At 37.1% G+C, this 60,597-nt stretch overlaps 4 protein-coding genes, 1 long non-coding RNA gene and 3 other non-coding genes across 10 annotated transcripts; 3 read left to right on the top strand and 5 right to left on the bottom strand.

Annotated features, from left to right (window-relative positions):
* The first annotated feature begins 20,248 nt into the window (after positions 1–20,248).
* LOC145161113 (U-box domain-containing protein 14-like) lies at positions 20,249–23,344 on the top strand. The gene is made up of 4 exons (XM_079080555.1): positions 20,249–20,771; positions 21,347–21,463; positions 21,554–21,964; positions 22,057–23,344. Exons 1-4 carry the CDS (start codon positions 20,499–20,501, stop codon positions 23,128–23,130), a joined length of 1,875 nt encoding a protein of 624 aa, XP_078936681.1. The 5' UTR covers positions 20,249–20,498; the 3' UTR covers positions 23,131–23,344.
* A 124-nt stretch (positions 23,345–23,468) lies between these two features.
* TRNAK-UUU (transfer RNA lysine (anticodon UUU)) lies at positions 23,469–23,541 on the bottom strand. The gene has a single exon. It is a non-coding gene; the product is annotated as a tRNA-Lys (tRNA).
* Positions 23,542–32,112: 8,571 nt separating this feature from the next.
* TRNAK-UUU (transfer RNA lysine (anticodon UUU)) lies at positions 32,113–32,185 on the bottom strand. Its single transcript has one exon. It is a non-coding gene; the product is annotated as a tRNA-Lys (tRNA).
* A 75-nt stretch (positions 32,186–32,260) lies between these two features.
* Positions 32,261–32,333, bottom strand: TRNAK-UUU (transfer RNA lysine (anticodon UUU)). Its single transcript has one exon. It is a non-coding gene; the product is annotated as a tRNA-Lys (tRNA).
* Positions 32,334–35,663: 3,330 nt separating this feature from the next.
* LOC145157008 (uncharacterized) lies at positions 35,664–37,325 on the top strand. Its single transcript, XR_013737029.1, has 2 exons — positions 35,664–35,792; positions 37,167–37,325. It is a non-coding gene; the product is annotated as an uncharacterized LOC145157008 (long non-coding RNA).
* Positions 37,326–40,097: 2,772 nt separating this feature from the next.
* Positions 40,098–42,793, top strand: LOC145161112 (putative ribosomal large subunit pseudouridine synthase SVR1, chloroplastic). Of its 2 annotated transcripts, none has more exons than XM_079080553.1 (10): positions 40,098–40,594; positions 40,910–40,989; positions 41,094–41,194; positions 41,296–41,368; positions 41,447–41,540; positions 41,614–41,662; positions 41,864–42,014; positions 42,119–42,175; positions 42,377–42,432; positions 42,527–42,793. In XM_079080553.1, exons 1-10 carry the CDS (start codon positions 40,195–40,197, stop codon positions 42,588–42,590), a joined length of 1,125 nt encoding a protein of 374 aa, XP_078936679.1. In that variant the 5' UTR covers positions 40,098–40,194; the 3' UTR covers positions 42,591–42,793. The 2 variants fall into 2 exon arrangements, with proteins under 2 accessions (XP_078936679.1, XP_078936680.1); XM_079080554.1 differs by having other exon boundaries at positions 40,536–40,594; positions 41,094–41,165.
* Positions 42,794–42,881: 88 nt separating this feature from the next.
* On the bottom strand, positions 42,882–49,092 carry SEC8 (subunit of exocyst complex 8). Of its 2 annotated transcripts, XM_079080551.1 has the most exons (25): positions 48,934–49,092; positions 48,709–48,812; positions 47,939–48,325; positions 47,720–47,824; positions 47,513–47,622; positions 47,232–47,384; positions 47,055–47,163; positions 46,864–46,970; positions 46,471–46,778; positions 46,220–46,383; positions 46,020–46,135; positions 45,843–45,907; positions 45,567–45,744; positions 45,388–45,488; positions 45,187–45,299; positions 45,012–45,119; positions 44,716–44,919; positions 44,548–44,633; positions 44,251–44,464; positions 44,088–44,165; positions 43,907–44,008; positions 43,746–43,820; positions 43,555–43,650; positions 43,425–43,474; positions 42,882–43,320 (listed from the first exon to the last, which is right to left on the bottom strand). In XM_079080551.1, exons 2-25 carry the CDS (start codon positions 48,748–48,750, stop codon positions 43,233–43,235), a joined length of 3,159 nt encoding a protein of 1,052 aa, XP_078936677.1. In that variant the 5' UTR covers positions 48,751–48,812; positions 48,934–49,092; the 3' UTR covers positions 42,882–43,232. The 2 variants fall into 2 exon arrangements, with proteins under 2 accessions (XP_078936677.1, XP_078936678.1); XM_079080552.1 differs by lacking the exons at positions 47,939–48,325; positions 48,709–48,812; positions 48,934–49,092 and having other exon boundaries at positions 47,232–47,379.
* Positions 49,093–51,557: 2,465 nt separating this feature from the next.
* LOC145161110 (serine carboxypeptidase-like) lies at positions 51,558–54,747 on the bottom strand. Its single transcript, XM_079080550.1, has 9 exons — positions 54,308–54,747; positions 53,319–53,487; positions 53,117–53,236; positions 52,898–53,041; positions 52,651–52,801; positions 52,475–52,563; positions 52,143–52,401; positions 51,922–52,055; positions 51,558–51,826 (listed from the first exon to the last, which is right to left on the bottom strand). The coding sequence occupies exons 1-9, from the start codon at positions 54,622–54,624 to the stop codon at positions 51,698–51,700; spliced, it is 1,512 nt and encodes a 503-aa protein (XP_078936676.1). The 5' UTR covers positions 54,625–54,747; the 3' UTR covers positions 51,558–51,697.
* Between the last annotated feature and the right edge of the window lie 5,850 nt (positions 54,748–60,597).

Below are 60,597 nucleotides of genomic sequence, written 5' to 3'. Positions count from 1 at the left end.
ATATATATATATATATATATATATATATATATATATATATATATATATATATATATACATGCTAGTGTTATATGATGTCTATGTGCACATGATTGTCCTGGTTATAGGATGATGCTATGTTAGTGACCGGTTAGGTCTGTATCTCGGTTATTGGGATGTTGCTATGATTGGTGATCTGTTAGATCGGTTTGACTGTTATATGAAATGAGCTAGCGTGTGATATTTATGTGCACATGTTTGCTTGATTGGGGGTTGGGTTGAGGCGGTCCTGCTTTGTGTTGTAGGCCAACATACCCGACGAGCGGTCCGGATAGGCTGTAGACCCTGCGAGACGGTCCAGACGTGCCGAAGGCTCGAAGAGCAGTCCAGATAGACTGAAGGCCTGTGAGGCGGTCCAGTCAGGCTGACGACTCATTATGTATGTTGTTCTGTATTTGTTGATATGATATGATTATGGTTATTTGAGGTTGGTATTTTGGGGGTAACTCAGTAAGCTCTCGGGCTTACAATTTCAGTTTATTGTTTCGGGTACATCAGATGAACGCAGGAAGGCAAAGGCATGATCGTACAGCTCCTCTTATTTTATGGTTTTATGAATTGATTCTGGGGATACTCAGATGTCTAAACCATTTTGAAAACAAACTATAATAACTTGATGGTTTTAAAATGTATTAAAAAGTTTTAATTTGGCTTGAATTTTATGGGTGTTACAAGTTGGTATCAGAGCCTTGGTTTGAGTGAATTGGAGGAACACTCGTGTGAATCCAGTCTCAAATCAAGGAAAGGATTTTAAAATGAATTTTTAAATGGTTTTCAAAATAAGTAAAGGAGGATGCAGGGTGTACGATCAGCCAGAGCCAGTAAGTAGACCCCAAAATACGATACAGTTATTTGATTATGTGATATGTTAGAACAGCATGCTAGTACTAGGCTAGGGATCTTCAGGAATTGCATAATAGAATTGTCTGATTACATGATGCCTGCTAGCCTAGGGTTTCCTTATATGAGATTGACATCATTACGGTAGTTGTTTAGTGTATGCATCACGGCTGTACATAACTAAGATCTTATAGCCCAAGAATGTTTGATTTGGCCTTATGTTCTGTTCTTATTGATTGGGGCTTAGGGTAAGATTGGATATTCGAAAGTCTATAGGGTCCAGCGTTATGTATGGCTAGCATGCACTAGTGCTGCAGGGTTGGTGGAAGTTTCATGGATGGGTGGGTTGTGTGAGGCCAGTAGGCCAGTTACGAGATATTTAGCATTCCTCTAGGAGTGAGGATTGAGCGCTCGCCATGATTATGTATATTGATTAGGGCGTTGTGATGACACTTGAGACAAGTATGGGTAGGTGTGGAAGGTAGTATGGGCCCGTACTACTGAAAGCACAGGACCCATACGCGTAGCAAGGAAGTCACAACCCCTAGGGTTTGGTTGGGAGTAGGTTCCCTGTTATTGTATGGATTATCAGAGATCTCTCTGGTGTATTATCAGAATGGTGGTTACGAGACATATTGAGACCGGATCCGGGTCCTGATCGGGAGCTGGCAGCCGGGATAGGCTAGCATTGTCAGAGGACCGTGTTAGTGAGATCATCCCGGAGGAGGTGATCGGGGTCGTCAGGGAACAGTTGTCGGAGATGTTTGGGTTTATCAAGACCGTCATGGTTGAGTATTTCAACGAGCGCTATGCAGCCATTTCCGAGATGGTTACCGCAGCAGCTATAACAGCTGTAACGACGGCAGGGGGAGGAGCTAGTCGAGCTTTTCAGTATCGGGACTTGTTACTAGGGCATATTCTGATGAGTCGAGGGCTGCAGTTACTTGGGATCAGGGAGATGTTTTGTACTTGTTACATTCCGCAGGTTAAGCGGGAGAGTCTAGCACAATAGTTTCTAGATTTGAGGCTTCGGGGGTTTGCTCGAGGCCAGAATGTGAGTCGCGGGGACTCCCGAAAGGAGTAATGATTATGTTCAGCTGGAGTTATGCAGCTGGAATTAGAATGGTTAATTGATAGGATTGGAATGTTGTCTTTCAGGGCAAGGATTTTGCCCTTTCAGTTTTCGAGCTCAAAGGAGTGAGCAGACTTGGGAACCTAGGATCAGGTTGTGTTCCAGCTCGGGTCAGTTGGTCGCCGGGATTGGCGACATTAGTTCAGCGCTGGTGAGCGCGGGTGGGTCGATGTGGCATAAGTATCTTGTGAGATCCGATTCGCTTTGGATCTCTTGTATCAGGCGGTAAGGATTGATTGTGCAATCTATTGCACTTTTGGGATTGTAGATTATGTTTTGGGAGTATTTGTAGCCCGAGTTAGGGCAAGGGTTGTTTCAACTATTGCGGTTCAGTTGTGTATGATCGAGTTGGTGAGTGAGTCAGGGTGCGAGGCCCTGAATGATATGATTCCTGGAGCCAAAGCGGGAAAATTGTTGAAACACTTTGGGAAGAGGGGTATTATGTGGGAGGTCTGCGGACAGGGTCCCACATGATGGTTATTCAGCATCGTCAGGATTCAGTAGTTCAGTAACCGTTATTTGATAGCGGAGGAAGACGCCAATGGAAGTAGCTCGTTGCTGAGATGCTAGTTGGAGCATCTATCTTTTGAACTTCAAGATTGAGTGTGGGATCATTCAAGTTTTAGGGACTGTCCATTTCCCTGGGATTCAGGAAGTGTTCAGCTAGTTCTTAGAAGTATGTGATCACTTGCGATTGGCTGGTAATGAAGCACTAGTTGGAAAGGTCTGGTTGTCATCGGATCGATCGTTGGAAAGTGAGGAGGGTCTGGAATTCTCCAAATTATCATGTATTGTGAAGACTTGGTCAAAGCTAAGTGGGGGAGAATCGTCCCGGAATGCAGAAGCAGGATCGGCTTTGAAACTGGGATATGTTTCGCATCGTTTTCAGGAAGGAAGACAACCCTAGTGGCGGTTTGGTTAGAGTGTTGTGTGATTTGGGAGTTCGGTAAGACTTCCCAGCATGGGAATCGCGTCTTCTCGGTGCTTGATAGCAGAATTTGGGGATCAGGTTGGGATTCTAGCCATGAATTAAGTTCAGTTGTATGTTAGGTCGAGAGCGTGTTCGACTAGTATGGAAAGTGTTGTAAGACTGCGGGGATAGCCGTAGCATTCACTAGCGATCAGGTAGTATGGAAAGTGTTGTAAGACTGCGGGGGTAGTCGTAGCATTCACTAGCAGCAGACAATGCTTGAGTGATGTAAGTCTGTGGGTATAGCCGCAGCCTTCACTTGGTTGGTAGATAGCATGAGCGCGTTGTTAGATCGCAAAAGGGACGGTAGTACCCACCAGCTCGGGTGCAACATTGAGGACATGGAAATCCATGGATTGGATTTCGGATTTACCCAGAAGGATTAGATCAGGTTGAGACAGTGATAGGACTGTAGGAGTGCCACTACAGTTATGGGATCAAGGAAGCAATGGAACGTATAAGATTGCTTGTGATATAAGGCTACCATCGGTTAGGTAGCAATCACTTTTAGCCTGGGCTTGATGACGTCAGGATTCGACGTATGGACCCGATCGGTTGGATCGGGAGGTAGTTAGAGCCACAGTGGCATGATAACTAGTGGCAACTAGTCCCAGAGAAGGATTTCGTTTAGAAGTTGTGTGAGGCAACTATGTGGGAGACCTTTAGCTCCGCGAACGGGCCGGAACCCGGTATTTCAGATGAGTGTCACTCGGTTGTGGCGAATCAGAGGATTATTGGATGAGATGCAAGGATAGGTCCTTGGTTTTCAAGTTATGGGTTAGACCCGAGTTATGTATAAAGTGGTGTTCCAATCTAGGGTATTCCATCGTGAGGATGACCGGACCCTACGAGTGAGTGGGACTGACGTGTTTGGTATTCCAACCCGAGGGTGATTGGACCAAACATGTGCGTGATATGAGGGTATTCCATCCTAGGGATGACTGAACCCGTTGTAGGCATGCCTGGTATTCCAGCCCGAGGCTGATTGGCCCATGTATGAGTGTTTGAGCTTATGAGCCGGTCATTATATGTATGTGATTCAGGAACCAAGAGAAACATTATTATGTTGATCCAAGAGGGGTCATCACCCAGTTTACATCTCGTTGTTCATTATATCGCTAGGGATTGGTTATCAGAGCGAATTTCTCTAAAAAGGAGTACCTAATCTCTTGTCGAGTAGAGAGTTATAGGTAGCAGTATGGGAATTACGATTCTATTTCGGGTGGGAACCCAGGTTATTAACAGTTGAGTAGCTAGTTGGGAGAAAGTGAAAAGAACTCTGCAATGATCCAGTATGGGCGGTCTGTCAGGACGCCAGACCATTTTGAGACTCCAAATTTCGGATGGAGGCCAGACCATTCCAGACCATTGAGTCTTCGGGGGGGGGGGGGTTAAAGTGTAAGTTCAAGACTTATTTTGTAAGGATTTCTGAAGACAGGGGTTGTTTGGTAAATGTTGGGCTTAGATTTAAAAGATTTTTGGGAGCTGGAGGTTGAAAGGTAAATTTTGGACCCATATTGGAAAGAATTTGTCATGGAGGGGTTAAATGGTAAATTTGGGATTTATATTAAAGAAAATAAGGAAGGAGGGACTAAGAGTGGCATTATGGGCCAAAGTTTGGATGTAGAGGGTATAAAGTCGTCGCCACCCCGTAACCTAAACCCTAACCCTAATAGCTTGTTGCGGCCGCCACCTTCCACGCCTCCAGTCCCTCCAGCCGTCATCACTCCTCTTTTCTCCGATCTCCGACACTGCTACACCCCCTTCCCCTCCCCACTGTAGTCGAAGTCGCAAACCACCGCGAAACTCTTGATGGTGGCATTGAGGACCGCCGGGAAACCCATTTACGTGTGCTGCCGCCGCCACTGTGCCCATCGTTGGAGACATTCAGCCACCGTCTCATGTGGCCGAGGACGCAGACCACCGCTAGGGTGTTGCTTCAGCCGGGAGATTTCCGTTCATGCCATCGTTGCTGCTGCTCATGGTTCGCGGTACCCCACCGCCACTGTTGGACGTCGTGAACAGCAGAGGACTTCCCGTGGGACGCTGGAGACCTTGAGACGAGGGTTCGAGCTGATGATGGGGTCGTGGGAAGGACCAGTCGGATTAGTTGTTGTTGGGTCCCAATGATGCCACCGTCCGCCGCCGCCGTCATTCTTGGTTGCGGCCATTAGGGCCGTTGTTTCCATCATCACGCGCCACCAAGTGGGTGGCTGAGCTTTCTCGCAACAGAAGGATGTGTGTATGTGGTTTTGGCTGTGTTTTTTGGCCGGATTTCACAAGAAGGCCACCACCACCACCGTAAGATGGTGGCTGCCGCCTCTAATAAGCTGTTATCGTTGTTGTTGCTGCCAGGTGGGTGGCTGGAGTATATTTTGATACCGGATGTGGGTGTGTGTGTTTTGTGAGGCTGAAAAGATAGGGCTGCCGCCCTCTACCACCACCGGTCGCCACAGTGCGGCTTTGTGTGTGTAATTAGTATGTGTTTTATTTGTTGTGTGTGTTAAGAGGGTAATATTGTAATTTGTAACCAAAGTGAAATAATGGAAAAGAAAACCCTAACCACCACCGTGAGGTGGTGGCTGCCGTCTCCTGCCGCCGTGTCGGGTGGCGGTGTGCTTTGCATTGTGGTATTGATTCGTTGGGATGCTTGAAACCCTAATGGGCTTAATGAAACTCTAGTGGGCTTAATGGGGCCCAATAAAGCCCTAATTGACTTAATAAAATCTTAATGGGCCCAATGAGGCCCAAAGTGACCTAAAAGCCCAACAGGTTGACTAATGGGCTAGTATTGGGTAAGGAAACCCTAATTTGGGTTTGGAAAATCTTAATGGCTTAAAACCTTAATTTTGAGAAATTACCGGGACACACACGAGATTATTTAATAACTTGAGATATTAAATAATAATCATTGGCAAACTAACTTAAGACAATAATGGACTTAATGGATTAAGTCCTTAATGGGTTAAGTAAGAAACACTTAACCCTAATCATCATTTCATGTGAAAGCCCTATTTTCACTTGGGCCTAGAGTTGGGCCTTCCTATTGGGCTTTAGTGATTGGACTATTGATGGGCTACCCAAGAACAAGCTAATGGACCAAAATAATTAGATGGGCTTTAGGATAAGGCCCATGTGAGGACTGGAGCCCAATTTGGAAAATTGGACCATAGATGGGCCATAACTGGGCCTTTATGGTTATGAGAGATTGGGACGTTAGTATGCCAAGTGTTTGGACCAGGAGGGATGGTTGGGCCTAAGGGGTAAGGCCCATGTGAAGGGTTGGGCCCAATTTGGAAAATTGGGCCATGTGTTGGGCTTTGGCCCATTACTTGACTATTGGGTTTTGTAGTGTGAGTTGGACTTTGGGCTTGGAACCCAATTATTAATTGGGTGTTGTTTGATGTTGACAGTTCGGGAAGCTGTCAACCAGTAGCTGGAGTTTTATCCGCGGGACTTCAGCAGTGCCAGGTGAATTCTCCTCACTATATCAATGGGGTCTAAGGCACCAAGGCCGACCCTTTATGGATTGTATTCAGATTATTGCATGTTATGCTTACTGATTTATATCCTGGTAGTTAGGATGGTGATATGATATGCTTTAGTGACCCGGTTGGGTCGGTATCCTGGTATATAGGATGATGCTATGTTAGTGACCTGTTAGGTTGATATCCTGGTTATAGGATTGTTGTTATGCTTTGTGATATGTTAGATCGGTTTGACTGTTATATATATCTATATATACATGCTAGTGTTATATGATGTCTATGTGCACATGATTGTCCTGGTTATAGGATGATGCTATGTTAGTGACCGGTTAGGTCTGTATCCCGGTTATTGGGATGTTGCTATGATTGGTGATCTGTTAGATCGGTTTGACTGTTATATGAAATGAGCTAGCGTATGATATTTATGTGCACATGTTTGTTAGATTTGGGGTTGGGTTGAGGCGGTCCTGCTTTGTGTTGTAGGCCAACATACCCGGCGAGCGGTCCGGATAGGCTGTAGGCCCTGCGAGGCGGTCCAGACGTGCCGAAGACTCGGAGAGCAGTCCAGATAGACTGAAGGCCTGTGAGGTGGTCCAGTCAGGCTGACGACTCATTATGTATTTTGTTCTGTATTTGTTGATATGATATGATTATGGTTATTTGAGGTTGGTATTTTTGGGGGTAACTCACTAAGCTCTCGGGCTTACAGTTTCAGTTTATTGTTTCGGGTACATCAGATGAACGCAGGAAGGCAAAGACGTGATCGTACAGCTCCTCTTATTTTATGGTTTTATGAATTGATTCTGGGGATACTCTGATGTCTAAACCATTTTGAAAACAAACTATAATAACTTGATGGTTTTAAAATGTATTAAAAAGTTTTAATTTCGCTTGAATTTTATGGGTGTTACAGTATTTCTTATTTATATAGTTATTATGATTATAACATAGATAAGTTTCAATCAAACATCATTTGATCATTTATGTGTTATGATCATAATTATTAATTTAATGAAAGCTTATAGATTTACTTCATAATTAACATTATGAGAAAATATTCGTTAACATAAAATACTTCGTTTTAGGTCATGAATGTGAACATCCATTAAACGATAAGTAAATCTAGATTTATTCATAAATTTATAATTGCTACATGTACCTATAAAATAGGCACAAAACATCTATTATTTAAAGAAAGACTATAACAACACTTGTTATATCTTCAACATGAAATATCATTCATTTGTAATCATTTGATTATTTCTTCCAATCATCAGCACATAATATCAATTATTAGTGTCACCTGAAGTATAACATAATCAAGTGAATGATGGAAAAATAAATAATAGTTCTATTATATAGATATCTGAAGTCCTGTCAAAGTCAGACTTCTTCAACTCGATGACATTAGAGTAGCATTCTCCCTATCTAGCATACAATTGAAGCTATACAATATAAAACTTTAGTTTGGATGCTTACCTCTTGAGTAGGGTAAAGTTCTTGACCTTTGAAAGCTTGAGCACCTCAAGTGTGATGCCTCTATTGGTTCACAAACACCAAAATGCAAAAGGAGGCTTGAGAGAATAAGTTGGTTATCTCCTAGAGATGGTGTAGCCGAGTTTGGCTCTAGAGGGGTTCTATTTATAGTGTTGCACATGCTACACTTACATTTTGCAAACCCTAATAACCCATGACTTTCCACATTCTCATGCTCCATGGGTTTAACCTCCATGGGCTATCCATGGATTAGTTTAGCCCACCTACATGATCATGAATCATTGGCCCACACTACAAGAATGATTGATTTACATAATCAATCCCCCTCTATTTAATTAGTCTCTTTTGATCACAAAATTAATTCCAAATTAATTCTTGATCAATACTAATTAAATAATATGATTTCATATTAATATATTATACTTGTAATATATTAATAAACCATAAACAACCTTATTCTCAAAATCCATTCTATCAAGTTGCACTGGTGAAGGCAACCCAAAAAGGATCATGCTACAATCAGGTCAAGTACATCCCAGTTACAGTTATGAGATTAGACACCAAATCCAACAAAAGGCGTATAACAATTATTCGAAGATATAAACCAATAATAACAGAGAATTAAACCCAAGATAACGCATACCCAAACCAATATAAAATTCCAAGCAACATAAATATTGATAACAACTGAAGAGAACGCAAAAGGTAACATACCTGCAAAATCACTTGCTGGAGCACGAGCCTCCCCTGACTGACACTAAAATGACTGGATCCTCTCTGCTGGGGCTCCTGCCCTACCCTCACGACTATCAGAGATCCGCAAAATAGCCGTAGCAGGTGCACTTACTGCTCCTCCCTTCCTCATCGGACAGACAACCCTCTTGTGGCCCACTTGGTCGTAGAGAAAACATAAAGGGATTGCCCCCTGAGGACAATCCATGTTGACATGATCAATCCTGCTACACTTGTAGCAACCCATACCCTTGGAACGACAAGTTCCATCGTGCAGTTTCCCACACATGCTACACTTACCCCGGCCATGCTGGCCTCCCAATCGCTGATCCGAAGCCTTGGGTCTTTTCCTGGGAGCCTCCCTTGTCTGCACCTGATCTGACCCCCTCTTCTCCAGGTATTCCAAATCGATCTCTCTCTCACAGAATGATAGAGTGCGAGCTCCAATTATAGCCATAACCTCAGCACGGATCGCGCCTAAGCGCTCATTCAAGATCTCCAGAATCCCCTCCTTAACTGAACCAAAGATCACAGGAGTCTGCTCCAGAATACCGCGGGTAATCTCCGACGAGATGAATTCCCACATCTGCTCGCTAATCGGTTCAATACCTGCACCTGAGCCAGAACCAGAACCAGAACCTCCTTCCTGGGTGCTCATCACCAAACTGAAATACAACATGCAAATGATCAGAACATTCTCAAGAATCCTCTTCCCACGAGCTTCTTAGATTCTCTAAGACTCTCATCGATTCGAGTATGGATCTTGTACTTTCAGTAGTATGGGCCCAATACTACCTTCCACACCTATCCATACTTTCCTCAAGAATCATCTCGAATCCTCTAAGTCACTTTCTCAAACTGATGCACCAAAAACTCACTAAACAGCGCCACAAAACCCGTTAACGCACTTCCTAGGCTCTCCTAGGTCCACAGCCTCACCCTGCCATCAGCTTCTTAAGAAATGCCCATAATGCCAGTCACCCACCTCATGAATACAATCATATTCACTTAGTAGCTAACTTCCATCACCTAAGAGTTCCACAAAGCACAAGGCAAGCAGCATTCGTGCAGCAACACTCCAATCCATAGAACGATCATAGGACATTCAACCCACACACCACCACTCATGCAAGAAATTTCCACCCTTACTGTCAGTTGCCTTATGCATGCAAACTATATACAGAACATGATCAAATAGGTTGTCGAATAAAATACTCTATCTAGGACCACAACCAAACAAGGAACGGGAAATAAGGCCAAATCAATTATTCTAAGGTTATAAGATCCTAACCGTCTACAATTTTTAAAGCATACACTTAGCAGATACTGATACCAATAGATATTCCCATTCCAGCATAGCATCCAATCCTCCCAAGGCTATAAAGCATCATACATATCAAGCCAATCTACCACTAACTAATCAGCCCTAGTATGCAAGTCTACCAGCTCATGCAATAGACATACAAAGGCATCTCTCCTAGCATTCTATCATGCAAAAACTGAGTAGACCCTTAGCCCTAACTGCATGCCATTCACAGATTCTAATCATATCAGATAACATGTATGGGTATTTTAGAAAAACTTACTTGAGCTCGGCCGATTGCATGCACCACACCCTTCCCTTATCTTAGAAAATTCTTTTCTTAAAAATACTTTTCTTTTGAAAACTTTACCAAACCCTCAGTTTGAGTTCAGACACACCCAAGAGTATGTCTAAATCCCTCAAACCAAGACTATTATACCAATTTGTAACGTCCCAAAAATCATGACATAATTTTTTTTTGTTTTTAGATTAATAAATCGTTAATACATATATTTCCCATAAAACCAAGGAATCCAAGATTTAACAAAACATCATCAAATCAGAGTAATTCACAGAATGCGAAAACTTGTGGTGTGTGCTCTGCAATCATCCCGAGCTCTCCTATTTGAAAACTGGAGTACCTGAAACATAAACTGAAAACCGTAAGTACAAACCTTAGTGAGTTCCCCAAAATACCACATAACTTGAATTTTCTCCCTTTTGTAGATGTCTAGTTTTGACAACTATGGTCTTCCTCAATCCTTTGGAAAAGGTTTTCCCTTTAAAGATGATCTTCCACGGATCAAGGTGAAAGATCGTTCCCTTCTTCGTGCATTGGTGGAACTGGAAATCATTCTCTTCCTCCGCCTCCTCCAATGATTCTCCTTGACCCATAATTTCGTCAACTTGAAAAGTAAGAGGTTACTCAAGCCCTATTGGCATGCAAACACCAAGATGGAAAGTTTGTATGTGCATACGTCCTCAAGACGAAGTCGCACATTGACAGATTGGGAATGGTGGGTGTCGTTTTCCCAAGGGAGCTAGCTGTTGACTTGGTTCTTCAATCGCTTCCTGAGTCATATAGTTAATTCGTTAAGGACTACTATATGAAAGACCACGACGTGACATTTATTGATCTTACATATTCGCTAATTGCTGTTGAAGCAGCAATGCTTTGGCGCACTGGTCAAGCGAATTTTTTTGGAAGATCTACCTCCCAAATTTCCATGGACGTAGGCAATGACAACAATGATAGTCCAGAAATGATTTCTTCTCCTAAGAGAGAGAAATCGGCTAAGGTCAAAATTTTTGACCATAAGAGAAAGGCCGATGCTGAGATAGTTTCACATGTCATTCCTAAAGAGTCTATTTGTCTCTATTACTGATTGAAGGGGCATTGGAAGCGAAGCTGCCCTGACTACCTGAGAGACCTTAGAGATGGTAAAGTCAAATTGTATGACTCTACTTCAGGTACATCCACTATCTAACTTTATTAAGTTCCTGTTCATAGATTCCTAGTACATGATGTGATAATTTGCATTTTGATATTTTGCATAATCTAAGAGAATAAAGGAAGCTTAAGAAGAAGTAAAGGCTAATTCTGATCTGAAGAAATGGATTTCAGTCACATGGTTTAATGATCAGGATTTGGAGCTGCTACTTAGGAGTTATGATAGATAGCTTAGGAATATTTAGAAACATAGTTTTCATATGTATTTGCATTGTAAGGACAAGTTTTCCGCACATTATCAATAAAGTAAGTTTTGGTTTTATCTCATTTGCTTTATGATTACTTGCAATGACATTTATGAAAATTGGTGTTTATATTTCTGTTATTAGCAATGTTGAAAATGGATTTGATTCTTAGTTATATCACTTGTGGTAGTGTCCTAATTTACCAAGTGAAGAAGGATTCTCATCACCCAAGTTTCAATTGGACAGAAACTTGGAATCATGCGATTTGAATTGTGTGATGTATGAGAATCTTGATCTTTGGAAAATTAAGACTAAATTCCTTGCTCACGTGTATATGTGAGTCAAGTGAATACTAAAGGATCTAGTACACATTGATGTGAACTGGTCAGATCCACCACAAAGGACAATAAGTCTATTCGTCATGATTTACTAATAGTTCGGTAAATGTGGTTATGCTTACATGATTAAGTGTAATTCTGATACCTTGAAAAGTCTCAAAGTATAGCAGAACGAATAAGAAGAATCGGTTGGGCAGAAAGATAAAAGTTTCTCAAGTCTGAAAGGAAAGGAAAATACTTTAGTATCATGTTTTATGATCATTCTAATGATTATGGAACTATGTCACAATTGATCCTCTAAGGATACCTTAGTTCATTTATATGACTAAGAAGAGGAATCAGGTATTGTTGAAATGGTTAAATCAAGAAGATGAATCATTCTTCGTTCCAAAATCAAGTTTTAGAGTCATACTCTAGTTACTCCAAGTTGCACCTTGAGTAATATGTTCTAAGTAGGTTTACAGCACCTCATGAAATGTGGAGTAGAAATGTTTTCTTGCTCTAGCACATTGGAACTTGGTAGTTGTGATGTTTTGGTTTAAACAAAGACGAACTAAGACCAATTATATGAAGTGTTTTCTTGATAAGAACCCACACTAACTCTTGAATATTTGTTTGTCGAGAAATGTTCTTTGATAGAAAATCTTATATGTAAAGAAGTCAGTGGGAGTCTTGTTGATCTTGAAAAGTTTCAGGAAGACAATCGCGAATAAACCTATTAGTAATCACTAGCACACGACCTGAGGTTAATAACCTATCGTGTTGACACATTCTTGTTTCTGTGTCCATTCCAGTTAAGTTGACCATGCATGTGAGTTCTGTGAGTTCTCATTTGATCACACAAGGCAAAGTACCTTGATCAGTGAAAGTACATTGATCTGTATGGGTGAGTTACTCAATAACTTGGAAGCGCTGGTAGGTCCTTGTGCTACCGAATGGCTAGAAATTAAGATAAGTGAGTTCAATCCATATGAGTTTGAATTTGTCATTAAACAATGTCTTATGATAGTGGTTGGAAATAACAAATTCACATGGATAGGAACACATACACCATAAAATCTAAGTGGTAAAAGGTTTCTCTCTACTTCATTAAATGATTGTGAGGAAACGCTTTCACTTGTAGATTTTAAAGGATTGATTGATATCATTAGAGTTAGCAGTTGTGATAATTGTGTTCTCAAATTCGAGTATGATTACGACATCCCTTTTCATAGTTCGAATTGTGAGAAATGGCAAATAGTTTGAACAGTCGGGACTTATTGCTATAAGTTCTGAAAAGGTTTAGACATACATATAAGCTATCTAATGAATGGTGTATGAGCTTGAGAAGTCTAGATAAATACTTATCGAAGCACCACACATCAGAAATCTTAACTTTGGTAAGAAAGTCAATAGGTATTGATTTCTAGAAGTCTAGTTGATTTTTGGATACATGTCAAAGCTAGTGTGAACGTAATTGTTATGCTGGTAAGAACATAATTATTATGTTAGTGAGAGCGTTATTATTATGTTAAGTGTTGCAAGTTAGCAATGCTATTTATAGGAAATAAAGTTCTAAATTTGCAAAGTTGCTGAATTTGGAAATTGTTTCGCTATAGTAAGGCTTAAGGGAGAGGATACTTATACTTCATTTCAAATCTGAAAGTTTATATTGAACTTTTATTGGAGCTTAGTCATGAACATATACGAATATCGTGTTGAAGTGATTCACTATAGTGAATTCAATATATGGAAATAGTGTAGCAAGAGACTGATCAAGTATCATGTCTTTATGTAAGACATTATGTATCGAATCCCATATGATTCAGATATAGGATTGATCGCATATGTTATAATATTCACTCGTTCTGATTTTCCAAATGCCTAAGGCATTAAGAGGGAAAAGGACTAGAGCTAGATATGACTGAAGTTATTAAACAAATGTGAAGGACAATATGACGTTTACCAAAGATTGGTTGCTTGTGGACAATTGGAAGTATAGTATAATTTTTGGAAGAACCATATTGACTTGTTCTGAGTAGAGGTAACTCTTGTTCAGAATTGATAGTCATATGGGAATATGGAAATGTTTCCATTATAGGAGTTGGATATTGAGATATATGTGCGAGTTATAAACTTTAATGTAAGAAGGATGTTCAAGGAATGTTCTTTGAATGTGAGGCTTCATTTCCATGGAATTGTTTTTGTAACCAATCTCCAATGGAATGCTTTGTAATATCATTGGCAAAGTCTATGTGATTTTGGTGCTTAGACATTACAAAAGGATCATTGCATGTGAGTTTAGACTCTAACAGGTTCTAGTAGTGGCAAGAATTTGGTATTCTTACACTTGTGATAAGGATTTGGAATTATGAAATGAGCATTATCGGAAATGTGTTCAATTGATCTATTTCACAAAGGAAATGACCATAGATAAACATAGTGTGCGTGCTTGGAGCATGACATAACTGTTGTTTTTAATTCAAGTATTAAGTTGATTACTCGAAACATTATACAATGAATAAAGTATGATTAATATGGTGATTAAACAATAAGTGTTTTATTTATATTCAAAAGTTTTGAGACCATAGTTAATTAGATTATTCTTGTGTTTCACTTCGCATGTTTTACTTCCCGAATAATTAGGTTATTCAAACATCCACAATCGATCATACTTTTGTGTGACATCCCCAAAATCACGGTCAGAAAAGACCGATTTAATTTATGCTTTTTAAATAAAATCAGAGTAATGCTTTGATTAAAAGAGTTGCGGAATTTGTTCCCAAAACAAAATATGATAAGAATTTATCAAAGCATTTCTTAAAGAAATGTATTTTCATTATATATCAAAACTCGGGATGCCATGTTCCGATACAGACACAAAAGCATAAACAATAAAACATAGACCTTACACAGTTTTATACAACTACTGGTCTATAAACAAAAACATCTTCACAAGTTCTCCAACTTATTCTCTCGCGCCACTACCTGTAATACAAAGAAACTGAGTGGGTCAGGCTTGGGAGCCTGGTGAGCATATAGGGTTTTCAACCCACAATAAATAATTATATTTAATTTCACCAACCAACAATAACCCGATTACCCATTCTCGTTATCCTCACTTTACGTCCCTATGACAACAACTATTACAAGAGACCTAATCTAGGATTTTCATCAGGACGGACATTACTGCAAAGGGGGTTCCTCAGCAATAAATGTCCTAAAGGCAACCATGAGGGGGATAGAATACAACAAATGAACACCCAAGTTCATTACACCTACAGGTTATGAGCCTGCCAACGTTCCACTGAACTGTCTAGAAAAGTCCGTGGTCATCATCCATATTCTGTTGGACGGCTAGATCACAATCACATCGAGGCCTCTCATCATTTTATTTCATCACACAACAACTGTCTACCCATGTTCTACCCAACATATTAGTAGATAAAAATATATACATTTATATATACAGCTTAAAACCTGTACAAATCATTCATTCAATAATTATTTCAAATAAGCAAATAATATACAAACACATAGCACGTATTTTGTAGAGAATACTTCGTATCTATGTGTTAGAAGAAAAGGAATATACACTCACTTGATCAGAAGATGATCGGACAGCACTACGGCTCTAAGAGTAGTATTCTTCGGTGAAACCGGGATGCTTTCTTGAAAACCGGGTTTCTCGCGGGCAAAGTTTCGGCTCGGAAACTTTACTTCTCGGGATCTTCGAGGCTTCGGGACTTGCTTTGGGTCTCGGGAATGATATTGGGGCTTCGGGTGTATTTCTTGCACGCAAAACGAGGTAAAACGGGAGAGAGAAAAGAAATTTGGCAAAAAGATCGACAACCCTCACATGCCTTTTATAGGGGCTGAACCTCGCACGTACGCTGGGCGTACGAAGCTCTACGCGGGGTGTAGTTCGGATCAGGCTTCCAGGTGGCGAACTTCGGGTGGTGCAACGTGGTCACTTCTGGGCCGAGGAAAGCAGTTGTACGCTGCGCGTAGCTATCACGTACGCAGGGCATACCTCGGTGTCGACATGTACGCGGGGTGTACTCCTCGGTACGCTGGGCGTACCCTTCGGATCAGATCGGACTCGTCAGCTCTTCAGATATTATCCGAATAAATAATTAAATTTATATATTTTAATTATTTAAAAACTTCAGAAAATCATATCTTCCTCATACGAGCTCCGTTTTCGACGTTCTTTATATCCAAGCGTAGGTGAGACTATGCTCTACAACTTTCATTTAGACTCCGTTGGCTAATTTTGAATTTATTTTTATTATATTATTTTTAGTAGGCCGGGATAGGAAAACTCCGTTATAAAATCATAACTTCTTCATCCGACGCCCGTTTTCGTCTGTCTTTTCACCGTTGGACTACTATCGATGAGATCTTCGATTCTCGTTTAGATTGTTTCGGCTAGAAATCACTCGATCTCAAATCTGAACTTCGGGCTATATACTGCTAAGCTGAAACTTAGAAAAATCATAACTTCCTCATACGAAGTCAGATTTAGACGTTCTTTTTATGCACGCTCTCGGTTTAACGAACTCTACGACTTCCGTTTAGATCACTAAGGCTCTATCGTAAATTCACTATTTACGTCACGCAGTGTTGCGCTAGTTCTGTCGCGAAAATTCGACAGGTCATAACTTCTTCGTTATAACTCGGATTTCGGCATTCTATATATATTTGGAAGCTTCGTCACGACCACTACAACTTCCTTCATAGATATCGGGTTTATCTAACATTTTATTTTATCGCTTATTTTTATTATTAATTCATTTAAGCCACACAATTAAGCATAAAACACATAATACTCAAATAATACATTTCTATTATTTCAAAATGAGTTACAAAGGTTAACCTAGACTGTTACATCATCATTAATGCCTAGCCTAGAAACATGGGCGTTACATTTTGGAAGTAAGTAGTGAATTAAGACTATCATGAATCTGACTGTAGATTGTCTAAGAGCTTAGACATGGCACAAGTTTGCTGCAGTGTTCATGAGTACTCCTGAAATAGAAATTTGAGTATTGGATAAACCCACGCTCAAAGAATTACTTCATGGATTTTATCACGAGTAATACTGAGATGATAACATCTTATATTCTTGAAACAGAGACATATGAGTTGTTGATTACGAGTCGGTTGTGCATTGATAATATGTAAACGCATCAGTAACTTGATTTTATAAAGCGTATTGTTGTGTATGATTTGATGAGTGAATAGTACAAGCATATGAGTCGAAGTTTATCCGTTCCTTTTACCGTAAATGGGATAAAAATGATATCTGTGGGCCCCTCGATGATTCAGTGATGACATCTAAAGCGCTTGGCCAAGCCTAGACTAAGTTGATGTGTTCAATTGTCGTCTGAATCAGTCGTCATGAATCGGAAATCGGGAAACAACTCTTGCACAGAGATTGATTATAATCCATGTCTCATGTCCATACGATATCTTGTAGAACGGAGGAATATTTGATCCCTTATCTAAAGGATGCGTCATTGATTATATCAGAGTTCGACAATGGCTTTTGAAAGCTACGATTGCTAGTCAAACTTTGAGATCATACTTGCAATAATAGTTATTAGACTTATCCAAATGGGAGACTGTTAGATTAGGTGTCTAAGCCCATAACTATAATTGGTATGTACTTGATTTGATAGTAGCATAGTCATTTTGGGTTGCCTTCACTCATGTAACTTGATAGGATGACTAGTGGAGAGAGAGTAGAATTTATTGTATGAAATAAGAAATTGGTACTCAAAATGATTTTGTTAATATATTACAAGAGTAACATATTATTTGGAAATAATATTATTAATTAGTATTTAATCAGAAATTAATTTGATATTAATTTTGGGATTAAAGGAACTGATTAATAATGGAGGGGTTGTTTTGCAAATCGTTGATATTTGTGAAATTGGGCTACTGGACTCCTTAATTAGGAGTGGACGAAATCATATAGGAAGGCCCTATAGATTTCGTCCAAGGCCTATTAGTAAGGGGTCCATGGGCTGCTTAAGCCTTAAGCAGGAAATTAGGGTTTCCTCTTGAAACCGTAGCAGTCCACAACTATATAAAGAACCCCACCACATGGAATTTTCGGCCAATGCATATGATACATAACCCTAGCCGATCTTCATTGTCTCTCCTCTCATCTTGTTGCATTGGGTGTTTGTGAACCATTAGAGGTGCAATATTTGGGGTGCTAAGCTTTTAAGAGTCAACGATCATCAAGATTGTTCTTGTTATTACTACATAACAAGTGAGGTAATCTTCTAACCCTAATTTCTTTGTGAATTTCAAAAATTGTATGCTAGATTTAGGGTTATTGCTTTGGTATTCAATTTGCATGTTCAATTAGTGAAAAAACTTAGATCCAAAACAATTAGGGTTGCATGATCACATATGAATGTAGATATGCTCATAACCCATCAGTAAGTAATATAATTATGTGTTCATTACATATTGTGCTTCTAATAACAATACTTACTTTACTACAAAAAAAAAATTTATTGGCAGCACATCATGATGTGGATCTCATTGCTGTTAGAGCGTAGAGCGAATGATGCTCGGTGGACGGTTGTGCCGTCAGCTTTCAACACTGATATTTGACTGGAGTGACATGGCTGACGGATTCATTTACCCAGCTTGGGCAGATTGTGATACGATATAATTGTGTTTGGATTACATTACGTGAGTATTTATATACTAATTAATTATTCATAATTTTTTTTGTAGCTTTACATCCCAATCAATATACCACATGCTCATTGGTTTTTGGGTGCTTTAGATTTGAAGACATTCAAAATGACTATATACGATAGTCATTTGAAGGGAGACTACTATTCAGAAAATGAGGATTGGTTTATAGCTATGAGAGTCTGCATCAACTACTGGGGTACCGAACCAACTGATTTAATCCCACTTGAGAGCTTCAACATGACCCTCGAAAAGGCCCCATACGTACCACAATAGATTGACATCAGAGGGGATTGTGGGGTGTTTTTTCGTTGGTCCTGAAGGCGTTGATCACTGGGAAATTGATTTTTATAGAGGGTAAAACCGATCCATGGGCTATGGGTTATCGAAAATGACTAGCGAAGATTTTTGGGGTAAAAGATTATTTGAACATTATATTTGTAATCACTTAAAGACGTATCCGTTAGTTTATGTATTTATTAGTTGTTTGTTGATTTTAATTGCATTTTACATTTTATAAAGACTAAACTGCAAATTTGGTCCGTGTGGTTATCAAAAAAATGTGGATAAAGTCCAAAATCTTTTCAACTTGCACCATCGGTCCAAAATCGGATTTTTTTTGTGGACATGGTCCCTGTCAAACTTAAAATGATGATTATACCCTTTTAGTTTGTTTTTTTACATTTTTTTAATATTTTCCTAATATCATAATAATTAAAAATAAAATAAAAATACCTACCTATGCCATCTCTCTCTCTCTCTCTCTCTCTCTCTCTCTCTCTCTCTCTCTCTCTCTCTCTCTCTCTCTCCATGGATGAAGCTTCCACCACTCCCTTCACAGCCTCATCCCTTCTCCAAATCCAAACTCAAAAACCACCTATCACTACCACATCCCAAATAAGCCACCAGTCACCACCGGAGACACCCAAGAACACGACCGTTGACCTTCTCCTTTTTCACCCATCTTCAACCTCAATTATAATCCCACCATTACAGCCTAAACTTAACCACAACAACCCACCCTTATGCCTCCTTTTTATCACCACTATAACGCACCAAAACATAACCAATACCATCACTATCAACCACCTTATACCTCTGTTATCCACCAGAAAATCAGTTTGATCAAACCAAGGAGGGAAAAAGAAAAAAATCTGGTGATTAATCGATCTAGAGAAGAAGGAAGGTTGCTAATCAATTTTTGAGCAGGGAAATGGAACACCGGGAGAGGTTGCATTTGTTTTGTGGTTTAGTCTTTTATAAAACCAAAACTTATAGCAAAACTTATATATTAAAACTTATACTAAAAGAAGAACCACATGTTACACAGAAAAAATGTATTCCATATGATCCGGAATCATACTCCGGTATTCATGTGTTCTACAAAATAAATAAAAATAAATAAATAAATTGGGTCATTTTATCAAAATAGTCATTTATAAGGTTAAATTAGTCAAAGTCCACAAAATAAACTTTATCCTACTATTCGTAAGATAAACTCCCTGTCTTTCTTTCGATTACCAAGCTACCTCAAATAACCAAATGACTGGCAATACGCAATAATCAAGCGTCAGACAACACGCTTTTAGGGGTTCCACCATTAGTTTTCTATAAGCCCCGAAATCGTCTCGACTATAACGACTCTATTCGAGAATTCACTAAAACCCCAATTGTAATTCAAACGCAGTTCGTGTTCTTCTGTCCTCTGAGAAAGAAAGGATATCTTTGAGCTTCATTTGTGTGTGGGTTTGGTGGCCCAATAATGGCCGATCAAGAAGAGGGAGATTTGGTGAGTCAACTGGTTGACTTGGTCAGGGAAATTTCAGGGTTACCCGAGTGCAGAAACGCTCTACGGAAGATGTATGGGAATTTGATGAGGAGGGTGAAGCTTTTGAGCCCTTTGTTTGAGGAACTCAAAGACAACGAACAAAAACTTGATGATGGTGATCTTAAGGGGTTACAGAGTTTGAGAATCGCTTTGAATTTGGCTTTTGAACTCCTCAAATCAGTCAATGATGGCAGCAAGATTTTTCAGGTAATTTTCACAACTTCTTGTTCATTTTGTGCGATCATTATAATCTGAAGCCATTTCTGTAAGTGGGAATTATAATTGAGCATGATCGGATTGTTGGGTGTCATTCAAAATCTGTTTTTATCTTATCTTTTACCTAATTCATATTTTTGTGGGTATAACGATTGTTTGTGTGTTTGAGACTAGTTGTTACATGTACAAAAACGATTATTTATGTTACCATTTGGTGAAATCATAACAATTGATCAATGGGATAAGACTACAAAGACTATGATCTCATGATTAGTGAGAATGTATTTTGATTTATGCATAATAAGAATGCTTACATTTTGTGGTTTATGTTTGTAGGTGTTATATTAGTCGTTATTGGAAAAATTAAAGCAAACCATGATTAGATTTGGTCCATTATTCAAGATTCATGAAATTTGTATAAGATTTTGACTTGTTACCTGTTTTAAGTCAAATAAATCAAACCCAATCTTACTTTGAAGTAGAGATCATCAAACATGTATAATAATTTGTCAAAATCCATGGTTTATAAGTTATAACAAACTCGTTTGGTGTTACATATGTGACAGGCGCTTCAAATTGACAAAACCACAGGCAAGTTTCATGTGGTAACAACACAGATTGAAGAGGCACTTAACCAAATCCATTACAATAAACTAGATTTATCTGAAGAAGTTCACGAACAGGTCTCTTTTCTTTCAAATTAAAATAAACAACTCTTCATGGGTTTTCATTTAACCCAAATAACTAACAAGAATCCCGTTTTGTTTCTTCAGATTGAACTTGTGCACGTACAATTTAAAAGAGCAAAAGCACGAATGGATTCACCCGATTTACAGCTTCAGAGAGATTTAAATTTAACCATGGCAAGTAAGCTAGATCCTGAAACAATCAAAAGACTATCAGAAAAATTACATCTTACTACAATTAACGATTTAAAAAAGGAATCACTTGCTATTCATGATATGGTCATATCAACCGGTGGATACCCTGAAGATCGGTTTGAAATGATGTCATTTCTTCTCAAAAATATCAAAGATTGTGTAATGAAAGGAAACCCTGAAGTTGATATCTCAGAGGGAGAAAAGAGCATCATGAGGCATCGATCTCCTGTCATTCCAGACGATTTCCGGTGCCCGATTTCTCTCGAATTAATGAAAGACCCCGTGATTGTGTCAACCGGACAGGTACCAATACCATAACTTACCAATAATAGCAATGTACTTTGTTTTATCACCTATAATAGCAATTCAACTTATATATGTATTAATCCATACAGACGTATGAGAGATCGTCTATTCAGAAATGGCTAGATGCAGGGCACAAAACATGCCCAAAAACTCAACAAACATTACTACACACAGCATTAACACCAAACTATGTGTTGAAAAGTCTAATTGCTCTATGGTGTGATAGCAACGGAATCGAGCTCCCGAAATTAAACCAGAAACCGGGTCGACCCGGTTCGGAATGCGATCGGACCGTGATCGGGTCGTTGCTCCAAAAGCTTGTAATCGGGGATTCCGATGAACAAAGATCAGCAGCCGGTGAGCTCAGATTATTAGCCAAAAGAAACGCGGATAACCGCGTGTGTATCGCAGAGGCCGGTGCAATCCCGCTGCTTGTGGAGCTCTTATCATCACCCGATACCCGGACACAAGAACACGCAGTCACTGCCCTTTTGAATCTATCAATCAATGAAACAAACAAAGGGATTATTGTAAGTGTAGGGGCAATTCCGGAAATTGTCGATGTTTTGAAAACCGGGAGTATGGAAGCGCGTGAGAACGCCGCCGCCACTCTCTTCAGCCTCTCGGTGGTGGACGAAAACAAGGTGGCGATCGGAGCCGCTGGTGCGATTCCGCCGTTGATTGAGTTGCTTCAAGAAGGGACCCCACGAGGGAAGAAAGATGCTGCGACTGCTATTTTTAACCTTTGTATTTACCAAGGGAATAAAGTTCGGGCAGTTCGGGCAGGGATTGTGACACCATTGATGGGGTTGCTGAAGGATGCGAGTAGTGGGATGATGGATGAGGGTTTGGCTATTTTGGCTATATTGGCGAGTCATCAGGAAGGGAAGATGGCGATTGCTGAGGCTGAGCCGATGGGGGTTTTGGTGGAGGTGATACGGACCGGGTCGGCCCGGAATAGGGAAAATGGGTCGGCGGTTTTGTGGTCTTTGTGTGCAGGTGATGTTAGGTCTTTGAAGATGATGAAGGAGCTTGGAGCTGAAGAGGTTTTGAAGGAGTTGTCTGAGAATGGGACTGAAAGAGCCAAGAGGAAGGCGGGAAGTGTGTTGGAACTTCTGCAACGAATTGAATTGGTTGAAACTAGTACTGTAATTGGATCTTGATATTTTTGTTTTTGTATGTATAATGAAGTTATTATATTCATTTAGATGGAAATCTCTTCTCTTTATGTATAAAGAGTAAATGATAGAATAATTTATGAATAATCAATTGTAACAAAATAGAGTGTAGGAAATGGTGTATCATCACTATCATGTATGGGTATTATGTCTATGCTGTTTGAAGTTTGTAATGATCAAGTAATCAGTGTTGTTGTAACTGTTTCATTATTTAAGAAAGTCATTTTCATATAATTTCTTCTTTATTAGAAGAAAAAGAAAACGAGGCATAAATAAGGATCGGTAATCAGTAGTATAAAAATTAAAAAAACAACGAGTGAACACGCCATCCGTGGGACTCGAACCCACGACCACGTGGTTAAAAGCCACGCGCTCTACCAACTGAGCTAGAACGGCTATCTGTAAAGTTGCAGTTAGTGATAAATTGTATCATTTAGTTGTACCTCCACACAGAAATAGATGGTGTTGCTTATTTTTTTAATTAATCAAAATTCCTTTATGGTAATTATTTTAGTAAACAAGTTTTTTTGATACTTATTAGTAACAAGCATTTGATATCAGCAACTTTCGTTTTGAATCGCAATGTGTAAGTTGTAAAAAACCCAAATCCACCTTCTTGTGATATACTAAACTTTTGTAATAGAAAGCTCAACTTACAAGTTGTGGGTAGTTATATGTAATGTTGCAGTTGAAGTTTGTCCAAGTCTTTCTGTTACTGGAAAGCCTAATCACTCCACTTATTAGATGTATATTCGATACATTTCTCGTGGACACTGGACAGGTCTAGCCTAGACATATCTAAGGCATTATGTGAAAATCAAATTGACCCTACCACTAAACTTAAAACTTGAAGTGATAACAAACAATGTAAATTCGTTACCTGAGCACCATATTACTATTTTTTAAACATCTATTGTCTAGCATTCTTATAAGTAATCTACAGAGGCATCAATTGAGGGCATGACCTCACATATATGATCAGGATAGTTGAGTAGTATAGGAGTTGTCATTTTCACTCTCCTTCCCTGAAGCCACTGTCGCCTTTGTATTTCATCCCTGTAGTCAATGATGCCGCCATCAACAGTTCTGAAAATTTTTTATTTCTAAATTCGTTGCTGAAGTTTATACATGCTTGATTTCTTGCTGAAATTTATACATTGCTGACTTTGAATGATTAAGCGGAGATTTCTTTGTTGCTTCCTGAAATCCGATTTTGCATCTGAAATTTATGCATATACATTGCTGATTTTTTTTTATTAATGCTTGATCCTCTTATAATTATTTTTCTTGATTTGTGGTTCCATGAAATAAATTTGAAAGGACACTACGAACAATGGTTGATGTTAAAAGAAGATGATGGATCAAGGAGGCTTCAAGATAGATGAGTCGCGTTTTAAATTTTGGATTGCATTGTAAACATTTGGTTCTTGAAGACATATAGGTTCTGTTTTTAATATGGAAAAATTGTTTCTTGGCGACTCTTTTATGTTTTGAAAATGATTGGATTACTGATGAGGTGGCTATGGTACAGCTGGTCCGTAACAACAAAGAGAAAGGATAGAGCCCAAGTAATTGGTTAATAAGTTTCCTTAATGTTGAGTCTTTTTTTTATTTTCTTTCCTTATTTATTTGTTTTGTTTCCTTGTGTCAAAAGTCTTAGAGTTCTAGTAGGTTTACGTTTAAGAGTCTTTAAATACCTGCACCTTTATTTGTAATGTTGATGTTCTGTTTTGATTAATAAAAAGAGTCTAAAGACTGTCATCTTCAAATCCGAGCATCTCACGTTCGATACACGTAAAGTATCATGAGTTTACAAAGTGTTTGACAATACACTTGACAAATTGTCTATTTCTGTAGTGCAATCTACATCAGGTGGTTTCAGAGCCCAGCGAATCCATGGCACCAGGCGACGGACAACATGACCCTGAACGGATCGATCATGTGGAGCAAACCCTCCGAGAGGTCCAGTTAACACTTCAACAAATTACTGCCACACTTACGACCCTTACGACTCGAATTCCTGCTCCCCAAGAACAACCAGCAGCACAGGTCAATAATCAACCTCCTAATCGCAACATCCCACCCGCCCAACAACTCAATCGCATCGCATTCCAACCCAGAAATCATGCAGCCGATCGACTCCATCAGCAGGAACAGGGACGGAACGGGGAAGACTCCGACCTCGAGGAGGATACAGGTGATGAGGGAGCCGGAGGCGGCAGACATGGTCGGCGACGTGATAACCATGATTTTGATTATCGACAACGAGCCAAGGACGTTCCATCCTTCAATGGCTCAATGGACATCCCCAACGAAAAACTTTTTCTCGTTCTATGAAATCCCCAACGAAAAACAAGTTACTCTTGTGGCGTATAAGTTAAAAGGGGGAGCACAAGCATGGTGGAAGCACTTACAGTCGAATCGTGAGAGGCAAGGGAAACTTCCAATCTCAACTTGGGAGCGCATGGAAAGAGAATTGAGGAAAATGTATTTACCCCTTAATCACGACCAGGTCCTTTTTAACCTTCTTCAAAATTGTATACAGGGAGATCGAACTGTGGAGGCTTACACGGCGGAATTCCACCGCCTTTCTTCTCGGAATGATCTGGCGGAGACGGAGTCCCAACAGGTATCGAGGTATACGAATGGATTGAGATCCAATATCATGGATCGTATCTCACTTGTGCCAGTATACACCCTAGACGAAGCCTACAATTTAGCCACAAGAGCTGAAGCCCAAATCAGTAAAAACTCTCATTCTTGGGCTAATAATCGAACCAGAGCACTCACCAACACCATCCCAACATTTCAAGCCTCCCAGTCCACCGAAAACAGTCTAGCCCATGTCAAAGAGCCCGCCCCAGACAAAGGGAAGACCGTCACATCCTCGTCTACTGTAAAACCATCCAACCCTTACGCACGACCCTTAGCTGGTAAGTGTTTCAAATATGGGATCACAGGCCATCGTTCCAGTGATTGCAAGGCATCCACAGCTAAAGTCAATCTCGCAACTAAGGAAGTGGACGAAATCAACGGCTCCATTGGTAGTGACAATGAGGAGACGGTGGCAGAATTGTGTTACGCCGAAGAAGAAACATCATGGGGCGAGCATACCTCCAAGACATGCATTGTACGCTGCATACTATTAGCTCCTAAACTCCCCGAGACACCTACACAACGCCACAACCTGTTTCATACTCGATGTTTAGTTCATCAAAAGGTTTTTAACGTGATCATCGATAGCGGTAGTACCGAGAACATTGTATCTCGCACTATAGTCGATCAGCTTAAACTAGCAACAGTAAAACATCCTCATCCTTATAAAATTGGATGAATTAAATCCATATGTGAGATTCAAGTCACCGAGCAATGTAAAGTACCGTTTTCAATCGGTAGCTACAAAGATGAGGTACTTTTTGATATAGTTGACATGGATGCATGTCACTTGTTGTTAGGAAGACCATGGGAATTCGATGTTAATGTTGTACACAAGGGGAAAGACAATGCCTATTCATTTAATCTTAATGGTGTTCGTCTAACCCTGGTTCCATTACTCGAGTCACACAAACACACTCCTGTCACACAAGAACCCACGCATAACAATCTGATCATAATGACTAGGCGTGATTTTGAGGAGGAGATAAAAGGCGAGTCTGTCATCCTTGCGATAGTAGCCACTGGTTCGGTTCAAGAAGGAGTAACGAGTAACATCCCTGAGAAATTAGTACCTATGATGACGGAATTCAAATCACTCATTCCTCAAGAGCTCCCTCCCGAGTTACCCCCCATGCGTGATATACAACATCACATCGACTTTGTACCCGGAGCGAAACTACCAAACCTCGCACATTATAGAATGAGCCCCAAAGAAAATTCTATTTTACAGGGACAAGTAGAATATTTATTACAAAAAGGACTAATTCGTGAAAGCATGAGCCCTTGCGTTGTTCCAGGTTTGTTAGTTCCCCAGAAAGACGGGAGTTGGCGCATGTGTGTTGATAGTCGAGCTATTAATAAATTTACTATGACTTATCGTTTTCCCATCCCGCGTCTCAACGGCATGCTCGATATGTTGTGTAACAACGTAAATTTCCAAAACAATTTTTCATTTTTAAAAACATACTTTTAATCACAAAGTAATATCAAAACATAATGTATCCAATGTTATCATAACAAAACATATCCCAGAATCTCAAACATAAACTCCATGAGTGTATACGGATCATGCTGGCGCCTTCCCGCGATCCTCGCTAGTACCTGAAACACATAACACAACAACTGTAAGCATGATTGCTTAGTGAGCTCCCCAAAATACCACATAAGCACATACGCCACTCAAGGCTATAAGACCTTCCGGTCGCTGTGTCTCAGAGGACTTCCGTCCCACAACCCTGGTAGACCTTCCGGTCCTACCCGTAATGACCTTCGGGTCCATATCATGTTGACCTTCCAGTCCATATCATAATGACCTTCCGGTCCTTAGCATAATGACCTTCCGGTCCTTAGCATTCATAACATACATAACACATCCATATCATATAACAACATACAGCACATACATCTCATAGCATATAAGACCTTCCGGTCACACATAGGTACCACTCTAGGTACAGTATAGTGAGAAGACTCACCTCGTACGATGTCGGATAACCTCTCGTGCTCGATAACCTGACCTAGCCTCCTCCTATTAACATAATAACATTCCTGATCAATACCCTCTCATAGACTCATCTCTAAGGATTGGGTAGAAGGCCATTCTACCCCTCCCTGAACTCTCCTGAATCAGCTTGACCAAAACCCTAAGGTCAACTGAAGTCAACGGTCAAACTTTGACCCGAATCGTAGAGTGCACATGGGCGACTCGGTGAGTCCATGCGGGTCCTTTGAATCCTTCTAGCCTCACTTGGCACGTCGAGTCATCCCTCCACTCGACGGGTTACACCTGTCACGAATCGCGGGGCAACCCCGACTCGACTCGTCGAGTGCACTAATGGACTCGGCGAGTTCCTTCCATGGCAACACTCAAATGACCTTCTGAGGTCAGATCTGTTTCTATAACCTATAGATCTGACCTTACCATACCCAAAAATCACGTAAAGGTCCGACCTTTACACTCATGCAACGTCCAAAAAGCTTCTTTTGGTGAAATAGCCTCAAAAATGGCAACCTAGGTTCATTTCTCAAATGGAATAGCATAAAGCAAGATAGATAGGACTCTCTGGACCTCTTAAGGTCCAGATCTAAGAAGAACTCCACCTTGGGACCTCACATACTTCGAATCCAAGCTAAAGAAGGCATAAGAAAACCCTAGATTCAAGTAGATCACCAAATACATGAGATTGAGCACAGATTAATACCTCTAGCAGCCTCTTTTGATCAAATGGTGATAGATCTGAGCTCCTCAATCTTCCTTGCTTGCCCTCCTTCCTTCTTTCTTGCAAAAACACACTTATAATGAAGAAAACGGCTTCTTCTCTCTCTCACAACGCTCTCAGGTGCTCTGGTGCTCTCAAGGGTGAAGGTGGCCGCAAATGAGGGCCATATGGTCCCTTAAATAGGGCACATGCCCGGGGATTTAGGGTTTCCACCCACAGCGCCTACTCGGCGAGTCTACTCTTGGACTCGTCGAGTAGTTCATTAAACTTACGTGGCCACCCCGCTCCTACTCGACGAGTTATCGCACCAACTCGTCGAGTAGATCAAAGACTCTCAAAATAAATAATTAAAAATAATATACCTTGAAATCCGGGTGTTACATGTTGGAAGGTTCACAACTATTTCCAAGCTTGATCTCCGTAGCGGCTATCACCAAATTCGTATTCGGCCGGGCGACGAATGGAAAACGGCATTCAAAACGAAGGATGGATTATACGAATGGTTGGTCATGCCATTTGGTTTGTCTAATGCTCCAAGCACTTTCTCGCGTTTAATGAATCAGGTCCTCAAACCTTTTCTCGGTTCTTTTGTGGTAGTTTATTTTGACGATATACTCATTTATAGTAAATCGGAAGCCGATCATTTGCTACATTTACGAGCAGTTCTTTCTGCCCTGGGCGACAACAAGCTATATCTAAATCTTAAGAAATGTACTTTCCTTACTGATCATTTATTGTTTTTTGGTTTCATTATTACGGCTTCTGGGATCCGCGTTGATGATGAGAAAATTCGAGTTATTCAAGATTGGCCAATTCCACGCACTATTAGTGAGGTTCGCAGCTTTCATGGCCTCGCCACTTTTTATCGACGATTTGTTCGCAATTTTAGCTCAATCATGGCACCAATTACACAATACATGAAGAAAGGACAGTTACAGTGGGGTGAGGAGGCCACTCGAAGTTTTGCCATTATCAAGGAAAAGTTAACTACCGCTCCCCTATTAGCCTTGCCAAATTTCGATAAAGTTTTTACGATCGAACGTGACGCCTCTATTGTTTGCATTGGGGCTGTCTTGTCACAAGAAAACAAGCCTGTTGTGTTTTTTAGTGAAAAGCTTAGCGAGGCAAGACAAAAGTGGTCCATTTATGAATTGGAATTTTACGCAATTTATCGTTCTATTCAGCACTGGGAGCAATATCTTTTTCACAACGAGTTTGTTCTTTTTACCGATCATCAAGCGTTAAAATATTTTAACAACCAACAGAAAATTAATCGTATGCATGGACGTTGGATTTTGTATCTTCAACGTTTTTCTTTTGTTTTGAAACATAAATCCGGGGAGCAAAATAAGGTGGCAGATGCTTTAAGTCGACGAGCTGCTTTGTTGGTCACCTTGAAATCAAGTATTACTGGGTTTGACCACTTAAAAGAATTATATGCCGATGATGAAGATTTTAAGGACATTTGGAACAATCCGATACAACCTCCCATGCTGAAAGTTGATGGCTATCTTTTCTACAATAATCGTTTGTGTATTCCTCGCACTTCTTTACGTGAGGAACTTATTAAGGAGTTGCATGTCGGTGGTTTGGGAGGACATTTTGGATGAGATAAGACGTTCGCCTTACTAGAGGAACGTTACTATTGGCTGCAGTTACGTCGTGATGTCGGGCGATATGTCGCTAAATGTATTGTTTGTCAAACTACCAAGGGTCAAGCTCAGAATACCGATTTATACACTCCTCTTCCCATTCCCGATGGTCCCTGGGAAGACATCTCCATGGATTTCGTGTTAGGATTGCCTAAGACCGTTCGGGGTAACGATTCCGTCTTTGTGGTGGTGGATCGTTTTTCTAAGATGGCTCATTTTATTCCTTGCAAAAAGACGGCTGACGCTTCTCATATTGCTATGTTGTTTTTTCGCGAGGTGGTACGCTTACATGGTGTTCCTTCCACCATCACTTCTGATCGTGACACTAAATTTTTAAGTCATTTTTGGAGGACATTATGGCGCCTGTTTCAAACTGCGCTTCAGTTTAGTACCTCTTTCCATCCACAAACAGACGGTCAGACAGAAGTTGTTAACAAGACTCTAGGTAATTTGATTAGATGTCTTTGTGGGGATCGACCAAAGCAATGGGATCAGTTCTTAGCGCCTGCTGAGTTCGCTTTTAATAACATGATCAACAGATCCACGGGCAAATCCCCATTCCAAATCGTTTACCAGCGCCCTCCCAAGCATGTTGTTGATCTTATTGCGCTTCCCAAACTTCCAGGCCATAGTCTTGCTGCCGAAAATTTCGCTCAGAAAATGGAAGCAATACAATTTGAAGTTAAGAATAAACTTGCAACTACTAATGCTACATATAAGTATGCACGTGACAAGAGTAGAAGGGAAAAGCTGTTTCATGAGGGTAATTTAGTAATGGTGCACTTACGCAAGGAACGTTTTCCGGTTGGTACGTACAACAAGTTGAAGATGAAGAAGATTGGACCTTGCAAAGTCCTAAAGCGCATCAATAACAATGCTTATGTTATCGACTTACCTGATGATCTTTCCATCTCCTCTACCTTTAATGTCTCCGATTTAACCGCATTTCATCCTGATGATCCTTTATATCCTACCCTGAACTCAAGGTCGAGTTTCGTTCAACCTGGGGAGAATGATGAGGTGGCTATGGTACAGCTGGTCCGTAACAACAAAGAGAAAGGGTAGAGCCCAAGTAATTGGTTAATAAGTTTCCTTAATGTTGTGTCTTTTTTATTTTCTTTCCTTATTTATTTGTTTTGTTTCCTTGTGTCAAAAGTCTTAGAGTTCTAGTAGATTTACGTTTAAGAGTCTTTAAATACCTGCACCTTTATTTGTAATGTTGATGTTCTGTTTTGTTTAATAAAAAGAGTCTGAAGACTATCATCTTCAAATCCGAGCATCTCACGTTCGATACACGTAAAGTATCACGAGTTTACAAAGTGTTTGACAATACACTTGACAAATTGTCTATTTCTGTAGTTCAATCTACATCAATTACATTCCAAATATTTATAAAAATGTTCGTAAGAGCATGGATTACATTGCAAATTGTTTAATTGGTGAAAATATTTTTGAAGGGTAAAATGTTCTTAGGGATATTAAAAAAATACGATAATGGAACGTTATCAGGAGTTTATAAATTTGAATTAGGGTAGTCATTGTTTAGATATAATTAATAATATAAATTTATAATTAAATAATAATAAATATTCACTAAATATAATAAATAAACATATATATTTTTCAACAATAAATATATAATATTTAAATGGATTGACTTGTCGAAAAAATTTAAAAAATTTCAATACAAACAATCAATTTAATTAGATCGATTAAACGGAATGATCCATTTAATTTAAATGATTTTAAACTCCATTAATTTTTATAATTCCTATACAAATAATGGCAATTGAAGTTTTAGATTAATAGGAAAAAAAACTTGCATTTATTTATCACTTTCTTGGATTTATATGTTTTTATTTTCAGTTAAGAAAGAGATTGGGGAGGCATCGAGACTTGAGAGGAACATGAAAAAAAAAAAAAAAAAAAAAATCAAAATCCGCCATCCGTGGGACTCGAACCCAAAACCACGTGGTTAAAAGCCACGCGCTCTACCAACTGAGCTAGAACGGCATTTTGAAACGATAGTTTAGAATTTTTATTAGGATTATTAATCTGAGTTAAAACATAAAAAAACCAATTGTTAACCGCCATCCGTGGGACTCGAACCCACGACCACGTGGTTAAAAGCCACGCGCTCTACCAACTGAGCTAGAACGGCTTTTGATTTTCGTACTTTTGAAAGTATGTTAATTTTCTTTACCTTGTATAAATATTTAACTTTCTTTCCAATAAAGTTTATATTTTACTCATTAAAAAAAAAACTATTTTACATTTTAAAGAAACTAATATGATGTTTATAAGATGGATATATTGAAGTAACGCAGCTTCATTATTTGATTTAGAAGAAAAGAATGTGAGGTTAATAAAGTGAAGAAGGAATGAATATGAAATCTCTCTTTCTAATAAATAAGTAGTATGAATCTCATAATGTCATGTGTCAACCTCTAACAACTCCTAATAAATAAGTAATATGAATCTCATAATGTCATGTGTCAACCTCTAACAACTCCTAATCAATTACACATGCCACATGTTACGTTTTTGCTATTCATTTTTTCATTTAATTCATTTCAAACTTTCAAATTCCAACTTCCTTTTATTCATCTACATTTACTGATATTGAATATTGATTTCTGGAATCTACTTCTACTTAAAATAATACTTTTACTTTAAGGCTTCAACCCATTATTCTTTATCTTTTTGTTATGTCATCCATTTTGAAATCCCTGAAAATTAGCCAATAATTTTGTTAACATAAACCCAATATATCCTGCAGATATTATATACCTTCCATATCAACATTACAGTATATTAGGAATTATGAATAGGAATAGGAATATATATTAGGAATATGTATATTAAATTTAATGCAACATTGAATGAATTCCATCTCACCAATGTTATATAAATTACAACACAAAGACCGATTTTAACACCTTTGTTTTTTTTTATCTTTGCATTTTTTTTCTCCTCCTGCAATTTCATACTACAAGGTACTATAGATCCATTCTTTTCCTGTTGCATAACATTTCAATAACAAAACATTAATAAAGACTATTTTAGCCATATTCAACCATCTTAGTATTTATGCATTTGTCCTTATTACAGTTTCATGGCTGCTGCTAATTTTACTCTCATAAGAGATCTCGATGTCTTGAAGGACATCTTCACAATGAAGCTTCGTGTTATCAGATTATGGACACTTGACAGTTACTACAACAAAAATGAACTTTTCTCTATTGAAATTTTCTCTATTGAACTTATTCTAATGGACGAAGAGGTATATTTCATATATATATATATTTTTTTTTATTATTTATCTATTTATTGTTTATACTAATCTTTATTTTTTTATTAATCGTATTTGCACCACATCTTTTCTTCATTCAGGGTAACAAGATCCAAGGTTATGTCCATAAAGCTTACATTTACAAGTTCAAAAAACTTCTAAAAGAAGGTGAAGCTTTTATCATCAAATCTCCGAATTTAGCAAAGATGCAGGAAGGAAGATTTCAACTTACCAATCAGCTACAAAAGCTTGCTTTTATCATCAAATCTCCGAATTTAGCAAAGATGCAGTAGTCTTTATGTATGAAATAACAATTGTATTATGTTGTAGTAAGAGTCAATAATTTATTCAGGATCATGTAGTCTACATAACCTATTAAATTTCGTATTATAAATGAATAAATGATCAATTGTAATATTGGTTAACGTTCCCATGTTATACTCCCTGCGATAATGTAAGAGAAAAAGGACACATTTTTTTATTCTAGTTTCAAAATCTTTCACCTTTCTCTAAAATAGAAACAAAAGTGTCATATTACTATACTAGTGATTGTGTAAATTTAACTAGTTTTGGATAGTGATGTTTCATTTCGATCAAGTAAGATTAAAATATATATGGATTGAGCTAAATGACTATAGGTGAAACGTCAAGGATATCAGTATTAGGAGTGTGTTGTAGTCTTTTTTCAGTTAATCATTTGTATCAATACAATACAAAATTTTCCGAGAAAAACAAGTATAGCATGATATATGGGTGTCGACCGGTCGACGATGATTCAGAGTTCATATAAATATCTTTATTGAAGGTTGATAATTTATTTATGAAATAAGATTATATGTTTTTATTAATTTATATAACAAAATAGAATTTTATTATTTATGCAACAAAGTTAAATTTTGTTAATCTATAAAACTAATTGAATCTATATGTTATTAACGATGATTTTTTTTATAATAGCATCTTATGTTAGTTTTTTCTAGAACTCTTTTACTATTTGAAGGGTTTTTGTTTTTTAACATTTTATTTTTCTTTTAGAGTTTATTACATTTTTATCTTTACATTTAATTACATTTTTTATATAGTAATTATATTTAGATATTAGATTTATTATTAGTTAACCAATTAATTTAATAAAACAAAAATGAGTATAGTTTATAAAAAAGTTATAAAATTTAAAAAATTGTTAAACTCTCAAAATTAAAATATATAAAACAGTACGGTTAAATATATAAAACAATACAGTTAAATTAAAATATATCAAATATTATAAAACAGTCCGGTTAAATAATTTTTTTTATCGTTTTTGTATTTCTATAAATATATACGTGAGAATTTTATTATTTTATATAGTTTAGAAAATAATAATCGATAAAGTTATTTTTTAGCATTAAATTTCTATAAAAAGATAAATATGACATGTTAGTAGAATGATAAATGCCAACAAATACCCGACAAACTTTTTCGAAAAACTATCCCGAGAAATACCCGAAAATATAACATGTGTTAATCCAAATATCATCAAATCACATATCAACCATTCAAAAGTATGTCATAGCAAATTAGTTATCAGAGTACAATTCTCAAAATCAGAAATGTGCGGAAAAACATGGGTGGATGCGCTGCGTTCAAACTGAGCCCTTCTGTGACAACCGTCAAATTTCGGTCAAGTCAAAGTCAAACAAAGTCAACAAGTCAAACCGGTCAACTCCATTAACCCTTGTATGTTAAGGTTTACGTTGTACAATTCACTATTTTAATGAGAAAACATCATTTGGAAAATTCATGTGTTTGATTTTCCTTAGCCTTAACAGTGCTAAACAACGAACCAAAGCGATAAAACACTATTGCACAATTATCGGGGGCTGTGTAAGACTCTTAAACATGGCTTAACGGGGTTTACAAATATGACAATTGTAAAAATCTCATCATATTTACTATTTACTATTTACTATTTACTATTTACTACCTACTATTTACTATTTACGTTTTAAAAATTACTATTATTAGCCAATTAGTATTAACCATCTTCTAGAAACATTTGTCATGATTACATCATGAATATGTCATATACACTAACTAGTTATATGGAGAATGTCAACATTTAACACTTATTATTAAAGAATTATATATGAATAGTAATTCTTACTAGTATAAATACAAGGCTTAAGTCACTCATTTTCTACACCATTCTCTCTCAATTTCAAGACTTCCAAGGTTAATCATCAAGCTTTCTTCCACTCTTGGTTCTCGATTCGTCAAGGCATCTTCTAAGTGTTTTTGAGTTGAACACTTCTCTTCTCCAACATCCATCCTCTAAGAACACATAAGGTGAGTTCATACCCCTACATTTACATGTTTTCTTAAGTTTTAAGGGGGGAATACAAGTAAAATCATCAAGAACACAATTAAACTTTCTCTAACAGATTACATCAGAAAAGATGAACTTCGATCACGGACTGTTTTGGTCAACTTAAATATTTTAGTTTTCAAAACTGTTCCAGGTGCAAGTAGTTCAAACTCTTAGCTTTAAAATGGCTACTTGCACATCTCCATATGATTTTTCTACAATTTATGGTGATTTTTACAAAACTGTCTATCATTTCAGAGGCAAACCCGGACCAGTCTGTGATTATGAACATTTTCACCTCTGTTAGAGATCACTAAAAATCATGATAAAATTTACGAACAAACTAGACTCATATTACAAACTCTCAGAATTTGCGGATTTGGATTTAGAGCTTTGATGATTTTTCTATAAATTTTCTAAGAACAGTAACAGAAACTGTATTCAACGAAAAGTTGCTGTCAATTTCATTTCACCTTGTAACATGTTGAGCAAGGTGTATATCTTTATGTGATTATATGTTATTGCAATAAATGACATTTTATCTTAATATTTAGACACACATCAGTTTACAAATGGATTTGGACATATAAAATATAAAGAATAACAAGTGATTATAATCAAAGTACAACCGATACATTCAAACATTTAATAAACTATTTTGAATATAGTTTGCATACATTACTACGTACTACCCTTGGTTGATAAACTATAATAGGTATAGTTTATGATACATTACATAACACATACATTTAAAAAGGGTACATTTATACAAAGGATATTTTCATTAAGCAAGGTACGGCCATACGGTACCAAGTTTTCATAACACGTAATTCCGTTAATGACTTTGTGAGACATTTACTTCAAATTACCATTAAGTCCTGTATTGTAACCAGAGTCTCCTTGAGGGAGAGCGTGATAGTTGTGTATAGATCTATATTGGGTTTGACAAACCCACACCTAAACTGCATGCAACAGTTAGACCGATAGGTCTGGGGTGACAAATGTCATAACATTTCCGACGCCTGAAGAACGTCGTTTTAGGCAACCTTGGTCATAGTATGGTTATAATAAACTCACATAAAGTATTAATAAACATTGGAATTTACGGGAACTTCATTAAAATTTAACGAGTTTATGTCGATTTAAACTTGCATTGTTTTACTATAAATATGACAAATTACTTGTACATTTCGGTCTTTGGGTTTTAAGACTACATTTACACATTAAGGAAAATATTGGATTTTCTAACACAAATACTACTTTTACAAACGAAAGGCTTTTAATAATACCAAACAAAAGCTTATGAACTCACCAACCTTTGTGTTGACACTTTTTCAAACAACTTGTATTCTCAGGAAATCATTAAACAGGTAACCAAGTGCTTTTGAGGATGGGGCGCTAAGGCGTCTATTATTTCATATTTTGTCAACATATTGTAATTGATTCGTAAACATGTAATTCATACAATGATGTCACTTTTTCAATTATATATATGTTGGTTGTGTTTGCTTCAATTACTATTACAATTGTTGTTATGATACTATACATGAAGTCATCCACCCCCGGACGTTTCCGCCATCCTTGGTTTGGGGGTGTGACACCTTCCCTTTCGAACTGGAAGTACCTGAAAACATAAACATAACCGTATGCACATAGCTTAGTGAGTTCCATCAAAATACCACATACCATATATATAAACGGGCCCCGCCCAAACTGCATATAGGCCCTGCCCACAATAATATATATAAACATACATTCACATGCAAGAGTCACAAAGACAACAAGCATACACATACATATCATCAAGTGTCACAAAGACCACTATCATCCTACAAACATGATCCAGTGGGACGGCATTGGTACCTTTGGCCCACAAGTATAGTGAAGAGACTCACCTCAAACTGAAGATAGACAAATCACACTCCCATATTGCTGCTACCACGGCTCCTCACACTGAACATTCCAATTAACCCTAGTAAACACTGGGGTAATAACTTATAAAAGGTCTAGACTACCATCCAACATGTTAAGGGTAAAAGACCATTTTACCCTTCTCTTAGTGGGCTCCTCAACCCATGACCCAAGCCCAAAAGACCTAAAGCCCAACAATCAGTGTTGCAAAACTCGGCCGAGTACTCGGAATCGGCCCTCCACCTAGGCGAGTTATGTGAACTCGGCAATAAAACTCGGATTAAGTCAAACTCAGTGAAAAATCAGTCAAACTCGGTCAAAATCATCCTAACTCGGGCCTACTCGGTCAACAAAGTCAAACTCGGCCTACTCGGTCAAATGGTCAAAATTGTCATAAAAAGAGAAAAAATAAAGAATTTCAAGATTAATATGTATAATACACTTAATGATTTATTATTTAACACGCGTGTGATTATTACTACATATATATATATATATATATATATATATATATATATATATCTTAAATTTTCAGTAATTACTCACGAAATGAGACAATTGTGTATATTTCAGTTTTTATGTATTCACATGTATCTAATTTTGTTATATATTTTAATCAAATTATGATTTTAACTTGTGATTTTGACATATATAATTTTTCCTAAAAATATTTCTACATGAATTACAAAATCCGAATACTCCCCGAGTACTCGCTACTCGACAGTCGGCCGAGCAGGCACCGAGTTGCGAGTTCTACAACCTTGCCAACAATGGCCCAAAAAGTCATAAGGCCCAATAACGGCCCAAACGACCTAAAACCCAAAAAGGGTTCCTGGTGAGTACGCTAAGCGTACCACCAGTATACCCCGCGTACTAGCTTTCACCAAAGGAAATCGGGGACTCAAGCACGTACGCTTATGTACGCCTGACGTACATCCCAAATCGTCAAAATAGCATTAAGCACTTAATGCATTAAGTCCATAAGTCCATTTTGCAGATCTAGCTCTTGGAGGAAGTCTTAACCGATAAAGTCACCAACTTGATGCATTTGCATGGCTCAAAGAGACTCAAACCCTAGATTTAGCATTCTACTTTCATCAAATGATCATTAACTCATGCATGGTTGATCTACAACCATCAAGATGCAAATTTTATGGACTAGGAACCTCAGAAACATAAAAAAAACATCTAATAACTTTTGGAGTAGCATTTACTCACAAGAACTCATTCATGGGACCAAAATATGCTAAAATCCCAACTAGTTCTAGATCTAAGCATATAATAACCAAGGTCAAGACTTTATACCTCTAGGAAGCCGAGAAAGATGAATAAACCTTGGATCTACAAGCTCCTACTTGATCAATGCTCCTTCACCAAACTTCTTCTTCTTCTTCAAGATACACCAAACACACACCAAAACACACACAATGATCAATTCTCTTTAGAAATGGGTTAGGGTTTCGAGATAGTGCTTATAAGGACAATGGAGGCTGATAATGAGAGAGTCGGACATAAGGTGTTTAAATAGGATGCAAACCCTAAATTTTAAGGTTTGCCCCTAGCTCACGTACACCCAGCGTACCAGGGGGTTAACCCCGTCTCCAAGTTCCTTCGAGGTACGCCCATCATACGTCATTTACGCCCAATGTACTTGGTACCCATGCAATATAAATAAACACTTAATAATTAAGAAATTTACCTGAAAAACTGGGCGTTACACCTTGTCCCCGTGTCCCCTGTTGATCGAACAATTGAACACAATGTAGCGATTCAAGATGTTACTTTCTCACATCCATTAAAAATTGGTGATTCTTAATCCGACTTCACCAATTTGCCTATCACATAAGTCTTTTTGAAGATAGATTTAAATAACATTTATGAAAACTAAAATCATTAAAGTAGTAAAAATACATCTGCCCCAACGTTGACTGCAAATCGATCAAATGCAATACTCTCTAAAATCCCCACAATAATGATGAAGTTTAAGATACCAAATTGATCTAATCAACTACTAAGTCAAAACAGATCGGTATCGATGAGATTAACAATTTATATTTCGTAATTGATGAGTACAAACTTTGGATGACCTAACTATATTTATAGTTAATTGGTAATGGTGGTATTTCATGTGTGATTCATCTCATCAAAGCTATCTAAGTATTAAGAAGTTGGGGTAATATGATCTGTTTAACTTTTTTTATTAGTACAATAATTTTCAACTATAAGAAAAGATTATAAAATGAAAAATTTGTAAAAGAAAAATAGAATTTGAATAAATATGATATTTTTAATCTTATGAAAAATAAATATGATATTAAATGAAAAAAAATGGCAAATATTATGTTTAACAAGGTACATATGAAATTCACCTAAATAATTAAGTTATTAATTGTTCCTAGTTCCTATCTATCTCTTCCGACGCCAAACCGGTGAACAGAAAACCTCCATAAACCCTCTTTCACATCTGCTTCCATGGCGGTAGCCGCCGTAACAACAGCCCTCTCCACCTTCCACATCTCGAAACCCTACTCTATTGCCTGCAACCACCTTCGCTATCATACATTGTTCACATACTCTCTATCCTCTCGCTCCTCCGAATTCATCACCACCTCTGTGTCATCATTAACTGATAACAAACTCGTTGGTCAATGGAGAGGAGATCTTTCTTCGGGACGAATCCTCCATGTCATGGCGGACGCATCCGCCGTTAATTCACCGGCGGAGAAGAAATCGAGGTCGAGCAGAGGATTGAGGTCGAGCAGAGAATTGACGTCGGAGCCGAGGTATTCCAAAGCTGCGAGGAGGTTTTACAACGAGAATTTCAAGGAGACCTCATCGCAGAGGCTCAGTAAAGTCCTCGCTGCTGCCGGAGGTGATATTCTTTTGTGAACATCTTATCACTTGCTTCTTTTATCCACAATTAGGATCAAAAGTAGGTTCTGATTGTGGGAATATATTTTGACTTCCAACTCGATGTTTCGATCATCACATACAATTCTTTGCTTCTGTATGCTTGTGAGAAGATAAACTTAGATGCTTTGAACTAACAGACTGATGAATGTTTGTTTGAAAAGGAAGTTATGTCATGCCTTTTTGAATCTCTATAGATAGATTACTTCTGTCCTCTAGACATGAACTTCTTACATTACATCGTTCTCAAGAAACTCTTATGACATTTTGTTGTTAGTTGCATCTAGAAGGAGCTGTGAGGAGCTAATTTTCGAGGGTCGTGTGACTGTTAATGGCTCTGTATGCAATACTCCCCAGGTTAGCTTATTCATATTCTTGGTATATGTTTTCAATTGCCATTAAGTGATGGCTTCAAAGAATCATTTGTTATAGTTGATATTGTTTTCCAATAACATGTGCAGACTAGAGTTGATCCTAAGAAGGATATGATTTATGTAAATGGTAATCGCCTTCCTAAGAAACTGCCTCCAAAGGTCTATCTTGCTCTCAACAAGCCAAAAGGGTTTGTTTTGTGTCTAATGTTTATTACAACCCAACCCATTCAAATATTATTTTCTACTTCAAAGTTCAAATATTCAATTCACTGAGCCAATACTTTTGCAGATACATTTGTTCATCAGGAGAAACCCAAACTAAATCGGTCATATCTTTGTTTAGTGATTATATGAAGAGTTGGGTAAGTGCTACAAATCTGTTTTGCTCCTTGTAGCTTGAATATTACAAATCTGAACCACTGTCTTCTTTTTTTATCCAGGATAAAAGAAATCCAGGGCAACCAAAACCCCGATTGTTTACTGTAGGAAGGCTTGATGTTGCCACGACTGGGCTGATTATTGTGACAAATGATGGTACTTGTAAAGTTTTGTGAAAATCAATTTAACTTTAGATGCACAGTTTTTAACCTATGATTATGCTTTGTAGGGGAGTTTGCACAGAAAATTTCTCATCCTTCATCTGGTTTATCCAAAGAGTAAGGTTCCATACCAACACCATATGTTGTTATTAGTTAGTTTAGTTGTAATATGCTTTCAGATGCTGCTATGTGATTTTACAATTCCAAGGATTGTTAAAAGAAACTGTGTTTTCTATAATGAAGAATTCAATGTGGCAGTGGATATTATTTGAAATTGAGTTTGCATGATATGGTGTTGATGTTATTTTATGGGTGAAGGTACATTGCAACAATAGATGGAGCAGTGAACAAACGACACTTGTTAGCAATTTGTGAGGGAACAATGGTTGATGGTGTCAAATGTATCCCGGATGCTGTGGAATTACTACCACAACAGCCTGATAAATCAAGACCCCGCATTCGCATCGTGGTAACTCCATATTCTAACATGAAAAACAAACAAATCTAACTTACCTTTGAGAGGTGAAAACATCATTTTGGTGATTTTATTTGTTTTGATTGAACTGGTTGTAGGTTCATGAGGGGAGAAATCATGAAGTTCGAGAACTTGTGAAAAGTGCTGGACTTCAGGTATGGTTTCAATTCTTCATCTGTGTAAAGCTTAATGCTGTCATCCCCAATAGTAACAAAACAATGTACTCCTTTTAAATTAAGACCAGAAAGCAGAAATAAAAGTTTTAAATGTACTATGGAAGAGGGTATTTATTAATCTTCTCATGGTAATCAGGAAAAAGTTTATATGAATTTTGCTTGCTACTGTTGTCATTCCAGATTTATTCACTGAAGCGGATGCGGATTGGTGCTTTCAGGCTTCCCCCAGATCTTTTGTAAGTATTAGACACTTTTCATGATTTTGACCCTATCATCAAAGTGACCATAATTTGACTAGAGTACGTACATCTTGTGTACTATTAATAATAGGTTTGGAAAACACATGGAACTAAAACCAGCTCATTTAAAGGCATTGGGGTGGGAGGACAAGTAATGAATTGCCACCACCTTGATGGATTCCTGATTGGGAAATAGTGAGCGGATAGTATGATTGTGGTGGGTCAAGATTGTGTTGTTTTAGATGGCATGCATTAGCAACGAAAGTAGAGTAATAGGTTATAATCTGTAAATTATATATATATATATATATATATCTCATATTCAAGCTTTGAAATTTTGAATGATGGTTTATTTAAACATTTGCAATGACTATGTATAGATGTGATGAGAGTATTTGGATCCATTTAGCTATTGCAGTAAGTTGACAACCATCAAACCATTGCAATAATTTAATAATAATCATTTCATACCAAATAACTTTGTAGACGATTGACCAATTATTTTACAAGGAAATACATACCACTTAATAACAAACAGGACCAAAAAAGGCCTTATACCAACTACAACTACACAAAAGAATACAAAATTTGAGAAAATATAGAAATCGGGAACACAAAAGACTAATAATATCTAACTCTTGGGAAAAAGGGTGCATGCCTATGAAAACTTATGCATTTAAAAGATCCGTAGAAGGGTTGTGATTTCAATCAAACAAAACAAATACTAGTAGCACAAGTAGGTATTACCATAATGAACACCATCCCCATCCATCCATGATTCCTGGAGTGTTAAAAGATTAAATAGGCAAGATCTCAGCCATCCTACCTTTGGCATCATCTGGAACTTCCCTACCAGGTACCTGCACCTTTAGAAGATTATAGTACCTACAGATACAATACAACATGGTCATCACTTCTCTCATATCATATAATAATTAGCAACACTTATGTTTAATATTTCAAAGTAAATAAAATAAAAATGAACATACTCTATGGCAGTGAATAATGTGTCATGCTCTGTAACAAAGGCAAGTAATGCCTGCACACAAAAAATATACATTTCATTTTTAATTCCCAAATATAACTAACTGTACATAAACTATAATAGCATTTAATTACCTCCACTGGCATGTTTAGCAGTTCGTAGTAAGTTCTCACATGATCTAACCTCATTTGCACTGATTCATTATCGATTGATGGGATCGCAGACAAAGCCTATTTATCATTAATTACATCATTACATCCATCACAAAAAGTAACCTTTTTTTAAAAGTGTTCTTGATAAAATACATAATATCACAATCACAAACCTGTTCTAATGCAATTGTATTCCTACATATCTGCTGTACCCCAAAAAGATTGATGCGTTTCATCTCCGCCAAAGCCTGATAAAAGAAAATATATATGTAATCTTTTATCTGTTACAACCCAAAAAAAGGAATCTTTATATTGGAATCTTTGTGTTACATACCTTGATGGATGCATGTGATGCAACAGCACAGATTCCACCAAATACATAGTTTCGTTTTGTTGGAGCAATGAAAGGACCAATTACCTCGTCTCTACGAGTTATCTATCTCACCAAAAACATAAATTAATTTATTTGTTGGAACATATTTGGAAAAAACAAAGATATATAAAAAAACACACACCTGGGTGATTAAAGATATAACATAATCATCAGGTTCCTCGGCATCTTGGTCCTCCAAGTATTCCCGTGTTGCCATTACCTGTTAACATCAAAATTAATTTGAAGGTTAGATAAAACATCTCACAAGGTCAAAATAGTAATTTACAGCATGTGATGTGACATACCTGCATATTGAAAACTGTTTCTAACTGCATCTCAACACGTAAAACCTTCAAGCAATCAATTGCTAGCTTTCTGTAATCATCAGCAAATGATGCCAGGTCCTTATGAGCTACACTAGCATTTCGTTTATGATGCCCATGCCCAGGTGTCGGCTTAACATCATTTTGTTCTTGTACCACTTCTTCATCAGATGCTTTTGCTGATGCATTTCCAAACCTGTATAGTACACGACACATCTTCTCTTTATTTCAAAAAAAAAAACTACATTTCATATATCGATACATAAAACAAGAACTTGCCTTTCTATAGAATCGGCAATGTACTCCAATGAATCACTAAGGGATGCCAACAATATAAGTTTGTTGTTATCACGAATTAAAGACTCCTGCAACAAGAGATATCTTATCTTATTGTAATCTTCTGTAAAACAAAAAGTTTAAAATTTTAAAAGGAATAATAAAACAGACCTGTTTGATTGGCCTTAGTTTCATGAGAAGAGCACTGATTTCCAATTCAACCCCATCAGATTCAGCATCAGCAATATGGTTATCTCCATTGGCATGAGCATGAGCAAGTGAAGTTGGCAAAAATGCACTTGCTGGATCACGTCGCATCAGATTTTCAATGTCATGTCTTCCAATAAGCATATAACTCTGCTTCTCAAGAACTGCCTGATATATCATAACTCATACATTAAATTATTATTTATAAAAAAAAAAAAAACCATAAACAAAGAACAAAAAAATTAAAGAAACAGGCATGCCTCAGTGTATGATGCCCGACATCTTTCGTATGTTCTTTCAAGAAAAGTTTGCACATACTTCACAAGGTCACCAGAAAACTTTGGCATTGCTTGTGCCCACCCAAGCACCTATAGTAATATTGTGCAAATTAAAACACAATCAGATCAGAAATAAATAATTAAAAAAAAAACATGCCTCTTTTGCGAGAAAATCAATGGTCAAAAGTCCTTGTAAGACAGGTCGACCCTTGGAAACTGATGGGGTGTAAGCAGTAGCGGGATTTGCTCGTGGGCGAAATGCAGCGGGACCTACATACAAGATTCCAATTGGAAATTAGTAATCAAGTGAAGAATTTATATAGCAGTTAATTGAAAGGTAAGGATTCAAAGAACTTGCTGGATATTGCTTGTTGCACGCCTTTTCTGTAATCTACAAACATAGTTGGGAGGAAGTGGTCTTTTACAAAGTTTTCAACAAATGCCAACAATCCATCATTCCTGCAACATAAAGGTCAAGATACACCATAAGACACGTTGATGGTTCATCATTAAAAAAAAAAAAAATACCAAACTTACCCTAGTTGAGAATACTTTTGAGGCAGCATTGCAGCTATTTTATCTGTAAACTGTAGAACAGGTCGGTATACAGATGCTGCTAGATATATGCCTTGTTCTGGTAGGAGTGAAGATGAACCATATCCTTCTTGGACATTTTGACCTTTCCTATTTCGCCCTTGTCGAATCAAATCAGCACCTGACATAAGTCAGATAGACCACACAAAAGTTAAAACACTTTGCAAATATAAGTAGTAATAGGTAATATAAAGTCAAAGAGCAGAGTCTTTCATGTACCTTGGCTGGATACTGAAGCATCAGTGAACCGAAAGGCAAATGTAAGGCCATCTTCTGTCTTATCCCTGTTAACAAAAGTATTAATATAAATAACCAAACAGAAAAATGAGCTATACAAAATGTGGGCATGTAAAAAGGTCCGGAAAAAAATGAAAAAATTAGAGTATATTTGCTTGCCCTTTTTCTTTTGAAGGAGCCTTGTTTGCAAGTCTAGCTGTTTGAACAGCAGCATCAGCAGATGCAGCTTCAGGAGTTGCTCGCAGAATCTCACAAATGAGTTGTTGGCATTCACTCTGTCATATATACAGTTAAAAATCATGAACTATATAATTAATATTCATAAGATAGTAAAAAGAGTAGCACTAATTAGTAATTGCCTGTAGAACTGTCATGGAAAAGCCAATAGTGTAGCCTCCTGTGTCCTTAGATGATTCAGAATCAGGGTTCCCAGATATCTCAGTCACCATAGATTTCGGTGTGTTCATTGGTGCTTTTTGAGAAGATTTTGATTCAAGAAGCTCCCCAACAACCACATGATTGTCTGCAAAATATAAAAAATGATAACACTCATTCAGTCACAATCACAGATCATGATTACATGATTAGTAACTTATATAGTTATACTAACCAAATATCCGAACAATAGCATCTAGAATAGAATCAAGAAGTTCCTTTGCAGCATTCTGTGCAGCTCCCATGGGAGCCATCACAGGTGAGACAGGGCTAACTGCCAATAATGTTCCAGCTAACAATGATCCGTTTTTATGTTTATGTTTTGGTAACTGGTAGCTCTGCAACTGCCCTTTTACATAATGAAGACCTGTTGTAGCAGTTCGGGCAGCCTGCCCAACACCAGCTCTACAAGAATTTACATATTCTGCCTGTGCTTTGATCTTTGATGTAATAATCTCATGAATTGTTGGTCTTAATCTTTGGCTGTAGATATATAGGGAAAAAAACAAGAATAATAATAAGTGTCTTCATTTGAAAATACAACATAAAAAAGACTAGCATTACATACCACATTATAGCACCAGCAGCTGCAACTTTGCCAAGCATGCAAAGGCACTCAACCATAGTCTGCAGATACTTCACATGAATAGGAGATTCACTTTTTCTCATTATTTCCTGCAATTAAATAGATCCCCAATTGTAGAAGAGGAAAAAAAAAAAAAAAAAATTTCAAATTTAATAGGCATGGTCATATCATACAACAAATTCATCAGGAGTGGATTCAGTAAGCCATGTTGGAAGACGAGCAGTATTCTTCATGTCAGCACTATCTTGATTGTCATCATCATCATGGCCATCATATGAGGAACTGAAATACATAAAATTCTCATCGTTATTTCCATATAAATTCCTTTTAGAATTGAGATTCCATCTTACCCTCCATCAACGGAACTGGCAATTCCAACATGACTGTCGCCTTTCTGCAATCTGGTTCTTCGGGAAAGAGACTGTGAATGATTCATTGAAAATGCAGCAACTGTGGTGGTTGGAATAGCATCATCCTTCTCATTCATACTAGGGGTAGCTGAGCTGCACTAAAAGATAATCAGTTCTACAAAATCCCTCTTTTCATATTACTCTTGAGTTCAAAATAGGGAATGGACATGGAATGAATGAAGCATGTAATTATTGCAAAAATGATAAAGCATCATAATTACCTATATTCACCAGTATTATAAAGATGAGCATGCAAAGATTCCAACACTTTATAAAAGAGAACACCCCGCAATTTTGTCAGCTCAGATCGGACATCTTGAAGAGCACCAACCTGTCAAAACCAACTAGTATGTAAATTTTCTACTATAAACCTAATTCTTTCTAAAAAAGGCAACCTAGTAATAGTATAGATGCTCAAATTGACTCACTGTCTGAAGTCCCTCTCTTTCAAGCATTCTAGATGATTGAACATGAACTTGGACTGCTGCGTAAAACTGATTGTCATCAATAAGCTTGTTAATACGAGATGGGACCTGAAACATATGAACAAATTCAATTCAAGATCTTCAGTCTCCATAACTTGCACATGGCCAAATATTTCTTGAGGCAAATAGAACAGTTAACAAAGTTAGAAGGTGCACACAAACCTGAGCTATGTTTTCAATTTGATCTAACAAGGAGATAATGTGTCTCAATGTCATGGATCGATACCAAAGCTGATGCAACTGTTTGTTGCGAGCACTAATGACTTTTTTTGCATTGCCCAGATCAACTTTAAGTGTCCGGATGCTTTGAGTAGACTCACTAAATAACCGCAATATTTGTGAATAATTTTGAATTGCTCTGTTGAATCCACCATGATAAGTTTGAACAACTTCATCCACAACTTCTTCAACAATATCACTCTGGTCTTTCAATGTTTGGACTTCTGCATCTCGATCTTTTGAGGTCAAGATATGGACGACATGAGGTAACGAGTCAAATCGTGCCACAGTCCAGCTCTCATCTACATTCTCAAGATCATCTCTTAAATACTGCAGTGGAAACAGACCATATAATAAACATCAAAACAAATCTTCCACCATTCCTCATTAATACACACTTGCCTATTTAGTCATCTCATTTTACGCACATTTGGTCCCTTATATACCACTAGTATAACACCATCATTACCCCACTTTCCCTATAACTAGTATTTTAGTCGAGATTTTTCTCAAATTAGTTAATGCACATCACTTATAGTTGAAAAGTAGCTCGCTTGATCCCAAATGTCAAAGTGTAGGTCTTATCTATGGAGGAGAGGAGTAATATTTTGAATGGGATTCGTCAAGTTCTGAAAGACTAAAAGCCCTTTAAACTACATGACAAATATACACAAGAGATAAACAAAGTGGTGTGAGGTTTAATTAGAACTCACCGCTTTATCTTGAGGAACAGGCAAATTATCAAAGAGTCCCATAGCTCGGAGGAACTAAACAAGCAAATCGCTTTCGAAATACGTCCCGGCCACAATTCAGAATTCTGCAAGCAAAGAAGAGATCAATTATGCCTAAATTATGACAAATATACACAAGAGAGCAATCCCGCTTGTGCCGAAAATCCGTTGACGAAGGGCGAAGAGAGGATAACAACGATTGATTACCGGAAAACGACACGAATAAGGTGGTGATCGGAGGATCTGGAGGGAGGAGAGAGAAGAGCTTGGTGGAGCTCCAGCAAATTGAGAAAAAGGGGCACTGACGATGATCTTGTAACTATACGTGTTTAACCATGGTTGAGTTTTTGAACTGCTGACCCTGACCCATCTCCATCTGACTCAACTCCTATCAGGACCTCGTAATGTTGTAATCTTCCACCAAACCGCGTCTAATACGAGAAGATGGTCAAGGGTAAAAAGGTAAATTCATTGACATTATTAAGCTTTCGTAGGGACTATGTGGATTTCGAACCTGTCTAAAAATTAAAATAATATGATTTCAAGAAATATACAACAAAGATGGTTGGATGGATATAAAATCAATTTAACTTCTATAAAATCGTTGTCTGCCCAATTAAGGTTGCAATAAACTATGTTTATCTACTCGGTGATTACTTAACCAATTAGAATGACTCTTCTTATATATCGTATTTTTCAAACTTTTAGACTTTTCTTTCAACGAAGTTGATATTTAAAAATTGAATGTTCTCTTATAGACTTACCCTTGATTATATATTCATAAAGAATATAATACATTAGAGTATGCATGACAACAATGTATGTATCATGTATGTATGACAAATATAAACAAAACAGTAAATAGATTGTGGTTTTGAATTAAATTAAAAAAAAAATATTGTTTTGAGTAATATAACAGTGGTATTATGTTTAATTGTCTCCTGTTTCCAAATTTCTCAATTTCTAATCATCTTATCATTCTGTTTCTAATCATGCCGATCAAGCATTTGGTTCACTTAGAATATAATAATGAAATCTGATTGAAATGAAACTATAAATTCTGTTAAAAAAAATTTATACTATGTAAAATTTTGATGCAATCGAGTTTTGTAGGAATGACAAATTCAATTCTTATAGGTAATTCTATACGTACCCCTCCCAAATTGTTTCGTGTATCCCTTATGAGTGAAATAGTATTTATACTTTGTATATCTTATGATTTGACAATTTATATGAGTGAAATGACGTAGTATTATAACACCATTTGTATACTTCTTACATTTGATTTGCAAGGCTAAAAACCGCCCACCCCCACCCCTCTTTTTCACAATATTACATAAATACCACTATATTTCATAAAATGGTCCCTATGTTTCACAATGTTTTAGAAATGCCTGAAATGGTCCTTGAGCTTCACAAAAATACATAAATGGTCCTGTATATCACAGAATTATAGAAATCGTTCCTTCCTAATAGCATAATTATAGAAATTGTCCATGTGTAAAAACTATGTTTATTTAACCGTCCATATTTTTGAAAAAATTACAAAAATGGTCTGAAATGGCCACTATATGGTAACGAAATTACACAAATGGTTCATGTGTAAGAAAATATATAGTAACCGACCATGTGTAAGACAAAGTTAAGGAAATGGTCCCTGTGTAATAGCATATCACTGAAATGGTCCTTGTAATATCGAAATTATAGAAATGGTCCATGTGTAATACCAAAATGACAGAGATGGTCCATGTGTAAGACCAAATTACAATAATGGTCCTGTAATAGTGAAATTATAGAAATGGTCCATGTGTAAGAGAATAATAAGAAATGATGTCAAAAATATAAGATTAATAAATTCGTCCCAACAGGCAGGCATCCCTACTAGTTACATAAAAAAAATGGTTTTCATACATGTTGGAATTACCACTTGACAAAAATATTTTGTGATGGGGTTGTTAATGGTAATTTCATTGTTATTTGTTTGATTATTGTTAAACTATTGTTTATTTATATTGCATTTACTTTTGTTATTTGTATTGTAATTGCATTACTTATTGTTAGTAATATTATTATTATTATTATTATTATTAGTAATAGTAGCATGTTATTATAGTTTCGTATTCTTTTCCCCAATTGAAGTTCTAAATGACGTTGAGTCTTCGCAATTTAGTTTGGTTTTTTTAGCGAAAATTGTGGGATAAAAATTATTGGATAAATTGAAAGAAGTGTTGGTATCTGAAGATATTAAAGGATTGGAGCTCTTAGCAAAGTTTTTTCTTCAACACAACTAGTTATTATTACTAGTTTTATGCATGTGACTTGCAGTTAATTTTAATCTCGTTTGTTTTGAAGATAAAAAACCTAATTCATGTTACATTACTAATCATTTAAAGTTATTAGTATTGATTACAAAACTTCAATTCTACTTTTGATATAGAAGATGTTTGGGGTTTGATCAAATCTATAAACTTTTTAATAAAGATAAACCCGCCCAGGAATTATTTTAATTAATTATGCGGCTTATTTAAATAACCTTTTTTTTTTATCTAAACAATAAATAACTATTTTATTTAAACTGTTTCAACTTAATAAATAACAAATAAATGTATTATTCATTTTAGACCCTCTTTACAGTTGTTAGTGTGACTTCATAGTATCACACATAGTTGGCGTATAACAATTCGTTCATATTGTGCACATCATTCGCAACACATTGCACAATGGACTATACCTTCCTTCCACAACCTTCCCCTTTCCCTATGCCTCTACCCCTCCACGGCATTTTTGCAAATACATCCAAAATATCAATCACACATAAAATAAAACATTGCTTAACAAAACACAAACAAGATGCTTGCCACTTATGCCCTTTTATTCTTCAACTTGTTATAAATATCACAACATGCATTTATCATTTACAAGAGGTTACACAGTAGACACACAATCAAACTCCCTTCAGCTCTCACATCACTCACTCAGAATAAACAGCAGATTGAGGTTCAGCTGCAGTTTCAGAAAGCGATCCCCTCATCCATCTCTTTAACATGCTTAAAGCTGTCTTTGGTTGATCCATTGGAACCATATGCCCCGCATCATGAACCTGTTTCCATTATTAACCAACACAGACCATCAATCATTAATATGTCAAAAACAAAATAATAATAATAACAATTCACGACAGAAAAACAAATGTACCTTGAGGAAAGTGAGTGGCCCATGGGTCTTAAATAAACCAGCTTCAGACCCATCAACTTCAAAAGGAAGTTCAGCAGATGCACCAAACTCTTTCTTGCCACTCCATTCCATTGCATGGACCCATCTTGAATTACCTATTTATTTTATACACAAATTAAATCAATAAAAAGATTTGATATTTGAAGTTTATAGGACTCTCAATAAATGATATACTAACTAACCGAGCCAATTGCAGATGAGATCATATTCTCCAGCATATATCATCAATTTAATTCCATCTTCAAGGAGGTGAGGGATGCCAGCTTCAAGATTCCTCATCCAGTCTACAAGCATAGCCTGGTATACAACAGGACTACAAGAAACAAAATCAATATCTCCAACTCCAAGAGCCTCCTTCACAGATTTCTTAGCAAGAAAACTCTCCATATTTGAAAAGTCATAACATAATCTTCCCTCACACTCCTTTCTTATGTCATAATGCTGCACAACAGAGTCAAACATATTCAAATATTGAAACTAAGATATATTAAAAAACAAGATCAGATCTCTTTACATTGATATTGCCAGCAATGGATTTGATTGAACTAAAAATGGTGTTGCATGCCATGTATGCAGCCATGCAAGCCACTGTTCCATCAGTGCCTGAGAAATAAACAGAAAATAATTTATGAAATAAAAGATCAAAACAAAAACCAAAGAGATGAATGAATGATGCAGACAAGACATTACCACAAAGTTTAATTGCAGTTTCGCATAATGGAAGTTTTTTGTTGATTTGTTTGTAATCAGAGTCCTTAATTATTCCCATGTCCAGTGCATAATCAGTGTATGCCTGGTACTGAACTAGTGGATCGGTGAGTCCATTTCCAATGGCAAATCCCTGCATAACAAAAATCATAAAATATAAACCAAAATTTTAACGATGAAATCAAATAAAACCCATTTTTTTGTATTAAGCAGAGAGAGATACAGATACCTTTAAGTTTATATGGATTCCTTCTTTAGCTTTGTTTCCTTTGTGGACTCGAGCAGCAAAAGCAGGAATGTAATGACCAGCATATGATTCTCCAGTGATGAAGAAGTCGTTCTTTGCAAATTCAGGATGCTCTTTAAAGAAGGCCTGAATCATACCAAAAAATCAACAAACTAATTGTTGCATAATCACATAGAATTAAGAACAAGAAAGTGAACAAACCTGTAAAAAGTCGTACAGGTCATCACTCACACCCTGTTCATTGTGTCGAATGTCTCTTTCATCAGTGCTGTAACTAAATCCGGTTCCAGTTGGTTGGTCAACATATAATAGGTTGGATGCCTGAATGCAAACAAACAGTTAATATTTCTTGATAAGTCAGTATAACAAAAAAAATTAAATTCAAAATTGATAACATTGTCACCTGATCCCATCCATACTCATTCCACACAAGAGAAGAGTTCTTTTGGATCTTGAAAGGCCCATTTTCGTAGAAAAGTGCAAGCTCACTGCTACAACCTGGCCCTCCAGTCAGCCAGATGACAACAGGGTCTGTTTTTTTACCACGTGATTCGAAGAAAAAGTAAAACATCCTACAAAAACAGGGCTAACTCTTTCAGAAAGTAGAAACAGATGAAACAAAATGTATGCATGTATGAGAAAGAAAGACAAATATAATAGCAACAGAGTTAGCTAAACATAAACAAGCAATTTCCCATTACTGCATTGCAGTTAAAAGGCCAATTCAAAAGCCTCACCAGTGTTAGGAGCACCCCTTCTGTCTTCTTATGCATACAGAATGCTTCTCTTTTCCCAAATAACTTTAATTGATAGTGACAGAAATATTTAAGCAAAAGTTTGGAAACGTTCTTTAAGAATTTTATTAACAATCACAGAAACAAACTTTAGCAAACTCTAGGGGACAAGGCTAAACGAAGCAAATAGAGTTTTCCATGAGATGGGAAATGCAAACTATAAGCCCCATACCAAGACTTTGATCACCAACTCAAAGCCTTGGTGTGCGTGGGCTACCCCTATTCATTTATAGCCCTAATCCTCCAACAGAGCTGCAAAATTGGAGGTTTAATACACTCAGTCGCCCTTATTCATCTATGATTCTACTCACTTTGCCACCTTTTCCATTAAAAACCCCAAAGATTTGCTCTAATTATATCATAAAAATGAAAAAGCTAAAATGAAGATTAACCTAGGTACCAGAATTGCACAATCCTTTCCGGATTCAAAGTTTGGGATCCGATCAGAAGGGAAAAAAAAAAGAATTTGAATTTTAACATTAGCAAGACTTCCAACAGTTAAGTTTCTAAGAAGAACTTCAGTCAAGCGTAATAAAAAAGTTCATTATAACTGAAAAAGAACATTAAAATAAAGAACTTTAAGATCTCGATAACATACCGAGCAGCATGGGAGTGTTCAATCTGATAGTAACCAGCATGATGACCTAAATCAGAGACAGAGGCGCCATTTGGATCGGTAAAATTTGGAAATTTAAAAGATTTCTCAACTATGGTCTTCTGCTGGACACTCGACGATAGTATACCAGCATCGCCCTCTACAATGTTGATCTCGTGTTCTGGAAACAAATTGAAGTCCCTGATCATCTTCTTCGCTTGAGTTGATGGGAAACTAGGGTTGTCCAAAGTAAGAGTCGTCGTCGAAGCAAGCGGTGCAAGAAGAAGAATAAGCGGGAGAAGGATCATCAAATTCTCCATTGCTGAGTTGAGAGAAAGCTTCGAGATTTGAAGATTCTGGGAGAGCAGGCGAGGGTTATATATAGATAGTAAAGCAGGAAAAGGGGTTGATGAAAGAAAAGTAGAAAACCGAAAGTAGTGATGAAGAAGGAAAAGCTTGTTGCTTGTTGGAACGAAACGGCAACGTTTGCTTTTCTTCACAAGGAACTGCTTTTGCTTTAATAGGCGGGAACGTCATTGCTTGGAGTGTGCCTCCACTTTGTCACCCAACAAACTTTTCTTATTTTTTAGTTAAAAATGGAAGTTCTAAGATTATATCCTGACTTTTAACTACTTGTGTTTCGTATTATTTTCTAAATAAGAAGAGAAATTAAATACAAAAAAAAAAAAAAAAACGCAAAATTAAATAGTGAACATCCTTATTTTGGACTAGTTTTCAAAACGATGAATTTAATCCATCACAATTAAATTCACAATATATTGTTAGCGTCTACGAAAAACATTACTAAATGTTTTGTTATGTAAAACCATAATCCGTTGTCCATTGTCTATTGCGTTTTCATTTCTAAAAAAGTTAATAAAAACATAAAACAAAAGCATTACTAATTAAATGAGCGTGGAAAAGATGAAGACAATTTTTCAAAACCAACATATCAATTATCTTTTAATTGTTTGTGATGTTCTCTTCCTAGTTTTGGTTTTAACGGAATATGAAGCATTAAGCTGATCAAAAAAATTAGCTTAAGCATTAAGCTGTTCAAAAAAATTAGCTTACTCCTTAATTAACATTTACAATATTAGTTTTGCTTATCTTATAGTTTTATGACTAAAATTGTATAAAAATGTGATTCGAACAATTTTTATTCTAAAATATGCTTTAAAAATAAGAAAATACTAAAGTACCATTTTCATCTTGTTTTAAAGTTCATAAATGAAATCATTGACTAAAGTCGGATTTATATAGACATAAGATGTATCCATGAAACATGCATTACTTTTAGAGAACATTTTCAAAAGTTTCTACATGTTAAGAGCTTTCCCACAAGGCCGTCCCTAAACACGTGCATGGTTTACGGTTGCACAAGGCCCGAAAAATAAAGGTCCAAACATTTTGGTAATAATTTGTGTATTCGGATACATTTGTAATTAGAACAATGTCTGAATTTGAATTAAAGTTATTCCTAGATTAGTTGGTTAGGCGCTTCAGGTAAATTTTTATATGTGTAGGGCGACTGATCAAATCCTAGCAAAGGCATTTTAAGAACCCCTTGGGATTTTTTGTTACGTTCATGGTCATAACCTCATTGGGTTGGCCATGTTTTCGTCCATATAAGTTGAGCAAATAAAAGGTCGGTCTTGTTTCCATCTGTATAAGTTGAGCAAATAAAAGGTCGGTCTTGTTTCCATCTATATAAGTTGAGCAAATAAAAGGTCGGTCTTGTTTCCATCTATATAAGTTGAGCAATGTACTCGTGACATATCAAAAGTGATTATGGTCTTTACGTGTTTGAGTAGGGGGAATGACATTTATAACAGCTTTGAAAAACAAATGAAGTGATGCTTCTTTTGAGATTTGGCATATTCGATTAAGACATGTAGCTTTGGACACTGTTTCTTTTTTAAACAAGTTGGGTGCTACTTTTGTTTTACCTGAACTAGGTATTTGTTCTTGTTAGCTCTTTACGAGTGAGTTTACTTTTTGATGATAATTTAAAACGGTCTTTGCATATTCTTAACTTAATAACTATGATTTATGGGGACCAGATTTTATCTGCTAAAGCACAAGTCATACTTTTACATTGTTTTTACAAATTTTATATCATGTGTCCAAACTCAATTCTCGTGCAAGGTTAAATCTTTTCAAATTCACAAGGGAACTAAGTTTCTAAATCATTATGTTCGACAATTAATTATTGCAAATAGCACACATCATCATGTTTCTTGTTACATGTCGCAACAAATCGATATGGTTGAACGCAAACATTTCCATATAACTGAGACCAACCTATTAATGTTATTTAATGCACATGCTCCTGTCACTCTTTGGGTCGATGCATTTAGCTCGACAATTTCAGTTAATGTTATTTTTTTGTTTGTTTCGAAGATAACAAACCTTAAAACCTAACTAGTGTTATACATGTTCGTTGGTCCGATTGATCGATGTAAAAACAAGTGATCAATTTTACTTTCTTTTATAGCATCCTACTTTCGTTTGTTCCCATTATAGCATTATACTATAATAAATCTACTCAATTATAGTTATATCATTCATATACAATTTTTTTTATATGTGTTATAGTAAACACGTTGTAAGTTGCCTAAAATGTATTTAGATCGTAAATTTTTTTTTAGAATCATTAACTATAAAGTCTTATACTATTGATTTAGAATATTGTATTGTAAATAAATAGAAATACCTCTTTGTATTTATGTTGCCATATCTTACCACCAAACCACATGATGTTGACTACCATCAATACATCTAAAAACCACACACTTACAAATACATACATACATACATATACATACAATACATATGTATGTATGTATGTATGTATGAGAGAGATTCGACAAGTTAGGCAAGGTTCTAACAGTAATATGATTATTTGAAGCTCTAGACGACTAGACATGAATATTTATAGGACATTTGATAAATACTGAAAGTGGATGTCCATTGAAGTTCTCATATATTCAAATTACTGGATTTTTTTCCATAGTTACCAAATTCGTCCAAGTAGTGGCATCCTACGTACCCAATCGCCTTGTACCCAATCGAAGCGAAATCGGTCCGGTACGCGATATATTGGCGAACCCCGAGTTGGATCCAATCGATCCTAATAGCAATCCCAATCGATCCTAATAGTGTTCCTGGTGTCAAAAACGAGCGTACCTGAAGTCGATTTTGTTGCTTCCGATCGGATTTAAAGTGTCGACTCACCTGACGTTTTCGGCGGGAGATAAGGTCGTGTTTTACAGCGGCTGTTCGATTTCTCCAATTCTCTGTGTCGCTAGATACGATGGATCGATTCTTAGTATTCTTAATGTTAATTTCACATTGTAAATTGCTCATACTTGAGATTATTATATATAGACCTTGTATCAGACATCCAAAATCAAACTCAGTTCCGATTTCATCTTTCTGTCTTCAATTTCTCCACTTAATTTTGCTATTTCTACTTTCCACTACAAATTGTGTATCCGATTGTGAATCCAACTGAGAAGAATGACATTTGGAAGAAAAAAAATTCAAAGTCTCAGACTCAGCCAACTCATTCCGACAGTGAAACAGAAGGCAGTCACATTAGTGAGACCCAAGATCAAACAACAATCCATGTTGATGATGAGGTGCAACAAACAGCCCCAAAAAGCAATTTTGAAAAAGATCCAAGAAAACCACTCCATGAAGAAGTTACATATGAAGAAGTTCCAGGAAACAACAAGAATAGTGGAGGTTCTAAACGTTGGACTTGTAACCACTGTAAAGGCAAATATACCAACTCTTATACTCGAATCCATGTTCACTTTTTTGGACCTCCTGTGGGGAAAACAACTAAGATCAAAAGGTGTCTGTTTCTTGTTAAAAGTAACCCGTATTATGACATTCTATATAATAGGGTGAAAGAAGCGGAAAAGAATGGTGTTGCTGCCAAATCATTGAAGAATTCGCTGCTCTAAAAAAACCCAGCTTCAAAAAGAAGGATTGAAGATGAATTTAAGATGCTCGAGAGAGAGATGAGGTTGACATGAAGATACTTCGAGGCTTGTGTGCTAATGGGATTCCGTTTAATGTGTTACGGAACCCACAATTCCTTGAAATGATTCAAGCTATTAAGAAAGCACCGGAAGGTTACAAGCCACCTTCATATGAAAAAGCTAGAACTTCGTTACTTGATCAATGTGTGAGAGAAGTGGGCAAAGAACTTGATCCGGTGAAAGACACGTGGTTAACACAAGGAGTATCTGTTATCTCGGATGGTTGGTCGAATGTAAAAAGTGAACCGCTTATAAATGTTATTGCACAAAATTCACGTGGTGCAACTTTTATGTACGCGGAGGCCATTTCGGGGATTGAGAAGACGGGGGTGGATATTGCAAAGTTTCTTTGACAAGCTATTAAGGAGATTGGTCCAAGTAGTGTTATTCAAGTTTTAACCGATAACGCGGCGAATTGCAAGGCGGCTGGACGGGAAATACAGAAGGTATATAAACATATTTTCTGGTCCCCTTGTTGTGTACATTCTTTAAATTTGATTTTTAAAGACATGGCGAAGCAATTTGAATGGCTGTTCGATACATATAACAGAGGGAAGGGTACTGTCATGTTTTTTTAAACCACACACACGCCTTAGCTTTCTTTAGAGACAACTCGAAATTGCAATTGTTGAAGGTTACACAAACACGATTTGCATCGCATTACATATTGTTGAAAAGACTAACCGAGTGTAGGGAAGCACTTGCTACTACTATTGTCATAAACTCGTGGCGGGAATGAGTCAACAAGGCGGATGAGCACACTCGGGTACTTGCTAATAAAGTGGCAGATACAATTAAAGATGAAGATTTGTGGGATGATATTGCTCACATTTTGGCTGTCACAAAACCTATCTTTTACATGGTAAAGTTTTGTGATGGTGAAGGTCCGAAAATGGCAGAAATATATGAACGAATGGAAAATATGATGGGTCAAATCAAAGAGGCTATGACTATGAGGGACAATAAATTCTCAATGTATTACACTAAAGTTGAAGAAATTATGCTCGAAAGGTGGGACAAGATGACTATCCCCCTCCATTGTTTAGGATTTGCTTTAAATCCTAAATATTATGACAAGCATTGTCTTGCAAAGTTGGAACCAGGAGGCATGAAAATAAATCCTCCCAAAGAATGACAGAGAAGTTATTGTTGGTGTTTTGAATATGAGAAAGCCATAGAAGAGAAGAATCGATATAATGGAATTGATTGATTTATTGATGAAGTCGTATGGCTGTATAAATAGTACAGAGGAGACTAACTAATATGAGATATACATGGTAGAAATATAAGGAGATTTACAACAATATTGACATGGTAAATATTGACAAAGTAAATACACGTGTGGTTTATATCTTAATATGCCCCCGCAAGATGGACGATCCGGAGATGAGGCCAATCTTGGAAATAAGGTAGTGAAATCGTGAGCCTGGAAGAGGTTTGGTGAGAGCATCTGCCAATTGGTCATCACCTGCTAGTGTTGAACTCTGAGAGAACCATGACGAACTTTTTCGCGAACAAAATGAAAATCTAAGGCAAGGTGCTTCATGCGTGAGTGGAAAACGGGATTTGCAAAGTAGGATGTAGCACTGAGATTATCACAATAGATGGTAGGTGTTGTAGTAGATTGGAAACCAAGTTCGCTTAATAGAGAAGTAAGCCATTGTACTTCAGTAGTTGTGGAAGCCACAACACGAAATTCTGCCTCTGTTGAGCTTCTTGCAAGGGTACTTTGACGTTTGGAGCTCCATGATAATGGATTAGCACCAAGATATACAATGTAACCTGTGGTACTTCTGTAATTATCTTTATCACCTGCCCAATCAGCATCAGTAAAGGCATGAAGTGTTAAAGGGGAGTTGTTGCGTAAAATGATTCCATGATGTAAAGTGCCATGTAAGTATCGTAACAGCCTTTTGAGAGATATCCAGTGAAGAGAGGTAGGTGCATGCATAATTTGGGAGAGACGATTTACTGCAAAAGATGTATCTGGTCTTGTTAAGGATAAATATTGCAGTGCACCAACTAGTGCTCGATAATCAGTTGGTGACTTCAAAAGTGTACCACCAATAAGTCTCAGGGTTCAGTATTAGTCATCGGTGTCGATAAGGGTTTGCAGTCACTCATATTAGCTCTCGTGAGGATATCAAGTATGTATTTGCGTTGAGATAAAAAATACCAGAGGGATGTGGAAGGACTTCGACACCTAGAATATATGATAGAGAACCAAGATCTTTTAAGGAA

Source organism: Lactuca virosa, chromosome 2 (assembly GCF_052849685.1).
Source record: "Lactuca virosa cultivar CGN04683 chromosome 2, Lactuca_virosa_CGN04683_v6, whole genome shotgun sequence".
NCBI classification, from domain to species: domain Eukaryota; kingdom Viridiplantae; phylum Streptophyta; class Magnoliopsida; order Asterales; family Asteraceae; genus Lactuca; species Lactuca virosa.
The sequence above is the reverse complement of the archived record's forward strand: the minus strand, read 5'-3'. Positions and strand labels throughout refer to the sequence as shown.

Excerpts from the sequence above, each read along its gene's own strand:
- LOC145161113 (XM_079080555.1), top strand. The coding sequence starts at position 20,499 with ATGGCCGATCAAGAAGAGGGAGATTTGGTGAGTCAACTGGTTGACTTG. Across the intron at positions 20,772-21,346 it reads ATGGCAGCAAGATTTTTCAG|GCGCTTCAAATTGACAAAAC; the intron begins GTAATTTTCACA and ends CATATGTGACAG. Across the intron at positions 21,965-22,056 it reads TGATTGTGTCAACCGGACAG|ACGTATGAGAGATCGTCTAT; the intron begins GTACCAATACCA and ends TAATCCATACAG.
- LOC145161112 (XM_079080553.1), top strand. The coding sequence starts at position 40,195 with ATGGCGGTAGCCGCCGTAACAACAGCCCTCTCCACCTTCCACATCTCG. Across the intron at positions 40,990-41,093 it reads CTGTATGCAATACTCCCCAG|ACTAGAGTTGATCCTAAGAA; the intron begins GTTAGCTTATTC and ends TAACATGTGCAG. Across the intron at positions 41,369-41,446 it reads GTGATTATATGAAGAGTTGG|GATAAAAGAAATCCAGGGCA; the intron begins GTAAGTGCTACA and ends TTTTTTATCCAG.
- SEC8 (XM_079080551.1), bottom strand. The coding sequence starts at position 48,750 with ATGGGACTCTTTGATAATTTGCCTGTTCCTCAAGATAAAGCG. Across the intron at positions 46,136-46,219 it reads TTTCCATGACAGTTCTACAG|AGTGAATGCCAACAACTCAT; the intron begins GCAATTACTAAT and ends TATATATGACAG. Across the intron at positions 43,651-43,745 it reads ATACAATTGCATTAGAACAG|GCTTTGTCTGCGATCCCATC; the intron begins GTTTGTGATTGT and ends AATGATAAATAG.
- LOC145161110 (XM_079080550.1), bottom strand. The coding sequence starts at position 54,624 with ATGGAGAATTTGATGATCCTTCTCCCGCTTATTCTTCTTCTTGCACCG. Across the intron at positions 52,056-52,142 it reads TCTCATCTGCAATTGGCTCG|GTAATTCAAGATGGGTCCAT; the intron begins GTTAGTTAGTAT and ends TAAAATAAATAG. Across the intron at positions 51,827-51,921 it reads GGCCACTCACTTTCCTCAAG|GTTCATGATGCGGGGCATAT; the intron begins GTACATTTGTTT and ends TAATGGAAACAG.